This window comes from Lathyrus oleraceus, chromosome 4 (assembly GCF_024323335.1).
Source record: "Lathyrus oleraceus cultivar Zhongwan6 chromosome 4, CAAS_Psat_ZW6_1.0, whole genome shotgun sequence".
Taxonomy (NCBI): domain Eukaryota; kingdom Viridiplantae; phylum Streptophyta; class Magnoliopsida; order Fabales; family Fabaceae; genus Lathyrus; species Lathyrus oleraceus.
Window position 1 is genome coordinate 125,483,108 of NC_066582.1, and position 72,089 is coordinate 125,555,196.

General features: G+C 37.2%; 3 protein-coding genes across 4 annotated transcripts; all 3 read right to left on the minus strand.

The window, feature by feature from the left end:
* Positions 1–11,632: 11,632 nt before the first annotated feature.
* On the minus strand, positions 11,633–12,348 carry LOC127073977 (uncharacterized). The gene has a single exon (XM_051015228.1). It carries the CDS (start codon positions 12,178–12,180, stop codon positions 11,755–11,757), a length of 426 nt encoding a protein of 141 aa, XP_050871185.1. The 5' UTR covers positions 12,181–12,348; the 3' UTR covers positions 11,633–11,754.
* Positions 12,349–21,944: 9,596 nt separating this feature from the next.
* LOC127073978 (pentatricopeptide repeat-containing protein At3g48250, chloroplastic) lies at positions 21,945–24,269 on the minus strand. The gene has a single exon (XM_051015230.1). It carries the CDS (start codon positions 24,133–24,135, stop codon positions 22,231–22,233), a length of 1,905 nt encoding a protein of 634 aa, XP_050871187.1. The 5' UTR covers positions 24,136–24,269; the 3' UTR covers positions 21,945–22,230.
* A 5,428-nt stretch (positions 24,270–29,697) lies between these two features.
* Positions 29,698–32,201, minus strand: LOC127073979 (pentatricopeptide repeat-containing protein At3g48250, chloroplastic). 2 transcript variants are annotated; one of them, XM_051015232.1, is made up of 2 exons: positions 31,947–32,160; positions 29,698–31,402 (listed from the first exon to the last, which is right to left on the minus strand). In XM_051015232.1, exons 1-2 carry the CDS (start codon positions 32,095–32,097, stop codon positions 30,126–30,128), a joined length of 1,428 nt encoding a protein of 475 aa, XP_050871189.1. In that variant the 5' UTR covers positions 32,098–32,160; the 3' UTR covers positions 29,698–30,125. The 2 variants fall into 2 exon arrangements, with proteins under 2 accessions (XP_050871189.1, XP_050871188.1); XM_051015231.1 differs by having other exon boundaries at positions 29,698–32,201.
* Between the last annotated feature and the right edge of the window lie 39,888 nt (positions 32,202–72,089).

Consider the following 72,089-nt stretch of genomic DNA (forward strand, 5'->3'; position numbering starts at 1 on the left):
AAATATCTCTATTTTTGTTTCCTACTATTTCTATAATTATAGATCCTTAATATTGTTTAATAACTTTTTAAATTTTTATTCTAAAATAATTACATAATTGATTTTTTTTAATTCATCTTAATTATGAGCGATTTATGATTGGTCTGCACGGGTAACTAATTTTTTTTATTTAAAATATAACGTATAAAAATCATTTATTATCTCTATTTTTGTTTCCTATAATTTACATATGACCACTGGAGTAATTAATTAATTTTTAAAACTTTATCATCATAATAGATCACAACCCTTTTCTAAACATGTAGACAAAATTTGATGCAAATTTAATTTAATGTTAATTCAACAAATAAAAGTATTATATTTATAAAATTAATTCATAATAGTTTATGTTTTTGAGCTATATCTTTAATATCATATATTTTATTATTAATTTTAATAAAAAATACTCAATTTTAATATTCAAGAATTAAATAATAAACGGTGACGCGCGAGCCAATATGCATGCACGAGTCAAATCGGTCACTAATTAATTGAAAAGATAAAGTCAATTCTACTTGAAGTAAAATAAGTTTTATTCTATTTAAAATATATTGGTGTTTTTTTTTCACAACCCCATTTTATTTTAGTGTCTCAATACATGATTGATGATTTAAAATGCATTATGGATTATAAAAGCAAACAACATAAAACTCAAGACCATTATTTGAACGAATGATTTTAATATATTTTTGAAAATGAATTTCAACATAATTAACAAAATTAATCAAATGATTTCTTGTTTCGTCCTCGGAAGTCATATATCTTATCCAACTAAATCTATATTTACCATCTACAATAATTATAAATAAAAAATCTAAAACCATACATAGATGAATAAACTATAGTACCCCATATATCAACATGTATTAAATAAAAATAGATATAAAAGGAGTGGTATTAAAAAAATAATTATTGCGCCTATTAAAATGACAAAAAATCACAAGATGGTAAACTAATAGATAATATTGAAAATAATGGTGTTTGATTACACTTGCAAAATAGGTGGGGGAAGAATGCCTTAATATATAGTGTCAAACATAGTCAATAGGAAGGAAAGATAACATCTAAAGTTTTTATGATGGGAGTACAAGGTATCATTGCATCAAACTTTTTTTTTTTTTAAGTTATGTTTAAGTTAAAGTTGAAAATAAGAGATTTATAAATAAGATTAAAATTGTTTGATAATTTTTATATTCTTCTAATTTTAAATTAAAAATTGCTTTATATATATAATAATATATATTAATATATATATATATATATATATATATATATATATATAATTATATATATATATATATATATATAATTTGATATATGGAGGAACTAATATAAGAAAGTGAAAAATAATAAAATATGGTTTTCCTCTAAATTTAGTACAAGTATTTGATGTATAATATTTACGAGTAAAAGTATTGATTTTGATTCATACTTATAAAATTAATAAAATATTAGATATATATATGTAAAAAAAAATTACATGAAAATGGATAAAAATTAAAATAAAATACTACTATATTACTAATATGTTATATAAATTTAAATGAATATTTATTTATAAATATTTAAAAATATGTGAATTTTTTTATCCAAATAACCTTATTTTTCAAAAAAAATAATTAAAATAACTCACTTTTCAGATTATTTCCCAAAATACCTCACTTTGAAGAGGAGGCTGTCAGATGAATTGGCGTCTGCTCTTAAACTTAGAGAGGAGACGCCAATTGCATTGGCTAGTGCACCTAGTGTTGCCAATCCAATTGGCGCATGTGTGTTACGTTTAAAAGGAGGCACCAATTGGTCTAACATCTGTGTGTGATTCGTATTTTTTTTGAAAAATATTGTACATTTTAGATAAAGTCGAAATCGGACCAATTCATATTAATATTAATACCCGTTTACACAAAAAAGACTAATGTCGATGACCACGATCACCTAACCGCCATCCGGTCCCAAATTCCATAGCTACCCGAACTCGTGGCCCTAACCCATGTTGATGATTCACTCCAGGTGTTTGAGTATCTGAGGACCCAGGAACATCATCACCAACTACAGTAGATTGCCTGAGATAGTCAGACAAATCAGCGTAGTCTGGAAGGGGTACCGCCATAGACCCACCTCACAGTTGCATTGCTAGTAATGTTGCACAAGATCACCGTAAGTTAAGTGCTGCATTGATATGTCAAGACATTTTGCCGCTTGTTAACAAAGACCCATAAGTGAAGGTGAGTATAATTATATCTCATGTGTCCCAAGATATAATTATACTCCATCTTACAAGAAAGCGTGGATTGCAAGAACAGAGTTTGTTGAACGGGTATTCGGCAACTGGGAGGATTCATACAAAGAATTGCCACAGTTTTTATGGGCACTTAAAACATACGCACCATGAACTATTGCAATTATGGAGACTTTGCCAGCATTTACGCCAGATGGAACTTGTGTTACTGGAAATAGAATTTTTCGCCGCTTCTTTTGGGCGTTTCAACCATGCATCAAAGGTTTTGCATTCTGCAAACCTATTATTCAAATTGATAGAACATGGTTATACGACAAATACAAGGGTACTTTTCTTATGGTTGTTGCACAAGACGACAACAATAATGTCTTTCCCATTGCCTTTTCTTTGGTTGAAGGTGAAACCGTTGGTGGTTGGGGTTTCTTCCTTCGACATCTTAGAACAGATGTCGCACCATAAACCAATCTCTGTTTGATTTCAGATAGACATGATGCCATTGAGAATGCTTACAATAACCATGATAACAGATTATATGATCCTCCTTCTACCCATGTCTATTGCATTAGACATATCGCACAAAATTTCATGCGTGCAATCAAAGACAAGAACCTTCACAAAAAAGTGGTGAATGTAGGGTATGCTCTTACTCAACCGTCATTTCAATATTACCGTGACGAAATTAGATTGTCTAATGCAGATGTAGGAAGGTGGGTGGATAACATACCAGTAGAGCAGTGGACAAAGGCATTTGATAGAGGTTGTCGATGGGGCCACATGACAACAAGCCTTATGGAATGCATGAATGGCGTATTCAAAGGCATTAGAAATCTACCAATAACCGCATTGGTCAGAACAACCTATTTTAGGTTGGCATCTACCTTCGCAACCAGAGGTGAAAGATGGAGTGTAATGTTAATGTCAGGTCAAATATTCAGTGAATGTTGTATGAAAGTGATGAAAGAGGAAAGTATCAAAGCTAGCACACACGCGGTTACAATTTTTAACTGTCATAGGCAAAATTTCAGTGTACAGGAAACAATGGACCAAAATGAGGGGAGGCCAAATTTATAATATGTTGTCAAACTAAACTGAAGCTGGTGCGACTGTAGAAAGTTTCAGGCCTTCCGTATTCCTTGCTCCCATGTCATTACGGCATGCACACATACTCATCAGGACACTTACATCCATCTATTTGATGTTTACAAGGCCATTATCGTTATGAATGTGTATAACAAAAGCTTCTTAGTGCTATCAATGGAGGAATACTGACCTCCATATGAAGGTGACATGGTTTGGCACAACGATGGGATGCGAAGAAAGAAAAAAGGAAAGCCAAACAGCACACATATTAGAACAGAAATGTATACGACTGATAAAATAATAAGATTATGTAGTATATGTCGTCAACCCGGACACAATAAGAACAAATGTCTCAATCTATGAGCAACATCTGCATCATAATTTAGTACCTCCTTTCAATTTTTGTTACCTTGAATTTTTGTATATCATTAACTTTTTGTTACAACAAGGTTAACAACAAACATCACTATAATATAAGCACACTTAAAACAGAAAAAGTCAAAATAAACAACATAAAAACCAAACATCGAATACAGATGAAAATACTTAACCATAATATTTAAAAAATAATATTTTTAACTGATTACAACAATCAAACTGATGTCATCTCATCCAAACATCATTTCTCTAGCATCCTTATCATTTTTTACTCGCACCCAACCAAATCTACTATCGAGTCTCTCAATACTTCTAATTTTCCCCTTCTGATATTTTTCCATCTAATCAACGAACCAACTCCCTCTTCAATTGATTGAAACTACAGATGTTCCAGAAGAGCATCAACATCGGAGGCTTGTCTCTCATAAATCATTTTTCCATAGCGGAGACGAACACCAAACATGTTTGCAATATGACGAAATGAGATGTGGAAAAATGAATCACACATCACCTCTATTTATAAAAAGAATTGCACATTACACTAAGGCGCCAAACCAATTGGCACCTCCTCTTCCAAATTACACACGGGCGTCAATTGGATTGATAGCACCATGTGTTGTAGCCAATCAAATTTACTGTCAATCCAATTGGCGCCCCCACTTAAAATTTAAGGGTAGACGCCAATTGGTCTGGCGTCTATGTCTCATGTATTTTTTTTTGAAACTGTGGTAGATTAGGAATTTTTTTGAAAACAGGGTTATGAAAAGAATTATGAAAATATATGCTAGTGTAAAGAATTAAAAAATAATTTGATAGGATAAATTGTGTTCACTAGAATTCAAAAATATAGGTAGTTATGTACAAGTAAATGTTCTGAATTTTTTTATAAAGTTCCTTTCAACTACTTTAGTAGCTAAATCATGTTTTCGACACTAAATATATTTATAGTCTGCACCTCCCCCATAGGGTCCTGACTGGTGTCACGTCTCGAAAAATACGATTCCTTGCGATGGTCACGGAAAAAATAGTTCAAATAGAGTCGCCACCGAATTTTATTTATCCCAATGAAGGAATAGGAAAATATCGATAAAACCTTTAAAAATAGAATAATGGTCATCACAACCATATTCGAGTTCGGGAGTCGATTACGCAAGGGGAAGATATTAGCATCCCTCACGTCCGTTGTACTCAACAGGAACCTTTTAGTCAAATTTGCGATTTGAATGCTAGTTAATGTTATTTGTTTTCTTCGAGATATTGAAAAGAGAGATGAATGGAAACCTCGGAAGGGGGGAAAATGAGGTTTTTTATTAGTGTGCTGTCAAGATCTCGCAATTTCGTGCCTACGTATCCTTATAGTGCAATAAGGAAATCAGAGCATTCGTAGTCGGGGGAACTACGGTTTGTTGGTGTCTTTTAGCAAACAGTTGATTAGATCGCGTTCTAAAGGCTAAGTGTTGGTTTGTCTACTCTCGGTGGAGGCTTAAGCACTAGTTTGTTATGCACGTTAGAAATGATTAAACAATGTTCTTTCTGAAAAGAGTTTTGATCACACGGGGTGACAAGTTGAATTAATATCTTGGATGTTTAGTCTGATTGGTTTCGATCGCACGGGGGAGAAAAAATATAGATTTGATGTGTCGAGATATTTTGTTGGATGACGATTACTCGGATAGTCGAGTAAGGCAACTCGTATCCAAATAGTCGGGGAGAGGAATCGAAGGCTCTAGGTCATTTCCCTTTTCATCCTTAATTGTAAAAAAGTTTGATAATAGTTAAGATGTTTTAAATGGATGACGAATACTCAAATGGTCGAGTAAGACAACTCGTATCCAAGTATTCAGGAAAGGGAATAAAAGGCTTTATACCATTTTCTTTTTCATCTAAGTTGCTATGAAAATAGGTTTATGTATGGTTGATGTATTTTAGATAAACGACAAATACTCGAATGACTAAGTAAGACAACTCATATCCATGTATTTGAGGAGAGAAATCGAAGGCTCTAGACCATCTCCCTTTTCGTTTAGATTATTACGAAAATGATTTGATTTAATTGGCTTAGAAGATTTTAGAGAAATGACAATTGTTTGACTAACCGAGTAAGGGAACTCGTATTCAAACAATCGAGGAGAGGAGTTAAAGGTTCAAAACCATCTTCATTTTCATCTCTAAATAAAATGGTATTTAATCGTGATTAGGTATTTTGAATTGATTTGAAAAAAAAATAGTCGATGTTTGATCGATGTTTGAATGTGTGTTTGCGGGTAAATTGAATTATATTTAGTGAATCAATCATCTAATCGATTAATTAATAATCAAATAGGTCTCATTGTAAGAAAGCCCAAGAGTAAGCTATGTGAGGTTAATGGCGATGCTAAAAGCGACCGAGTTACAAAGGTATGGAAAGTGGGCTCGATGTTGAATCGAGAATTGTGTGATTTTAATGGTTCATCATGATTTTGACTTTATGATGAAATTGAATGGAATCGAGTTTATATTATGAAATGATAGTGGAAGAAATCGATCAACATTTAATTCTCAAAATTAATTTATTAAATTTTGATTAAATCGATTAATTAAGATTAATTATCAAAATTATTTAATTAAATCAAATAATCAAGTTAATTAAAATTGATTAAGCAAAATTAATTAAGCAAAATTTTAATTAATTAATTAATTAATTAAATTAAAAGAGAAAGAAATAGGTGATAATTTCGATTTAATAATGATTGGATTGAATTGGTCATAGTGTACTCAAGAACCGGTTTGTGCGAAATGACAATATGGTTAATGTCATACGCAAAATCATAACGCGGTGAAATATTCTATTGATGTATTGAAACTTTGACGACATATCGGCATAAAATAGTCATATTCGTATATTAAAATCCGATTTATCGCGACGTTGTATAATCAACCGAAAGAGTAGTAACTCAATACATGGACAAATTTATTTACAAAGATCCACTAACAAGTCCAACATTGAAATTGAACCAAATTAAACCGGATGTATTAACTAAAAGATGGAATCTCTTATCTTAAGGCTTTTTATTATTACCTTGATTATATCTTTCAATTTTCTTAAGATTACTCATAAAAAAATAAAAGAAATGACAGTACCCACATTTTCACATAAAACTAATATTTTAATCATAAAGAATTAGGACAGCAGTAAGCCACGCCTAGATGCCTAAATATGGCTCCAACACTTATTATATTTCAACATTAATTAATATTCCTTCCGTTCCTTTTTAAGTGTCATTTTTTTTATATTTTTTACACATATTAAAAAAATTAATTATTATTGTTACTTTTTAAACAATAATTTTTATTTTACCTATAATACCCTTAATTATATCCTATATTCATTTTATTTTTTCTCTCTATGTAATAATTGAATATGGGTAATTGTGACAAAAATGCATTTAATACTATCTTGAATTCTATAAGTGACAATTAAAAAGAAAAAAAAATTATCAAAAAAATGACAGTTAAAAAGAAACGAAGGGAGTAAAGAGGAATCTAAGATATATCCATCATTTTGAGGAGAAAAACTAGTGAATGGTATATAAACATTAAAGGCAAGTGACATTTCCAAATTACGGTAGCGCAGGAACCTGACACGCATATGAAATATAATAGTACCAAAAATTAATTACCCATATATCAATAATGTTCATATGACTTTAACACTTCAGAAACAAATAGCGTGAAGTGAAGAACAAATATGATTATGAGTAGGTTAACATCCTCAGTCATTCCTTAAAATAAAGGTTATAAGGGTAATCGTTTGCTTTTGAGCGAGAGAGAATCGTTTGCCAACCGTTTTTTCATTGGAATTTGGATGTATTGAAAATAATTTTGAAAACATTTCCTTTCCTGAGTGTCACGCCACCCTTCTTTGTGAGCTATTAAGAGAGAACCGGTTGTAATGGCAGACGTGTCCTAACGTATGTGGATCACTCCCAATTTCTTTTGTCAAGTGAGACACACGACACGAGTTTGATGAAGGAAGTGAAATATTTTGGCATTTTTCTAAATTTTGATTGAACAAGAAGTAAAAATATGAACATTGGTAGATGGTTTGAATCGATAGGCTTGTTTCTTCTTTATTTCGTATCTTACCTTTCGACGAATAAGAAAATGGGTCAGATCTTACAAGATGAAACGAAGGAATAATGGGAAAAAAATAAGTAAAAAAATGAATTAGAAGATTCCAAAACGAACTAATTCAAATTTGATTGAAAATAATCCTTTTGATTCTCGAAGAATCAGATGTAGATGAATCGAAAAAGATTTACTCTTCTGATTAGAAGTTCATAATTGGATCCACATGTGGTTGGTAAAAGTAAAAAGAATAATTTTCTCCTTTGAGAATAAAAAAAAGGAAAGTGTTCAATTCAAACATGAAAACGTGACTGATTTAATTAGTTCTCGTTATTCTGGGTTTGACGGAAGAAATGGAGATTATCGAACGAGGATAAAGGATTTAATTACGTCGAAAGAATTGAACGAGGAGCTGTATGCAATGAAAATCTCATGTACGATTCTGTAGAGTGGCAGTAAGGATTACTTATCTATCAACTTTTCCACTATTAACCCTAAAAAATCAAACTCTGCATTACGTGAAGTTTCCAGAGTACGCTTAACCTCTGGATTTGAAATCACTGCTTATATACTTGGTATTGGTCATAATTTACAAAGGATACTATCTTTAACCAATGTAAGATTTCGGTTTTTCCCAATACACCCCCTCATACCCAATACTATTGGGCTTCGTGCGTGATATGAATGATGGATGATCCGAGTTATCGATATATGAGACTTGGTTTTTTCCATAAGTTAGGAGAGTTTTGTTATGTTGATGAATCCAAATCAAAATCCACTATTGTTGTGAAACTTTTGAAGTTTTTTTTGTTTTGTTTTTTTAAGGATAATCCAGTATTTTAGTACTTCATCTACGTGGTATTATTGTTTGTGTATATAAATATTAGTGTGCTTAGCCATTAAGTATGTAATAGTCGTAAGAGCAGTTTATGTAGTAGTGTGTGCAACCACTTACTGTAACCGTTTTAGCATAATAGTGGAGGTTTGTTATTCTCTTTTCTCTCTATTCTTCCATCTTCATCCATTTCATATTGCGCACAAATAGTTGGTATCTAGAGCTCCGGTTCAAATCCACAGGGAAACACAAAGAAATACTAGTGAACGGTGAGGCATTGTGTGATTGTTTTCTTTTCTTGAGTTCGTGTTAAAATTTTGATTGGAATCATAACATAAGCATATTTCTTGATTCTGTGGGATTGGGAAACACTAGTGTTTGGTGATATCTGAGTGTATTGCATAAGGTTGAGGATGAACGGAAACGGTAATCTGAGTACCGAGCTTCCAATGTTCAATGGAAAGGACTAGAATCGGTGGTCGGTTCAGATGTGTGTCTTATTTGACACTCAAGATGTTCTTGATCTAGTCAACGACGGTTATGTTCAAGTTGTACTTCCGGAGAATGCAACAGATGCATAAAGAAATGCTCAGCGTGATATGGGGAAGAAGGATCAGAAGGCGTTGTTCTACATTCATTAGTGTGTGGATGCGAACATGTTTGAGAAAATTGTTGATTTGATAACGACGAAGGTTGCATGGGACACACTGGTGCGGTGATGCATCAGTGAAGAAGGTGAAACTTCAGTCTATATGTAAGCAATATGAGAATCTCAACATGAAGAACAATGAAAAGGTACCTGACTACATCTTCAGAGTAATTCTAATCACAAATGAGATGAAGTCGTGTGGAGAAACTATCTCTATAAAAAGTATCATTGAGAATGTACTTAGATCCCTTACTACTCAGTTTGATTACATCGTTGTAGCAATTGAACATTCTAAGGATCTTAGCACCATGAGGATAGAAGAGCTACAAAGCTGTTTGGAGGCACAAGAGTTACGTATGACTAAGAGAAACTCTGAAATGGAGGTAGAGTAGTAGGCTCTGAAAGCATCTTCATGTATGAAATATCAGAAGCAGTCTTGGTCAAAAGTCAGAAAGAGATCCGATGGTGTTCAGGAGTCAAGAACCTCGACTTCTGAAAGGTAAAAGAGTGCTTAGAATGGGAAGTATAAGTATGACAAGAGGAAAGTTCAGTGCTAATGTTGTAACAAGTTTGGCCACTTCGTTGATGATTGTTGGTCAAACAAGGAAAGGAAGTCATAAGAAGCAAACATAGCCAGATGAGATTCTGATGATGAACCTGTGTTATTGATGACTTATGAATCTGATGATGATGAACGTATGTGATTGACGATTTCTGATTCTGAAGAAGACTCTGAGTATGAGTCAGAGTCAGAAGATGACTCTGAATTTGAAGTTGAGTCTGATTCTGAATATGAGTCAGAATCAGAAGATGTGTCAAAATCTGAAGGTTCTGAAGAAGAGTTGGAATCTGAGGGTTCCGAAGATGAGTCGGAGTCAGAAGATGACTCTGAAGTTGAAGGTGAGTCAGAATCAGAAGTTGATTCTGAAAGTGACTCTGAAGGCGAGTCTGACTCTGAAGATGAATCTGATTCAAATCTAGATTCTGATGGTGATTCAGACTCTGGTGGAGATCCAAAATCTGGGAATATTCCAGACTATGAAGGTGGTCATGCCTCTGAAGGTGGTACTTATGGGGTTCCAACATCTGATATTGTTCCGGCGTCTGGAGAAGATTCTTAACAAGTTTAGAGGCCACAAAGAATCAGAAACATTCCAAAACGTTTTGCAGAGTTTGACATTCTGTAAGATATTGAAGTAGACTTTGAAGGAGAAGTCATTCAGTGTTCCATGTTAGTAGACTCTGAACCAGTGAGTACTGAAGAAGCACTCAAGAAAAAAAGTATGGTTGAAGGCCATGAAAGAAGAATTTGAGGCTATAGAAAGAAATAAGACTTGGAAGTTGACTGAGCTTCCAAAGGACAAGAAAACCATCAGTGTCATATGGGTTTTCAAGGTGAAACTGAAGCCAGATGGATCAATTGAAAAACATAAAGCAAGGTTAGTAGCAAGAGGTTTCCTATAGAAACCTGGGTTAGATTATTTTGAAGTATTTGCTCTTGTAGTGAGACATGAGATAATCAGACTGGTGATTGCGATAACTGCTAACAAGAATTGGCCTCTGATGCATTTAGATTTGAAATATGCATTTCTGAACGGTCCATTATAAGAAGAGGTATACGTGTCACAACCTTCTGGATTTGAGAAAAAGAATCAGGAAGAGATGGTGTACAAGTTGCATAGAGTCTTGTATGGACTGAAACAAGCTCATAGAGCTTGGAAAGTGTGAGATGGAGTATGATGTGTATGCTCAACATACTTCTGAAGGCAATATGATTCTTGTGTGTCTCTATCATATTGCTAACAAGGAGTTGTGAATATGAGATGGTTAAGTTCAAGAATATACTAATGAATGAGTTTGAAATAACTAATCTATGAGAGATGACATATTTTTTAGGGATGACGTTTATTTACTCTGAGAAGGGTATCATTTTGCATCTTCATCAATTTTCTCTCTGGTTCTTAGGGGAAATGAGCCTTAATAATCCAGAGTTCGGCATGAGATGTCATAAGCCTGACTAAGCATTGTTCCTACCAGAAATCAAACTCGATATTTCCAAATTTTCGTTCTTTAACAGGAGTTCGATTACCACTCGAGTCCAAATACTTGATTTATGTTTTGTAAAAATGAAAAAGAGAGATGTGAAGATTGAAAGGAAAAGTTGATAAACAATGGTCGCCATTACACCTAGCAAACTTGATAAAGTAAAACCAACGTTAAAGCAGCTCTAATTACTTGAGGGAATCTAAACTCCCTCAATCTTGTCACTAATTTTAACATCATCGATCTAGCCAGATTCACTTCGTATAAACAATGAATTATAATAAAACTTATATACAACAAAACACAATAGCCTAGTATAAAGTATAAACAAACACATTGTATAGTTAGTATTATGAGGTAAAAGAAGAAGAAAATCATGTAGCATCATTTTTCAGTAGAAAAATTGGGGACATTAAATCTCCTAGAAGACATATTATTAAAGAGATTCCTAAGACTATTCTTACTCTCCCTCTTACCTTTCAATTGAACCGATGTAGAAACACAAAAATCATCAAATGGATTATCCAAAGCCAGCCCTGTTTCAATCCTTCTCGAAACCGTTACAAGCTCATAAGGATCCCAAAGTGAGTGTCGAAAGTCACAAGAATAAGTTGAAGTGCTTGTGTCCTTTGTTGACGATGATTTTGTTAATGTTTCAAGCTTAAACCTTGAAGGCCTACCTTTGAAATTTCTTCGTCGCGCGTCGAATTCACTCAAAGGTTTAACACTTCCGGAGTGATTGTACCAAGCTTGTGCAACTGCTTTCAACAGCTCTAAATCTTGGTTATGTTGATGTTGCTTCTTCTTCATGGTGTCATGTGACACTGAAAATGGTTTGTTTTTTCATGGCCTTAGAAATGACATAAGGGAGGTGATAAGGTTAGGAAGAGTGAAATGTTTTTTGTTTGTTTATGTTTTTTCTTCTAATTTTTGTGACTATGAGGTGAATAGGTAATGCAAGTGGAATATGAAGTTTGGTGTGGAGTTTAAATAGGCATCACTTTCAAAGCTAGAAATTGTAAAGTTGTGAAATTGTGGTGGATGGGAATTGAATTGAGATGCCGTGAGTAACACACACCTTAACAAATTTTATATATGTGTGGTTTAAATCAATTTTAAATTAAAAAAGCATAACATCTCAAATTAAAGTAACTCACATTTACTCTTTAAAAAATATATTATATAATTTGATCTAATTAATATAATATGATTTAAATCAATAATTAGATATTTAAAATTAAAATTATATATATTTTTATTAATACTTATATTATAAAAATATAATATATAATATATTAAAAATTAACAGTATAGATTGTAATATTTTTTTTTAAAACCACAAATAAATTAAATAAAAATAAAATAGATACATGGTACATATCCGACACAATCAAACCGCATCAAAGAAAGAGTAGTAAGCATTCTAAACATAATATAACTACAAAAAGTAGCGAGTATTCTAAACATAATACAACTACAACAACACTCGTCTAAAGGGAATAAGTAAAAGCGCACACATCACAGACGATACCAGCGAACTTTTGTACTAGAATGAAACTAGATAGAAGAAAAAAAATGTTATGTGGATCTTCACAATTTTCAATAATGGCAAATGAAATGACATTCATGGTTATCAAACTCGTAGATAGGCTCGTAAAACAAGTCTAGAAAGCAAAAATGAGTTGACTCGTGCATATAATCGTTTTTTTGATAGAATCGAATAGACTCGCACAAACTCGTATGGACTCGTGTGTTTATAGCAAATTTGCGAGTCTATAAATTCTTCTGAATTTGTTTTTTTTTAAATCGAAAAAAAAGGCCATATTCCCCCCAAAAAAATTTAAAAAAACTTATTTTATTGCTTGTAAAAGAATTAGAAACGTCTAATTTCTAGTCTCTTCTTTCAGCAATGTTTTTTCCTGATAGGAAATTAAGACACAAGAACAGATCAATATGCAGCGGATATAAAATTCTTCAGACTTGTAGGAACCTTGAGGATCAACAACAAATATAAGACGACAAATCGAACAAATAAAGGCACAAAAGAACACTGATATTTTTAACGTGGAAAACCCCTCAATCTGAGAGTAAAAATCATGAGTTGTCCAAACCAAAGAAATAACTCCACTATAATCAATTAAGGGTATAAGAAATTCTTAAAGTGATTCACAAACTAGTGCTAACAACGGCGAATCACAAAGCAAACTAGCTTACAAATAAGAATAAAAAAGCTGAACATTTTCTCAAATCTACGGCTTCAGTGCGAGGCATATAACTCCCATCTCGGACGTTATTTTGAAATTATGAACAGTCAAACATTAGATATATGTGTTACAAACTTGGCTTCCAAATTTGAGCTCGATCCGACGGTTAATGAATCGGGAATCGTTGATTTAGTGAGACTGATTGCAGAAAAACGGGAATGAGTTTCTCTCCTATTTTCTTTCTTTTGAATCCTTATTTGCTTTCTATCTCTTTCAATCCTAAATTGATCTTCTCCACTTAAATAATTGAGACAAATAGGCTAATCATATTTGGGTCTTTCTCCACATAGGAAGGAAGGCCAAACCCAGTAAATCTCCCCCTCATAACTATGTGGATGAAATCGTCAAAGCGGCGATATCACAATAAGCTTCAAATTTCCCTTTTGGTAATGCTTTAGTCATCACATCATAACCATTATCATCTGTATGAACATTAGCTAACTCCAACAACTTAGCATCCAAACTATCACATATCCAATGTTATCTCACATTAATGTGTTTGGACCTATTATGAAAAGTCGGATTCTTACCAAGATGAGTAGCGCTTTGACTATCCACAAATAACACATATTTGTCTTGAACAAAACCAAGCTCCTGCAAAAATTTCTTCAACCATAGTAAATTTTTGCATGCTTCGGTAATTTCAATGAACTCGGCCTCTGTATTAGACAGTCATACACACTTTTGCAATCAAGACTGCCAAGCAACAACTTCCCCTGCAAATTTAATCATGTAGCCTGAAGTGGACTTTCTGGAATCAACGTCTCTGGCCATATCAAAGTCAGCGTACCCCACTAGAGTAGGCTTATCTCCTCTAAAATAAAGCCTCACAAAAGTAGTATCGCGAAGATACCTTAAAATCTATTTTACAGCATTCCAACGTTATCTACCTGGATTTGACAAAAATCTACTGATTGTACCAACATCATGTGATATATCTGGTCTTGTACACACCATTGCACACATCAAACTACTCATAACATACGCATAAGGAACATGTTTCATATCAAATGCCTCATCTTCACTTGAAGGACTTTGATTAAAACTCAACTTGAAATGAGTAGCGAGAGGAGTGCTCACCGCCTTAGAATTTCCATTTTGAATCTTTGCAACACTCTTTCGATATAGTGTTCTTGTGACATCCAAAGTTTCTTCTATTTCCTGTCACGCATGATTTTAATGCCAAGAATCTGTTTAGCTGCTCCCATGTCTTTCATGGCAAATGACTTCCCCAATTTCTTCTTTAACCTGTTAATGTTAGAAATACTTTTCCCTACAATAAGAATATCATCAACATATAACAAAGGGATTATGAAGTCATCATTAGGAAATTTTCTAACAAAGACGAAATAATCTGAAATAGTCTTATGGTTTCCTCGATCACACATAATAGACTCAAACTTCTTGTACCACTGCCTTGGAGCTTGCTTCAACCCATATAAACTCTTTCTCAATATACATATATGATCTTGTTTACCTTTAACTTGAAAACCATCGGTTTGTTTCATGTAGATATTTTCCTCCAAATCACCATTAAAGAAAGTCATTTTCACATCCATTTGCTCAACCTCTAAATCAAGAGTAGCAACCAAACTCAACACGGTTCTAATTGATGACATCTTTATAACATGTGAGAAAATATCATTAAAATCAACACCCTTTATTTGACGGAAACCTTTCACTACTAATCTGGATTTATATCTTGAAGACTTAGAGTTGCTCTCATGTTTAACTCTATAAATCCATCTATTTTCCAAAGCCCTTTTGCCTTTAGACAACTTCACTAAATCATAAGTGTGATTATCATGCAATGATTTCATCACATCATGCATTGCATCCATCCACTTTTGATTTTCATCACTTTCCATGGCCTTTTGAAAACACTCAGGTTCACCCTCATCAGTCAAGGTTACATACTCATCAGAATTATACCTTGTAGAAGGTTGTCTCTGCCTGTTAGACCTCCTAAGTTGAACTTGAGATGATTCTGGAGCTTCACCAAAATTCTCATCTTGTGATATATCGCTTTCCCATTCACCATCATTAGTTGGAATATTTACCTCATCTCCAAGTTATTGATCATCAACATAATCATATCACTCACCACTGTGATCATCACCACCAATAGCATCTAGATTATGACTAGGTAACCGAAATGGATCAGCATTAGACAAATTGATATCTTTCTTGGGTGTAGCCTTCTCTACCTTATCAATGTCTTCAATAGTTTGGTCTTCCATAAACACTACACCGCAACTTCAAATAAGCTTTTTCTCTACATGATCATACAACCTGTAACCAAACTCATCTTGCCCATAGCCGATGAAGATACATTATTTTGACTTTGCATCCAACTTGGATCTTTTATCCTTTGGAATATGCACAAAAGCCTTACAACTAAAGACTCTCAAATGATCATACTTGACATTCTTTCCAAACCAAATTTTTCCTGGAACTTCATTGTTCAAAGCAATAGTATGAGTGAGATTAAGAATATGCACTACCATGTAAAGTGTTTCGCCCCAATAATGATTAGGCAACTTAGCTTCAGAGAGCATACACCTTACTTTCTCAATTAGTGTTTAATTTATCCTCTCTACTAAACCATTAAATTGAGGAGTTTTAGGAGGATATTTTTCATGTGCAATATCATGCTACTTGCAATAGGAATCAAATGGTCCACAATACTCTCCACCATTGTATGAATGAACGCATTTCAGCTTCTCGCATGTCTGGCTCTCAACGAAAACATTAAATTCTTTAAACTTTTTCAATACTTGGTCTTTTGTCTTCAAGTCATAAACCCATAGTTTCCTAGAGCAATCATCAATAAAGGTAATAAAATAAAATGCACCACTAAAGGATTTTACCTTTAATAGACCACAAACATCAGAATATACTAATTGAAGCAAATTTGACTTCGTTGATGGAGGATGTCTCTTGAAATATACTTTAGTCTGTTTACCAGTCATGCAATGAGAACACTTATCCAAATCTACATTCTTTAATCCAGGAAGAACATCCTTTTTGGCCAAAACATTCAGCCCTTTTCTACTAATATGACTAAGTCTTCAGTGCCATAAAGATGTTTCCATGTCGATAACATTCACATTGTCCATAGCAACCAAAGCTTTTGTCCAATACAATTTAGAAAGCTTTAACCCTCTAGCCACAACCAAGTTACCTTTGTTAAGTTTCCACTTTCCATAACCAAAGTGATTATCATAACCACAGTCATCTAGCATATGCACAGAGGTCAAACTAAAGCGGACAACTTGAGCATGTTTGACACCTCTAAGCAACAATTGCATTCCCATGTTGGTTTTCAAGCAAACGTCACCAACACCAATTACCTTAGATACACCATCATTACCCATATTCGACACTCCAAAATCACCAGAAGTATAATATGTGAAAAATCCTTCCTTGGTGTAACATGCAATGTAGCACGACTATCAACTATCCACATGCTCTCGTCTGATACAAGATTAACAGACTCATGATCATGGAGAATAACAAGATCATCACTAGTAGCAGTAGTAACATGATCATCATCATGATCTTCATGGTCTCATTGTTTAAACTTACCTTTCTTTTCTTTGTTATCTCTTTTTCACTGATAGCAATACTTTTATACATGTCATGTTTTGTGACAATAATGACACTCCAGATTCTTTTATTGCCGCTTGGACTTGCTTCTGTTATTCTTTCTACCACCCATCAGTTCCTTTTTATGACTTCTCCCCTATTTTCAGTGACAAGTACCTCGGGTTGAGACGAAGAACATTGTGACTTCCTTCTCATCTCCTCATTAAGAATACCATCTTTAGCCGTTTCTAAAGAAATAACACCTCTTAAAGTAGAACTTATGATAGAAACCTGAAACATCTCCTAAGACTCTAGTAAAGATAGCAATAGAAATAGTCCCAAAAGTTCATCTTCAAATTTGATACTCATTCCTGACATCTGATTAAGGAGTCCTTGAAATTCACTCAAGTGATCTGAAATAGAAGTCTCCTCCTTATACTTCAAACTTATGAAGCTATTCAATAAGAACAATTTATTATTCCTTGATTTAGAGGCATACAATGACTTTATCTTCTCTCACAAAGTTTTTGCATGTGTCTCCTTAGCAATATGATTATAAATATTATATTCTATATATTATCGAATAAAACCACATACCTGTTGATATTCAAACTCTCATTCTCCATCAGACACATATTCTAGCTTTGTGGAACTAAAAACTGGTAAATGCAATTTCTTCACAAATAGTAAATCTTTCATCTTGCCCTTCCATAAATGGTAATTAGAATCATTCAACAATATAATATTCATCTTTGTATTTGACTCCACCATTCAAACAAGTAAAATAGTCCTTAACTAATAGCTCTGATACCACTCTTATGGGAAATTAAGATACAATAACAGACCAATACGAAGCGGATATAAAATTCTCAAGACTTGTAGGAACCTTGAGGATCAACAACAAATATAATACGACAAATCGAATAAATAAAGACACAAAAAACACCGATATTTTTAACGTGGAAAACCCTTCATTATGAGAGTAAAAACCACGAGTCGTCCAGACCAAAGAAATAACTCCACTATAATCAATTAATGGTATAAGAGAGTCTTAAAGTGATTCATAAACTAGTTCTAACAACCGCAAATCACAAAGAAAATTAGCTTACAAATAAGAATAAAAAAACTGAAAAATTTCTCAAATTTGCATCTTTAGTGCGAAGCAGATAACTCTCACCTCAGACTTTATTTTGAAATTATGAATAGCCAAAAGTTATATATATATATATATATATATATATATATATATATATATGTGTGTGTGTGTGTGTGTGTGTGTGTGTGTGTGTGTGTGTGTGTGTTACAAACCTGTCCTCCAAATTTGAGTTTGATCTGACGGTTAACGAATTAGGGATCGTTGATTTAGTGAGACTGGTTACAGAAAACGGGAATGAGTTTCTCTCCTCTTTTATCTCTTTTGAATCATTATTTGTTCTTTATCTCTCTCAATCCTAAATTGGTCTTCTCCACTTAAATAAGTGATTCATATGTTCTAAATCCGCATAGGAAGGGAGCCCAAACCCAACATTTCCTCCCTTCATGGACGACATGGTCGCGTTTGTCTGTCTCTTGTTGTGTTCGCGTTCATTGTCGTAAAACAATCCTCTGTTGTGTAAATGTTCCCTTGTATGTTTCACTTGAATGCTTCTCTTGTATATTCTCTAGTGTAAAAATGATGCGCCATTTTGTTTCAACCAAACCCACTTGTCGCTAATCCACGTGTATCAATTTGCATATGACAAAATGGTTTAGAAGATTTATGATTCATGATAGAATAAGTTTGTGTCTGTTTTGCAATAATACATTGCTCAACTGAAAATCTGCTACAATTTAAAATAATTAATTAATTATTAATAGTAATTATAAAGAACCTATGTATAAGGGTTGTAAGGAAAGTTAGGGTGAGTGGACGAGATTTGCAGCGTGAGAGAACTTAATACTAGTAATGTATTGATAGAAGTACAAATGTTGTATGGATAGCAATCCACCTTATAATATTAAGTTTTGTCTAGTGTAAGGTGGGTTGTTATCCATAATATATTAAAAGATATCCTATTTCTTCAACAATGACAATCTTCCTCCTCGAAGTAATGTCTTGCCTCACACAAGTTATAATATTTACTATTTTGACTTTCATTTTACTACTTTACATTCTTGAACTATTGATTTTTAACTTTATTTACAAATTGTGCAAATGAAATCAACTTAAGGTGTCATTAGGTTGTTTATTGATTGTATCACATGAAAAAAAATCAGGTTTAAATATTTTCCAACTACACATCTACATCGATGTTGATGAACTTATTTGGGAATTGTTTATTTCATTTTAAGTGGTGGAAAAACACTTTAAGAAATTCTAAAAACACCCTTGAAAAAATCTGAACACTTTATCCATTTCATTTTTTCTATTAAATCTTTCAGTTGTAAAAAATGCTCAAAATTGTATGCATTTTATTTTTTCTATTAAATCTTTTAGTTGTAAAAAATGCTCAACACTGTCAACATCTTTAGCCGTGTATTTATTCCCTTATTTTTGTTTTGTTACAACTTATTGTTTTTATTGCTTCCTCTTTGTCTCAAATTATCTTTGAGCAAAACAATCGCTTATGTTGTTGATGTTCCCACTCCTAGAGTTGAAGGTACTAGAAAAAATGTTGTTGGAAGGTGGATTGATATTGGATGACAACATGAAACTGTGCTCTTGAAATCTATATAAAGGTTTAAATGCAAATACTTCTCCAAGATTATTAGTGAAGGAATATTCAGATTCAAATGTCACCTAACTAGTAACATAAATGATGATGGACCTTCTGCTTAGGTGTCCAATGCTGTTAGATATTTGTATATGAAGATTGTAGTTGAATCTCATCAATTAGCTTCCAAAAAAAGACAATTAATTGACATTAAAAAAGATGTTTGTGAGGTGGAAATTCAAGAGATGAAAATTATTACAGCTCAAAAGAAAGATAAGTTTATTGTTGGTTCTTCTAATGGGATTCAAAAAAACAATTAATTAAATGATGAAAGAGGATTTGAAGGGGAAAAATTCCTTTAAACTAAACAAATCTAGACCGCAGGGAATCAAAATTGAGAAATCTCAACGCCAACAAGGCCATGAAACATAACAAAATACGATATCCTGGACCACTTGTTCGATAAGATAAACCAGAATCTCAATAGATTAAGTTATACAAGATGATGGAACGGAAAAAGCAATAAATAACACAATAATCGGTAACTCAGTTCGATGCAATAACACCTACGTCTGGAGGGTTAGCTTCCAACTCAATAAAGGAATTTCACTATTAGTAGCTTAATACAATTAGTCTTACAAGCAACAACGAACTCTATGTTGTTCAATATCTCTTCTAAACACTATCCAATAACTTTTTATTTAGGATTCCCCATAAATATAAGAATCTCTCTCACTTTCTCTCAATCACTAACCCTAGTGATTGGTGTTTAATCCAATTATCAATGTTAAATATTACAACTCAACTAGACAAACCTTCTATATCAAGTTACTTAAACATAGAGGTGTACATAAAGATGTTGAATATACAACTCAACTACATAAACCTACAATTATGCCAAGTTACTGAAATATAGTGTGGTGTACATAAAATAACAAGAACTCTTATAAACCCTAGAACCCTTAAAATCTTCAATGTAAATGCTTGTTTTTCAATGTAGGTTTGCGCTCTTTATATAGCTTAATAACTCTGGACTTTTCTCCTTTGATATTAGCTTTAATTTCGTCCAGAATTAATATAGAATTGGTTGGATATTATTTGTTCCATAAATCTCTCCAACAAGATATGATTTGTTACCATTTAAATTCATATTTAAATCTTCATTTAAATATGAATCAATTTTCGTCCAATTGTCAAAAAAATCACCTAATCATATTGCTAAGCTAATTATCAATAAATTTCGATCCAATATTTGACCAAAAAATTTTCCAAAACGCAACAGCAATGATCTGTTACGCAAGACCCAGATGTCGTATCAAATATGTTGTGACATTGCGTTCAGCATGTGTTCCTTTTGCACCTAAACAAGTTAGATTAATTTTGAATAATTTAAACATTTGTTCATGTTATTGTTTTGCAAAATGCATTCAATCCAAACAAAAAAAAACATTATGTAAAAGAGAGATAAGACCAAGACATTTTTTATATGATTTTATTCCAATGACATTGACAATAATCTAACTTACACATCACAAAATAAGAATAGACATTGACAATAATCTAACTTACACATCACAAAATAAGACTTTCCTTTGGTAGATTATTTGATATGGATGTTTTCTTGCACAATAATAATATTGTCAATAATACTCCTCCCAACTACAAAGTTATTTTGATTGAACAAACTAACCTTAGACATCACTTCCTTTAGTAAGTTAGAGGTCACATTTATCACAATCTTGTATATTACATTATAGAGTTATTGGTCTGAAATTTTTGAAATAACATTTGTAATGGCCTTCAATCAAGAATATCTCAATTTTTTTTTAAGAAAAGGGAGTGAAAACCTTCCAAACCTAAAGCTTTGAAGTTACCCATTAAAACAAAGCACCCTTCACTACCTCCGTTAAAAACTCTTCCAAACATACTCAACTCATCTATGGAAATGGAAAACAAATATAACACTAATAAGAGACTCCAGAAAGATTCTTGTAGAAAATCAAAAATCATAAGCATATGTCACAAGTAGTTTCGTCACCATAAATCCTCTCATTAGATAAAAAAACTGAAAAGGCTTCAACCATCACCTCCCTAGAAACTCAATACACAAAATTTAATGAAAATGGCCACAAAGAGACACCAGAAAGAGTTCCACTAGATTTTCCTAACTTTCCTTTCACTTAACATATAAATCAGTGGAAATTTTCTAACCACAGCAAAACAATCATAGTTTAACAAGCACCACTTAACAGCTTGATAAATGTTATTAGTATGATGAAAGATGAGATACATACTAAGAAATAAAAAGTTAGGGATCAAGTAGAGGCTATCTGAGTCTCAGTCGTCTGACTCTCCGATGAACCAAATAGTTCGCAGATTTGATTATGCTTCCGGATGTGGTGAGGACTCTTGTACAAAAGATCTTTGGCCTCTGAATGTCTACCTTCTTGAAATAAGGATTCAAAAATTTGAAGGTAAACTTTATGAGAAGGGTAATTTTTTATACTCAAAACCTTCAGGAATTCTGCAGCATCCTCCATGGTCCCAAATTTCGAAATATGCGAGACAAATGGTTCATGGTATGGAGGGAAATTTTTTATTTTCATCAAACGAAGAAGGACCAGTGCCTCCTCAAACATTCTGACTCCTAATAGACTTTGAATCAGTTTCTTGAATGTAGCTTGCCATGGACATACGGAACACCTATCGGTTATCTCTAGAAGCAGCTTGTATGCTCCGCCTATTCTCTTTTGAGTAAGAAAACCATCAACCAGAACTTCCAACAAATCAGCATCCACATCGCCGTTCTGTTCCATCATCTTATAGAGACTAAGTAACGCATTGTCTAGTTCACCAGCATCACAGTACCCTTGTATCAAGATTGTCCAAGTCTTGATATCAGGCCTGCAATCGCAAGCTTGCATCTCCTCGATTACCTCGTGCGCTTCTTCGAACCTCCTCATCTTACAAAGACCGAAAATAATTTGACTATACGTGATGTTATCCGGCTCATAGCCAGCGTTTTTCATGGTCTCAACAATTTTCTCAGCTTCATCGAATCTCCCAGCACTTGTCAAAGACCTGTGGATACCATCATATACAGCCTTGGAAAGAGTATACCCTCCCGACTCGAATTTCTTAGCTACCCTGAAAACTAAATCCAAATTCGGCTTATCACCTCCAGAGATGCTCTTTAAAAGTATAACACAGTCCGAAACCGACGGCTTATATGAGCCGTCCATCATATGCTCGTAAAGCTTTACAGCATCCTCCATCATCCTGTTCTTCTGAAGCTGCCTCGATATCTTTATGTAAGTGTCGAGATCCAATTCATGACCGACACTCTTCATCTCGTCAAGAACACTCCAAAACTCCTCAATCGATTCCAGCCTAGCAAGAACTCTAGCAACTGCATTGTAAGTCACTGTATTCTGTTGATAACCAGATTGCTTCCCAACCCAATGAAAGAACTTGTAAGCCTTTAAAGGAGAACTTCGAACCTCTTTCAAAACCCTAATCACGAAATTATCCGAAAGCTGAATTTCAACTTTTGCAAGTTCATTCTCAACCTTATCATCATCCCAATCAGACCCTGAAATTATACCAACAACCTTTTTGACAACACTCTGCATAGCATTTTGCTGAATCCTGCCATTATAAAAATGAGAAAGAGCAGAAACATCACTATTCAGTTTTTCCTTTTTAAAACCTGTTGAAATTGTCAAATACGTTTCTTCATCAAGGTAAAACCCTTTCTCCTTCATGGTCCTTAGAGTAATCCAAAACTCTTTCATTTTCTTATTATTCGCTAAAACCCTAAGAACTAAGCTATAAAGTGAAGAACTTGAGATAAACCATTCTTTCTCACTGACCCAATTGAAAAAGGTAAAAACTTTCTGTGGGTTTTTATCCAATCGCTTCAAAACGTAAACAACAGTTTCATGGGTTAACGATTGATGACAGTTTTCTAACTCTTTCTCTACCTCTTCGGACCAATCGTTTGAGAAAACAAGCTCCAAAATGGAGTTTGGTTTGGAAGAAAAGTAGAGTTTTTGATGAGTGTTGTGAGAAGGTAATGAATCGTGTGAGCGATTGAAAAAGGGGAGTGAAATAGAGGAAGAAGAGAAATGAGTCACCTGGTTTCGAGTTGCAAGAACTCGAGTAGCGAGTGATGAGTTGAGGAATCTGAGGGAAGAGGATATTGCCTTCATGCGATTCATCCTAGAAGTTTAGAGTTATGTTCCTACGATGAAAATGCTGCGCAACCAAACGTGGTGGTGTTTTATTAGAATGGGTTTAAGTTTAAGGTTTAACGACGGGTTTTTGTTGTGGGTATAGATCCGGTGTTTCGGTTTTACCATAACCTGACCTGATTTGTTACTCTAGTTTAAATTCATATTTGGCCTTTTAAGGAGTTCGCGGTGTGATTTTGACGTTAAAAATCATCTAAATTATAAGAGAAAAATGTATACTTAGATTTACTTCGGTTGCCTTTTAAAAATAAAATCGACAAAACCAAAATAAACTAATGCGGTTTGGATTGACTCGTTTTTTATAAGATTTTTATTGAGGCATATATACATCTATAGATAAAAACATAATTTTGTATTTGGTCATTCATATATTATCAAATAACAATAGAACTCATCATATTTAGACAAAAAAAACTCACATTCCCAAAAATCAGATTAGAAAAAAATGGAAAAAATAGTAGCATAAATCAATGTCAAAAATATTATAATAAAATAGAAAAAGCAGAGGAGATGAGAGATTAGGAAAGATGAAAAAGAAAGAACATAAGAGATGTGAGATTAGAGAAGAAATGTACGATTAAAATGTAATTGGAAGAGAAAATAGTAACATAAAAATGAGAAGGTGAAAAAGAATGAACATAAAAGATGAGAGATTATAGTAGAAGATGTGAGACATACATGATAAAGAAGATGAGAAGAATGTGTGGTACTGCTAGAAGAGATTTGAGAAGGTTGAAACTGAAATCCTAAGTGTGAGTAAGAGAAAATCATTAGTAATTCTACGATTAATGCATAATAGATTTGAGTTTTGGGTTGAATATGTGATAACTGAAGTTTGGTTTTAACATAATGTGGTTTGGTTTGGTTTAGTTCGGTTAGCAAAATACAAATTACAAACCAAATCGAATCACACGGTTTTGTTGAAAAATGGTCCAAACACATCCGAACCAAGTGCGATTTTTTGCGATTTTGGTTTGATTTGGTTTGGTTTGCGGTTTTCTATTGGGTTGGTTCGATTTTGAACACCCTTACTTTAAATATTAAATTCACTTCTTAAAGAGTCAGAACAATTGTCTTGTTCATCGAACGCGATTTTTCTTGTAAGTTGTTTGGGGGCATCCCTCTTTGATCTTGTTTTTGTTTATCAAGAACTTGTCAAGATTCTTCCTTTTTCTTTGTCCTCAATTTTATTCCTTGTAATTGATGTGAATTCGAATTTTTCACCATCTTTCATTCCAAATTTAATGGTATCTAGATCATTGCGAAGCTTGAGGAAAATTTATTATGATCCAAGGAGAATTAAAGTCTTATTGAAGATTGTGTCAAGGTGTATCTTGCAGACACTACACCATAGGAAATTTACATCATAGGAAATTGAGTTTGTTGTTGATAGCTAGTTTTGAGACTTGGAGGTGAAGAATGACGTGTTTCAAACCATTGATCATTCAAATCTTGAAATAATCTTCGTGCGCAGCACAACAGAGGACATTAAAGAATCGATACACAAGAAATTTCAAGGATCTACTAAACTGAAATATGCTCATTTACAAGCTCTTTTTAGAGATTTTGAGGTTCTTTGTATGCCAGAGTGTGAATCTGTCACATGTTACTTTGCAGGAATCATTGCAATTTTCAACAATATGACCTCTCATAGGGCTATGAAACCTAAGGTGGTGCATAAGAGGAACAACTTAAGTCCTTAGTGATGTTTACTACTTATCAAGCCTTATAAAAAATCTTCTAAGCATAGGTCATCTATTGAAGAAGAAATAGCGCATTGTATTTCATAACGGCGGTTGCATGGTATTTCATGAGGAGAAGGGTTTGAGCATGTCCAAACAAATATCCTCAGAAAGAATACTTGTAAATTTTGCACTTTTGGTAATTCTTATGAGCTTACAAATGACCGAAGACAATATTTATTTGTGACATTATAGATATAGTCACCTCAGTTTCAAAGACCTTAATATTCTTGTGAAGAAATACATGGTAAAAGGCCTACCTACTCTAAAAGAATTGAATAACATATGTTCAGACTGTGTGATTAGGAAACAACAAAGTGATGTTATCTATAAGCAAGCCTTATGGAAAGCTACTAGTAAGTTAGAATCATACAACCTTATATTTGTTGACCAATAAATCCAAGTACTTATTATTTAAACACTTTCACAAATGGTTGTAGTAGGGAAACATGGACATATGCCTTGCAAGAAAAATCAAGTTCCTTTGATATGCTCAAAAGATAGAAGATGGATCTAGATCCTTTAAATCATGTTTGTCAAAGAGATCACTCCTGGAGAAACTTGGATTAAAGTGAAGCACTTAATTAATCACCTCAGAGTGTTTGAATGTGTAGCATATGCGCATGTGCCAAATGTTTAAAAAAAGAAGCTAGAAAAAAAAGGTATCAAGTGTGTCCACCTTGGTGTCAGAGAAGAATCTAAGGCATACATGTTATATGATATGTCAAGAAGGATATTGTGATAACTAGAGACGTAAAGTTTGAAGAATTCAAGAGTTAGAATCAAAGTTAATTTTCACAAAAGCATAAAATTGAAGTTGATGTTATTAAGGAAGAAAAAGTTAGCTCAAAGAAAAATGGTCCAAAGATAAAAGTTGGAAATCATGAAGAACAAATAAATGAAGGTAATAATAAGACCAATGCACTTGATTTAATGATGAGGAAGTTGACTTTGATGAATATGAACTACCTCCAAGAGAAGGAAGAAAATATGCATACCTTAGGGATGTTGTCATGGGGCAAGAAGTTGTAGAATGTATAAAGTTATACAGCTTTTTCATTTTTAGCACAAGTGATTATCCAAGCACATATAAGAAGATGATATGCTTGAATTTTGAGGGAAGTGATGGACCAAGAAATAAAATCAATAGAAAAGAACAACATGTGGTAGCTAACAAATTTACCATTAGGTTGTAGATATATTGATATCAAATTGATATACAAAACAAAGTCCAATTAAAATGGGTAAATAAAAATCACAAATCAAGGTTGATGGCAAATGGATACTCTCAGAAACATGGAATAAACTATAACGATTTTCCCATTTGCTAGATGGTACACTATTAAAACTATCTTGGCTTTGGTAGCATATAGGAAATGGAATTTATATCAATTTGATGAGAAAAGTGCTTTCGTTCACATAGAGTTGGTTGAAGATTTTTTTGGTGATCAACCTCTTGGATATCAAGAGTATGGAAATGTATAATCTCAAAAAGGAATTGTATAAACTCAAACAATCACTAAGAGTTTGGTACACTAAAATTGAGTCATATTTTTATCAAGAACAACTCAACAAATATCCACATAAGCACACCTTGTTTGTCAAAAAAATAAGACCAAGATAAAGATCATTTTCAATCTTTAGGTTGATGATTTGATGAACATACGAAATGATGAGAAAATGTTTGAGAGCATTAAAATCTCAATGCAAGATAGATTTACCATAATAGATTTGGGCAAGATGAAATATTTTCTTGGTGTAAAAGTTAGTCCGCTTGATTATAATAGCTTAATTCATCAACAAAAGTACGATAAATAAATTCTTTTAAGGTCAATATGTTAAAAAAATGACTTCAAACATAAAAGTGGAAGTGAATTATAGATATAAAAACTTTTTTCCAAACTATTAGGAAATAAATGGTTTTCAAAAGAGTTTTCCATATAAGGTATATTAGAGTAAAGATTAAAGATAATGAATTGAATAATGAAAGAAATAAGGGAGAAAGGAAAGACTATGCCCGACTTTATTCTAGTTCCCCAAATCATGTGGCCTATGTTCAGTCCTCAAGAAGAGCACATTGAGATTTTCACTAACAATCAAGTTTTTAACACAGTTTCAGATTGCAACTTTTATATCTTACAATGAGATAATAATAATAATAACAATGATTACAAATAATATTTATATAAGAGTTTCTCTCTTAACACACATATATCAAATGTATGAAATTGTGAAACTGAGTCTGTGCGCGCGCGTGTATGCATGAGTACGTGCATGTGTGCGCGCGCACGTGTGTGTGGGAGAGAGGGGGAGATAGAAAAAAAAATTGCAAGGTTTTTAGTCAACTAATGTGTTTTTCAAATGACCATTATGATCTTATATATTGGTGAGCTGCCATAAGTTTCCATATAAAATGAAATAATGAAAATAGTGTGTCCTGGTTCCATAATAAATTATGGCATATTCATAGTTAATTATTTGAAGAGTTTTAGGAAACATTTGACATGATACACATCATAATCGATTATACAATAATCATAATCGAGTACTCAACTAAAATAGGTGTATAAACGATAATGACACATCCATAGTTGATGGAAACAGATCCCCTCCAGCATTTTTGGTTCTGCCATCTCTCTTGTGCGATATTGATCGTTGGATTCGACTCTAATTGTTTAATCTTCTTTTACTTTTTTTCTCTTTCATGCTATTAAATTAAGTTAATGATCAAGACGAAAGTAGAATAGAGAGCAGCAGATATTCCACAGGAGTTGATCCAGATCCATAGTTAATTATGGGACGAGATGCACTTCATTAATGATTATGCTTAAAATCATAATCTTGTATACATGTTAAAAATTATTTTCCCTTTTTCAAGAAAGTTTTATTTAAGAGGTTTTAAAAGAGTGATGTTTAGAAGACTATTTTTATAATTGTGTGTATATGTTTCAATATTAAGAGAGAAACACCATTACTTATAATATGATCCAAAGAAGATACAAACACTTAAAATTATGAATCATATCACATTTTTTTACTTAGATTCATTTTTTTTATGATGTTTAGGATATATAATGTTGTTGATTCAATTATCAAAAGTTCTTTCGAATAATGTGGTTAATTAACTCTTGTACTGACTTTTTTTTAAATAATTTTTATAATATTATATATTTTGTTGTAAAAAAAATTATAAAATTTTTTTTCATAAAAATTTCAAATGAAAATTTACTTTGAATAATTATTCTTAAAATGTTATTTTAGGTATATCATCATTTTATAAAAAAAATGGATATCAAATTTTTAAAAATCACTTAATTTAAAACTATTTCAAATAATTTTTCATAAAAATAATTTCTGAGATATAACTTTTTTGTAAAAATTATGATTTTAAATATGTTTTAATCTTTAATAATGTATGTTTAAGTTATAGAATATTAAAATTAGTCTTTTAATTTATAAAAAGTAAATTTTAAAAAACTTATAATATCATAAAAAACAATTTTATAGAATTCATTTTCAAAAATACAAAGAAAAATCATTTTTTTTAAAATAAATTGACCCTTAATTCTACACTAATTTGAGTGTAGAGACAAGATTTGGCTAATGATTAACATTTGAAAATAAAGTACTTTCCTAATACCTTGGCTAAAGATGCATTCATGTGGTTTTCATACTCCTGTTTTTTATAATGAATTTATTTGGTTTTGCATTGACAAGAATTGATTGAGTGAACTTTCTGTAAAATTAATTATAGAGACAAAACCATCTCTACTTTAGGAGAACCAAATATTTCAAAATTAATTTTATATTCTTATAATTACTTTGGCCTCTTCCAACTTGTCTAGCACTAGAAGGGGTAAATCATCAACACCAACCTTTCCCCTTTTTAAGGTTACAAATCATCAAGAACCAAACCCGTTCATTGCCAAAAGAAACAACAAACATTCATTACGTAGTCAACGGTGAAGAACTTCGTGACAAAAAAGTAATTCATTGAAAATGATAACATCACTCTTCCTTCAATTTTCACCCCCAAAACAGTGATTCTTGGAGGTTGACACTTGCCTCAATCCAAGATCATTGCATACCACAAGTCAATAGCTTACCATGGTACTTACAGGTCGGATCTTTCAGCCGAACCATGCTTCGTTGGCATGATTGTAGGTAATTGAAAAACAATGAGATGAACACTAGGAAGTGAAAAAAGTTCTGGAATCAATTAGCACTAGCAGTAGCAGCAGCAGCGATCTGATTCTCCGCTGAAGCAAAAAACTCACTGACTTGTTTACGTTTCCTTATACGAGAAGGACACTTGGACAATAGATCTTTGGCCTCTGTGAGTCTACCTTCTCCGACAAATGATTCAAAAACATGAAGATAGGCTGAATGGGACTGAGGACTTTTCTTTCTCCATGCCTTCAGGAATTTCTCAGCATCCTCCATGGTACCATACTTTGAAACATACTGCACAATAGGTTTGATGAATGGGGAGTAATTGTGTTTACGCATCAAACATAAAAGGTCAATTGCATCCTCGATTTTTCGAATTCCTAATAGGTTTTCAATCAATCTCTCATATGTACGTTGCCTAGGAAATGTGCTGTGATTCCTAACCATCTCTACAAGAAACTTGTATGCATTATCTATTTTCTCTTGACTAAGAAAACTGTCAACCAGAACGCCTATAGCATCTGCATCTGCGTCGCAGCCCTTTTCAGCCATCGTAACTAAACAAAGTAACGCCTTCTCTACTTCATTGGCAGCACAATGCCCTTGGATCAGGATGGACCAAGTTTTGTTATCAGGAATGCAGCCACTAGATTCCATCTCCTCCAACACCTTACATGCTTCTTCAACCCTCTTCATCTTACAAAGTCCAAAAATCATTTGACTGTAGGTGGTGTTATCCGGTTCATAGCCAGCATTTCTCATAGTCTTAACAATATTTTCTGCTTCGTCAAATTTCCCAGCACTTGTCAAACACCGGTGGATTCCATCATAGATTTCCTTTGTGAGAGTATGTCCTGCAGATTCATATTTCTCGGCTACCCTGAAAGCTAGTTCAGAATTTGGTGAATCACTTGTAGCAGTTGCATTTAAAATGACACAGCAATCACGAGCCGATGGCTCATACGGACCATTCATCATAACCTCGTAAAGCTTGACAGCATCCTCCATCATCTGATTCTTCACAAACTGCTTTTTTATATTCATATAAGTATCAATATCCAATCCATGGTTCACACTCTTCATCTCCTCAAGAACACTCCAAAACTCGTCAACCGAACCAGGCCTCGCAAGAACTCTAGCAACTGCATTGTAAGTCACTGAATTCTGTTGATAACCAGATTGCTTCCCAACCCAATGGAAGAACTTGTAAGCCTTTAAAGGACAACCCCGAAGCTCTTTCAAAACCCGTATTACAAAACTATCCGAATATTTAATTTTAAGCCCCGCAAGTTCATTCATAACCTCATCACCCCATTCAGATCCTGAAATGATACCAACAACCTTAGTGAAAACACTTTGCCTTGCATTTTCCTTAAGCATTTGCTTAAAAAAGGTTTTAAGACAAGCAAAATCCCTATTCATTTTCTCTCTTCTAAAACCCTCTAAAACCGTTGTATGCGTAACCCGATCAAGATAGAACCCTTTTTTCTTCATCATCGTTAGAGTAACCCAAAATTGATCAATTGTAACCTTATTAGCTAAAATCCTAAGAACCAGGTTACACAATGAAGAACTTGCCAAAAACCATTCTTTCTTACAGACCCAATTGAAAAAGCAAGAAGCTTTTAGTGGGTCATTTTCCAAATGCTTCAAAATGTAAACAACAGTTTCGTGGGTCAAAGATGGGTAACATTTTTCTAACTCGTGTTCAAACCCTTGAGACCAAGCGTTGGTCAAAACAAGCTCTACAACGGAGTTGGGTTTCGAAGAAAAATAGTGTTTTTGTTGAGTGGTTGGGAAACGCAAATCATGAAACGGAAAGGGGGCGAAAAAGGGTGGTGAAGTATAGGGAGAGAAGTGAGAAACCTGGTGGTTGTGAGTGAATTGGGGCGACCGAGTTGGAGTGACTCGGATGGCGAATGACGAGTTGAGGAATCGGAGGTTGGAAAGAGTTGTTTTGAACCTTTTCATTGCTGATCGGAGTGACGACGCAGGTGGCGGAGTAATGTATTCCCATACAAAACCATAGGCGAAATCAAAATATGCTTCGTAGGGTAGGTAAATGGTTTTTTTTAATAAAGGCCAAGATATATTAAAAAGCATGGTGTTACAACCGGATAAAAAAAATTCTTAAGACCTCCTATGCGAAAATTTAAAAATGCCTCTAATTTTTATAGAAGTATTTTCGGACGTATTTGAACACACATTAAATATAGATCATTCTGAGGGATGTCTTATTATTTAGTTTTTTTATTCTAAAGATACATCTTTGAAATATTTTCGTAGTTACATTTTCGTAACACACACATCACTAGCAGAACTTTTGTTTCGAAACGGAAATATATATTTCACGTAGCCCTTACATCTGTTTGCGTCTTGAGCTCAAATTTGTTGAACTCAATCTTCCCTCAGTTGTTAATCGACGGTGAACGGTACTCGAGATTCACAATTTTACCTAGACATGTAATCGTTATCATCCAACAATTTCAAGAGTTGTTGCATTTCAGTTCTATCCCCATAAGCGTCTTGTTAGTTTGGTACCGAATATTATACACTTACTTGATATTTGATACATTTTCGGGTCTTTTTCGTTTCAATGTTCCAAGTATATTTTTGGTTGAACCAAATTCAGTGTCATATCAGTAACACATTCTTTCTCTTCCGGCATGAGCCGACACACACTAGGATGACCGACTAATTTTTCACACAAATCATGGTTATGCAAACCACATATGACATTAAATCTCCAATTTTTGTTTGGCAACATGTAACCACACACCTTAAATAGACACTCACATTTTTTTATATCGGCGTCGTCTCTTTTAAAAATCCCGAGTGAAGTTGTATATTTTTCACTTCTTTCGCATGTCATTGTCACTGTTGGTTCTAGGTGTCGACAGCAATTTTGGTAAAACCAAGAGGGTTCACAAGATGTTACATGTGATGTCTTAACATAAGATATCTTGTACCTGCTGGAGGTTTAAAATATAATTATGCATGATTGTTTCAGGATGTCATACCCGATGTCATGACATATGATATCATGTATCTGCTGGATATTTAAAATGGAATTATACAGGATTGTTCCAGGATGTCAGACCCGGTGTCATGACATTTGTATACAGAACATTCAGTCTGAATATTATGTATTATGTGATTGTGTTTTTAAGGGCAATTTGTGTATGATTGATGAGTTAATTGAACACGCTATCAATCAGCAATTACAACGTGATTAACTTATTTTCCAAAGAGATCTAATCAACTGTCATAAGAAGATTTGAATGGAAAATAGTTTTAGGGTTTTATGATGTCCAAGCAAAGCTGAATGCTTCTATAAAAAGGACATGGAAAACCTGATTTGATACACAAGAAATATAGAGCGAAATATTGAGAGAGAATAAGGGTTTTAGTCTTGTGTGGTCGTGTGACTTGTAAGCCATTCAATTCATCCATAGATGATTGAATTGGTCTGATTTTTGAGTTGTAATTTGTCACTCTAAGCTTTTAAGCATGAGTGTGTGTCTACTTGATTGAAGTTGCTAAGTAAGATTAAGTGTGTGTCTTTGAAGAGTGTCTTTATTTCAGTATAATTCTTGTTTAATATCACTGGTGTGATTGAGGGGGAGTGAGTGGGATCTCATATCTAAGAGTTCTTAGGTAGAAGTCATACGGGTAGAGATTAGGTGAAAAAGACTGTAACTTGTGTTGTTTAATGAGAGTCTTTGAACTGATTCTATTTAGTGGATTTCCTTCCTGGCTTGGTAGCCCCCAGACGTAGGTGAGTTGCACCGAACTGGGTTAACAATTGCTTATGTCTTTTGCATTATTGTTCTCTATCTTTGATCCTCTTTGTATTATTCAGATATTAGTGTCGTGACATTACCTTCGACATCTCATATCTGATACCAGAATTTCAATTGGTATCAGAGCAGGCATCCTGCTCTGGTTCTGAGTGAGATCTAGGGACGATACTTTCTGGTACTATGGAGAGAGATGGAGGATCTGTTCACAGACCACCTATTTTAGATGGATCCAACTATGACTACTGGAAACCTCGAATGGTAGCCTTCCTAAAATCTCTGGATAATAAGGCTTGGAAGGATGTGTTGACAGGCTGGGAACATCCAATAGTTACTAAGAAAGGAGAAGCTACAACTTATAAAAAGCCTGAAGAACAATGGACCAAGGAGGAGGATGATCTAGCTCTTGTAAATTCTAAAGCATTGAATGCTATATTCAATGGAGTAGACAAGAATATCTTCAGATTGATAAACAACTGTGAGGTGGCTAAAGATGCTTGGGACATTCTCAAAACCACTCATGAAGGCACCTCTAGAGTGAAGATGTCTAGACTGCAGCTGCTCACCACCAAGTTTGAAAATTTAAGGATGAAAGAAGATGAAAATATTCATGAATTTCATATGAGTATCCTTGAAATTGCTAATGCCTCAGGAGCCCTGAGAGAGAAGATGTCAGATGAAAAATTTGTAAGGAAAATACTCAGGTCACTCCCTAAGAGATTTGCTATGAAGGTGACAGCCATAGAAGAGTCTCAAGACATCTCCAATATGAGAGTTGATGAGCTAATTGGTTCCCTCCAAACATTTGAGATGGGAATGTGTGATGGATCTGAAAAGAAATCCAAAAGCATAGCCTTCATGTCAAACACTGAGGAGGAAGAGGAGGAAAGTGGTCAGGATGTTGAAGAAGATCTGGCAAATGATGTAGCAATGTTGGGAAGACAGTTCAACAGACTTCTGAAAAAGATGGATGTAAGATCTAAGGCAAATGTCAAGAACATCTCATCTGACATCAGTAAATGCAACAATGCTGGAAGAAGAACAAGGTCAGATGAAAAGCCCAAAGAAGGAAAAGGAGTTCAGTGCCATGAATGTGATGGGTATGGACACATTAGAACTGAATGTGGAATCTACCTCAAGAAACAGAAGAGGAGTCTTGCTGCCACTTGGTCTGATGAAAGTGAAACAGAAGAGTCTGCAAATTTGGTGACTACCTTGACTAGAAGATGGGGTTCTGATGAAGACTCAAGTGATGATGAAGTAACCTTTGAAGAGTTGGCCACTACCTACAGAAAGTTGTGTCACAGAAGTACAGAAGTGTGTAAACAGGTTGAAAGCCAGAAGAAGGTAATAACTCAACTGGAGAATGAGAAGGTAGAACATGTTGTTAGACAAATACAGTCTGAATTTGAGATGAGCCTTGTTGGACTTGGGCTACAAGTCAAGCAGATAGAAGATTCTATTTTTCTATCTCAAAGCAAATATGCCAAGAACAATGTTAAGAAGGTTGGTATGGAGAATGCAAGTCATAAAAGGACACCTGCTCCTACACATTTGAAAGTCTCCAAAGATGAAAATGGTGTTTGTGTTATATATCAAGCTGAATACATAGCAGCTGGAAGTAGCTGCTCTCAATTGGTTTGGATAAAACAAATGTTGACTGAATACTATGTCACACAAGATGTCATGACATTGTATTGTGACAACCTGAGTGCTATAACTATTTCCAAAAATCCTATTCAGCACAGCAGGATAAAGCACATTGATATTTGTCATCACTTCATTAGAGAACTTGTGGAAGAGAAAATCATAGCACTGGAGCATGTTACTACTAAAATGCAATTAGCTGATATATTTACAAAGGCTTTGGATGTTAATCAGTTTGAATGTTTAAGAGGGAAAATAGGGATTTGTATTCATGAGAATTTATAGCAATTAAAGTGGAGTGGAAAAGGTAATAAAAATATTGTCTGCTCACTTAAAAGAAAGTGCCTTATTTATGGTAAATCATTACCTAGTATTGGAACTAGTATCTATACCATCTTCACACGCTACCTCAACACAACCACTTCCATCTTCATCCAACTGCTCAGACCATCTCTAGGGCAACAAAACGTTTCTCAAAAGTTCAACAAAATGTCACAACATCCCTCATCCTCTGGTTCAAAACCCACTCACAAAGCAAGGACTCCCTCCATGGAGTTTCTGGATGAAGATATTTTGGAGGTTATTCCTCTTTCTGTAATCCCAGGTGACGCCCCTGGCCCTTCTTCCACGGCTGGAAACAATTAAGGTAACAACTCTGAAAACCCTCCTCCTAAGGATGACATGACTATACAGATCGTGTTATTAGGAACCTGGTAACTAGGATTCTAAACGAAGGACATGCAGTCAAGGGAGTTTCGACTCCTCTGTCTAGAAGGGACCCCTCACCTGAGGTGGAACCTCAAACTGAGAAAGATGATGATTCATCTAGATCAGAGAAAGACATTGCTGCTGAGGGACTGTGCTCTCTAGGAAAAACCATGCCTAGCAAGAATCCTATAGATGCTTCTCATTCTAAGAAGCCTGACACTGCTGAGAGAGTAATTGATTTGGAGGAAGAGAGTTTAGAAGAAGAAGATGCCACCCTGGTTCATCACTTGAAACCAAGTGTTGCAAAGAAAATGAAAACCAGGAAAGCAAGATTGTGGTTGAGATGTTGACAGCCAGAACTAGGAGGAAGGTTGCTGTTGTAGGTCCTTCTAAATCATGGAGTAAAGTAGAGGTTAAGAAGAGGAAGGTCAGAGAAAGTTCTGACTCTGAAGATGATGTCGAAGACGATGTCCCAGAAATTTCTCCTACTAAAAGGAAAACTGTTAGAAAGTCTCCAGCTAAGGTTGCAGTTGTGCATTTGGACAACATTTCCTTCCATCTGGAAGATGGTGCTTCCAAGTGGAAATTTGTTATACAGAGGAGAGTTGTTGTGGAGAGGGAACTAGGGAAAGATGCTGTAGAAGTGAAGGAGGTTATGGAATTGATCAAGTCTGCAGGTTTGTTGAAGACAGTTAGTGCATTACCCTAATGCTTTGAAGGTTTGGTGAAGGAGTTTGTGGTTAATATCCCTGAGGATATTTCTGAAGGAGAAGTGCGATCCAAAACGCAGCGGAAATTAAAATTTTCTCCTTTAGAGATCCTTACGAATGGGCATGATCAGTGATAGAATAGTTACCTCTTGTGACGGTTGAAACCTTTGATGCAGATCTACGGAGCGATCATGAACGTTGAACGATGACAACGCCTCTACTCAGTCCACACGAACGGATTCCTTCAATCTCAGTGCTAGCTGTTATGAATGAAGGCTTTGAGTGAGAGAGAGAGAGAGAGAGAAAGAGAGAAATAAAACGAAAATGCAACTGCTGCAAATGCTTTTGCACAAGGGTTCTATTTATAGAACCACTTGTGTGGGCTTCAAGCTAAAAAGCCCACTCAAGTGTATGTGGCCCATATTTTATAATATGCCCAAAAAGACTTAAGCGCGTGGTACCTTACTATATTTCGTATTCTACTTAAGTACACCGTACCTTACGATGTTCTACAATTCACTAAAGTGCACCGTACCTTACGGTGTTCCTTAGTTACTCTATCTCTCATCAATCCGTCCTTTGTGTGTGACCCTGTAGGTTTTCGCGACATTGGCAATTATATTAAATCACACATTTGACATAATAAATAGTGAGCGGTATCTAGCAACACATCACTGCTACCCAAGACACGAAAATGTCATGTGATCTGACAAATCCTTATGTGATAATACTTATGTGTAGAATTACCCTTTTTCCCTTATGTCTATATTGAACACAAGGCATAGACCGTGTCATCCTTGTCCAGTTCAATATTGGGCCCATAGATATTTATCTTGTTATACAGGATGGGCAAAAATTCCATCTAGGTCACTCATGTCCCTCAGCATGCTTCGTGGAGTACCCATCAACTCTCTTTATGGTTATCCAGTTACGGACAATGTTTGATCAACAATAAAGCACTCGACTCTACATCTAGGATCCATAGTGGTTTCAGGTCGAAGGGTGGTATACACCATTATCACCATGAGAATAACTTATGGCACTTTGCATAACTTTCTATATAGTATTCTCATAGCGGGCCAATCCAGTATAAATATTACTCTTAATATTAATACCTATGTTTAAGACTTGATAACTCATTATCCATGATCCATGAGATGTGATCATCAGTCTATATACATAATAGTCTTTATGCTTTAATGTTATCCCACTTCACAATAAAGCTCAACTACGGATACTTTAAGAATATTGTCCTTATGTTTAATGTGATCTCATGATCAAGTCACACTTGATACATTAAACGGACTAGCTATTTTAGGGACTTTATTAAGCAACCGTAATAAAGAAAAAGCCTTTTATTATTAATAAATAATTCGATACAAGTACCAAAAGTATTGGCCTCTAGGGCTTACACCAATAATTTCTAACAAGAATAGCAAGGAATTTTGCAAGGTGTTTGTGAGAGGAAGATGTGTAAGGTTCTCCCCAACTATAATCAATAAGTTCCTAGGGAGAGGAACTAAAGGAGTTGTGGAGTTAGAGGCTACAGACGATGAAGTCTGTAGGACAATCACTGCTAGCCAAGTCAAGGAATGGCCAAGCAAAAAGCATCTATTTGCTGGCAAATTAACTGTAAAGTATGCCATCTTGCATAAGATTGGTTCAACCAACTGGATGCCAACAAACCATATCTCAACTATCTCTAATGGTCTTTGAAGGATAATCTATGTTATTGGAACCAGGCTCAACTTTGATTTTGGAAGGTTCATGTTTGAACAAATTGTTAGACATGCCTCCACTAATGCAGTAAAGCTACCTATTGCCTTTCCCTCTATCATTTGTGGAATTATTTTAAGCCAGCAACCTGGTATTCTAAACACAAGTGATATCCCCAATCGAAGGAAGCCTCCATTGTCCATTCACTACAAGTTATTTGAAGGAAGTCATGTCAATGACATTGTCATGACATCTGCAAGGAAGGAGCCAGCCTCTCAACATGGCCTGATTGCTCAATTGAAGGAAACTTGTAAGGAGCTGGAAACTGGGATTAGGGTTTCCAAGGCTAGGAAAGAGGCTTTAGAGGTTCTCATTAGTAGCTTGGAGCAAGAAGAGATGGATAAGGTTGGTGAAGCCAAGGAGTCAGATGCCCACACCTCAAGTGAGAGGTCTAATTCTCAAGATCAATCTAGTGGCAGTTCTGAATCTGAAGGTGAAGAAGATGCTACTTCCTTAGACTAAGTTGTGGTGATGGTCCCCTTGTTTTATTGCTGTGTGTTTCTGGATGCTGTTTTGGATGCTTGGATGTTTTGTTGTTTTTCTGTTTGATGTTTGTATTTTTTTTTTTTTGCAGTCCTTTCAGATGCCATGATGTAATATTTGGGCTCTTTATGAGTTCTCTGGATTTCTGATTATCTCAGCTATTGCAGCTGTGTATAATTATGGTTTTGTATCTCCTGACATTGTGTTTTAACATTTTAAATGTTATAACATCCTTTGTGACATTCTCTGCTGGACTGATTGACATTTATTTTGTCTAATTGGTCACTTTGGTCTATTTTGACAAAAAAGGGGGAGAAGTGATTATGTGGAGAGCTGCAGTTAAATGTGTGGATGTGGAGATCTGCAGTGTTGATGTAGCTAGCTAGGCTAAATAGATAAATAGCTGATGTTGAAGGAGATGTTTGATGTGGGACAGAATGATGTTCTATTTTGTGATGTGGAACAGCTGATGTTGAAGGAGATGTCTGATGTTGAACAGAATGATGTTCTGTTCTGTGATGTTGGAGGAGATGTCTGATGTTCTGTGCATGTTATGTGTTGCACAGGTGATGTTGAAGGAGATGTCAGAGGGTAACTCTGAATGTTACAGGTGCTGAAGGAGATGTCTGTATTGAACACACTTAGGGGGAGAAGAAGTACCCATGTGTTTTTTATGTGTGTTTTACTAGTTGCTATTATAGCTAGTAATTCTGTTTGCTTCTGTTGCTGCTTAAACGTTGTTATGTTGTTTAACTGCTGATGTGTTTTTTCTTGTGAACAAAATGGACTGATATATGTTTTAGCCAACATTTGCCAAAGGGGGAGTTTGTTGGTTCTAGGTGTTGGTAGAAATTTTGGTAAAACCAAGAGGGTTCACAAGATGTTACATGTGATGTCTTAACATAAGATATCTTGTACCTGCTGGAGGTTTAAAATATAATTATGCGGGATTGTTTCAGGATGTCATACCCGATGTCATGACATCTGATATTATGTACCTGTTGGATATTTAAAATGGAATTATGCAGAATTGTTCCAGGATGTCAGACCCGATGTCATGACATCTGTATACAGAACATTCAGTCTGAATGTTATGTATTATGTGATTGCGCTTTTAATGGCAATCTGTGTATGATTGATGAGTTAATTGAACACGCTATCAATCAGTAATTACAACGTGATTAACTTATTTTCCAAAGAGATCTAATCAACTGTCATAATAAGATTTGAATGGAAAATAGTTTTAGGGTTTTATGATGTCCAAGCCCAGCTGAATGCTTCTATAAAAAGGACATGGAAAACCTGATTTGATACACAAGAAATATAGAGCGAAATATTGAGAGAGAATAAGGGTTTTAGTCTTGTGTAGTCGTGTGACTTGTAAGCCATTCAATTCATCCATAGATGATTGAATTGGTCTAATTTTTGAGTTGTAATTTGTCACTCTAAGCTTTTAAGCATGAGTGTGTGTCTACTTGATTGAAGTTGCTAAGTAAGATTAAGTGTGTGTCTTTGAAGAGTGTCTTCATTTCAGTATAATTCTTGTTTAATATCACTGGTGTGATTGAGGGGGAGTGAGTGGGATCTCATATCTAAGAGTTCTTAGGTAGAAGTCATACGGGTAGAGATTAGGTGAAAAAGATTGTAACTTGTGTTGTTTACTGAGAGTCTTTGAACTGATTCTATTTAGTGGATTTCCTTCCTGACTTGGTAGCCCCCAGACGTAGGTGAGTTGCACCGAACTGGGTTAACAATTGCTTGTGTCTCTTGCATTATTGTTCTATATCTTTGATCCTGTTTGTATTATTCAGATATTAGTGTCGTGACATTACCTTCGACATCTCATATCTGATACCAGAATTCAGTCACAAAAGCGCATCTTCCATCTAAACCATTATCGTACCTTCCAATAACCACACTATATCCAAGTTTAGAGGCCTCCATATGAATCCATTGAAGCATTTGATCATGAGATTCAAACTCTTGCTAGTTTTTAAATTGGTTCCCAACATCTACCGCCTTCACAACAATACCTTGGAAATTCTGAGAAATAACTTATTTTGGGAAAATATTGGGGTGCATAATATCTAATAAAAACAATTACAACAAAACAGTATATCAACACTACTGCTGAAAATAGAGTTGGAAAATGAACACAAACTAGTTCCGGAAATGCATCTCCGAAAATGTTCATACTCGTTCCAGAGATACATTTTCGAACACAATGCTCGTTTTTCAGACAAAATACATGATTAATGTGAGCAATGTTGTGTGAAATAAAGGATCTTTACTTTAAATTTTAACTTCTTTTGCTCCCTTTGATACGATGAACCATAAGTTTGGAGATTTGGAGTGAAAAATGGATGGAGAATTAAAGGTTTTTGGTGAGGGTTTGTAGAGGAAAACAACAATTGATGTATGATCATGCAACTGTTTATTTTATCAGATTATTCCGGAGATGCATCTCCGAAAACATCTGACATGCAAATGTGACCGAATATTTCAAAATCCCGCCCAAACTTTCAGAGATGTAGCTCCGAAAATTCTACTGAACTGATCAATTATGAATATATTTTTTGAAATGTTTCGGAGATGCATCTCCAGAATAAAAATGACCCAACTTATAGGGTGTCACTCATAATGGTTTATATTGTGTGTGTGTTGGGTGCATCTGAAGATGCATCTTCAAAAACTAGGGGGCATTTTAGAATTTTCGCGTGGTGCATTAGAAGAATATATGGTGCATTAAGAAACTATCTAAAAAAGGACACACACAAGCCCCGGCAAAATTAAGAGAACCTAAAAAAAGGAATACCTGACAAATTATTTAGAAAACTCTATCTAATAGCTAGAGGGATAGAGTCAAAAAATAATGTGAAATTTGCGTTGAGGCCAATATTAGCAAAATCATCGACACAAGAATTTCATTCCCTAAATATATGCGTAATGAGTAAGTTAGAAAAATTAGAGGGACCGATGTTCTCTAGCCACTTGTTTCTCAGGCCACGGGGAATTAAACTAGGATTTGAGCAAGCTTTGATGACCAACAAACTGTCGATTTCGATCCAAAGCTTATGCCAACCTCTGCAAACTGCAATATCAAATTTTCTGCGTAAGCAATTAGAAAATCACCCTTGTAGTTCCGAAAAATTCCACCATACCCCGTCTCGTTTGTAATGGAACGAAACGCTCCATCACAATTAAACTTATACCAATTAGGAAGATGAGGGGTCCAAAGGACTTCAATAATATTAGGTGCTCTAGGCGGATTAATTGTGACACCAAAAGCTTTAAGAAACACAAAGTTAGCCATGGAGATAGAGGATAGCTTATTAGTATTATTACCAACCAACATAGTCTGATCTAGAATTTTGTTGGTAGAGTTTGTCCTACTGGGCTTAAATTCTCATGCTTGCATTTATTCCTGGTAAGCCAAATTTGATTAATAATAAAGGTGGTGGTTGTTATCAACACAAGACTTGTTTGTTGCAATCTGTTATTGTTTTAATACTCAAACTAAGCAGGCAGGGAATTAGGATTGGAACTAATCCCAACCTTCTCCTTTAGCCAACTCCATAAAGACCTAGCAAAAGAACAATGAAAAACAATGATCAATATTCTCTTCAGTCGCATTGCAAAAACAACAGAATAGCCGCTAAAGCTATCCCTCTCTGTGTGACCTGCGATTCAATAGGGATTTACCCATGATAAAGCCTCCATAAAACCAAAGACTTGCTAGGAGAAATGTCGGTGCAACACAAAAAACCGGCCCAATGAGTATCCATGGTTCCTCAATCTTCAAAGAAGTAAGAATCCTTGAGGGTGAGGGAACCCAACACTGTATGATTCCACACAGGCTGATCAGAAGTGTTGTTGTTAGTGGAAGAGATAAAAGGCAGACTATTAATTAAAAAGGGAAACCAAATGTTCCAAGAAGTAGGGAAGTTCCACTACCCATCAAAAATGAAATCAAAGACGGAGGTGTTCACTTTAATATCTTTGGAACTGAGAACATTCAAAGAAGTATTATGGATCAGGGGTTGATTGCACAAGGAAGCAGACCAGGAATTGATATTAGTATCTGAGCCTCAAATGCAACTAGTGTTATGATCAAGCACTGAGTCTTCAGACTTTAACCCCGTCCAAATCGAGGAGAATATATGGTAATTAATGACTCCATTCCTATTGAAAACTCTCTTCTTGAGGAGGATTGTCCAATAATCCTTGCTAGTTCTTAAACTCCATGATAGCTTGAGGTTTATGGCCTCATTCAACCTGATTAAGAAATGCAAACCCATACCGCCTTTAGAGTAAGGTTGACAAGTCTTCCTCCATGAAACCATACACATATTTGCAGTGTGAATGTCACCAGGCTAAATAAAGTTCCTACAAGCTTGCTTAATTTTTCTCAGCAGTACCACAAGCCAAGAATACATGCTGATGGAATAACTTATCATACTGTGAATGATAGTTTTTAACAAGGGTGAGTCTACATGTCATAGAAAGCAAAGTCCCCTTACACACATTCTCCAAAATTTTATCAACTATAGGATTGGGATGAGATGATTTGACTCGCCCTCTAAAAATTGGGATCCTGAGGTAAGTTAAAGGAAGAACACATTTAGTGAAACCATTTCTAATCAGAATTATGTCCAACTGACTCTCAGTGATAGAACTAGAATAAACAAAGGATTTGGTGAGGTTGAAGCTTTCAACCGAGGCTGCCAAATAATCATGAAAAGCCTTTTTGAGAGACTGAATATTGGACGACTTACCGATACAGGATATCATGAGTTAGTTAGCATAGAAGACATGAGATGGAACTAAGTTGTTTCTAGATAACTTTATCAGATCATAGCCTCCTTACGATGTAACACCCTTCTATACCCCAAAACAGTAATCTGATATTTTAATTAATAAACATAACCACAAGGGTGTCACACACATTAAAACACATAACCTGCTCCGTAACATGGGTTTCCAAAAAAAAAATCAAGTGCACATATTTATACCTGGGATGTTACACGACATCCAACACGTCTGATTTATACTTGGGATGTTACACGACATCCAACACATCTAATTTCAGTCAAGTACTTGTATAATAAGGCATTTAGTACCTGTCCTCGCATGCTCACCCCAGAGTTTGCGGTATCATCGCAGAGAAATCACTAATAAACATACCACAATAGTATTGTAACTCAAGACATTAAGTCTCATAAATTTCAACTTAATCGCATAATCAAAAGAGTATGTCAATCAACTCAAAACAACTTAAAATCTCCAGAACACAAAAGTTTGTAACATCGACAACAATGATACAAAAAATTGAATCAATCATTTATCCCAACCCGATGTTACATTATCAAAGCAAGGAACCACTAAATAAAAGCGATAAACTACGAAAGTAACTCCAAGGCTATCTTCCACTTACTTCAGCAATGCTACTTCTGAGTATCTGCATGATTCCCATGTAAAGGCAACATTCAAACAGAAGGGGTGAGAATTTATTTCAATAATAACGATATAGAATGAAGAATAAAGTACATCTACATAATCATGTACAACAATATATCGCATTCTTACATTCAAATCATAATCAACATCATACACGACAACATCTCAATTATCATCAACATCGTATAAAACCATATCTCAATTATCATTAACATCATATGCAACAACATCTCATCCAATAACACATCAACAATAATCAATACAAATGCAACACTTATGCAATATACTCAACACCGACTCGACATGCATGTGGTACCAAATATGAACACTCAGGTTCATCTCACTCCATGATCCCCATCATAGGATTGATTCCCTCTTGAAACCAGAGAACACCAAAATCGTTACCATCACCATAGGTAACGCTTCACTAATCTCCCATAATAGGAATTAGCTACTCACACCCGATCCATCACAATGGGATCGAGGCTCACCAAAATTGTACCAAAGTTTGTACACCATGATACATGAACTCACATTAGCATACATTAGCACCAAATTAATTATCAAAGTAATTACCAAATAGTAATTATAATAATCACCAAAATCATTGCAAAAATTATCATCCAAAATTATCAATTAAATAGTTAAACAAATGTGATAACATATTCACATTATCATTACATAAGTATACACGTTTCAGCATAGTAATTTATATGATCATCATACAATACAATATCATGTTCACATGATAATTAAACAAGTGTGATAGCACATGTTACCATATATGTAATTATGATGTGAGATAGAAGCTATATGACATGTGCATGCTGTTATGAATATGTTTACATGATAAAGTAGTGTAATATTGATGTGAGATATCATATAACAATAAGTCACAATAATTTCCATACAATACACTTATAGTGAAAGCCTTTTCTTTTCTCTTAATATTGGAATAAATTCCCACCCTTACCTTAGATTTTCCAACAAGATGCACACTTCGAACTCTAACAATGGAGTTTTCCTTTAGTCCTAACTCTTGTCTGTCCTCACCACAAAATTCTATTTCACGTAAAAATCCTCCAAACTCTCTTACTAACCTTTTTATCATTAACCTAATCCCCCCCCCCTCTCTCAATTAGGAACTTCCACCATTACCCTCCCTTATCATCTTATTTACCACCATACCCCTCTTGACTCTAATTTTCTTTTAATAAAATAATACTAATAATATTCTTCTTTTTCTCCCTACTATTTCTACTCTTCTATTTTATTCCAACCAATTAATAAAATAGTTATAGGCTAATTATTAAAAATCATACACAATTAATTTAAAACACCCATTAATCATATAAAAATCTAAATAATTCAAATTAATTAATTAATTAAATTCGGGGTGTTACAACTCTCCTTCACCTAAGAAATTTTTGTCCTCGAAAATTACCTGATGAGAATAGAGTCGGATACGACTCTCTCATTTGTTTTTCACGTTCCCAAGTAGTGCTCCCACCAACTGGTCCTCCCCAAACTACCTTTACCAAGGCAATCTATTTACCCTGCAACTGCTTCATTTATCGATCCTCTATTTGCATGGGTGATGCCTCCACAGTCAAGTTATCTTTCATCTGTACATCATCCACTTGGATCACATGAGACAGATCCGGGATGTATGTCCTCAATTGAGACACATGAAACACATCTTGAAGATTAGAAAGTAGCGGAGGCAAAGCAATCCTATAGACCACCTTTCCTACCCGTTGTAAAATCTGGTACGGACCAAAAAACATGGCGTGAGCTTTCGAGACTTCAAAGCTCGACCAATACCAATTACCGGCGTAACCCTCAAAAACATGTGATCTCCCTCCTGGAACTAAAGCGCTTTCCTCCTCTTGTCATGGTAACTTTTCTGACGACTCTGCGATGCTTTCATCTTTTCTTGGATCATCTTGATCTTTTTAGTAGTCTGGTGAACAATATCAGGTTCGAGCACAACACTCTTGCCGGACTCATACTAACACAAAGGAGTCATACACCTCCTACCATACAATTCCTCATACGGTTCCATTCCAATACTAGAATGATAACTATTGTTGTAGGTAAACTCAATCAACGACAAGTAGCTATCCCGAGCACCTCCTTGTTCTAGCACACAAGCCCTCAGCAAATCTTCCAACGACCGAATGGTCCTCTCGGTTTGACCGTTCATCTGAGGATGATAGGAAGAACTCAACCTCAACTTAGTACCCAAAGATGTCTGCAAACTCTCCCAGAACCTCGATGTAAATCTCGGATCTCTATCAGATACAATAATTGATGGAATACCATGTAGTTTCACAATCTCATTGATATACAATTTGGCCAACTTCTACAAAGAAAAATTTATCCTCATTGGTATAAAATGAGCTGATTTGGTCAATCTATCAACAATCACCCAAATTGAATAGCATCCCTTCGAAGTCTTCGGTAGACCTGTCACAAAATCCATGGAAATGCTATCCCACTTCCACTCTGGAATATTCAACGGTTGCATCAGACCCAACAATTTTTGATGTTCAATCTTCTACTTCTGACAAGTCAAACAAGCATACACAAACTTAGCTACTTCCTTCTTCATTCCTGGCCACCAAAAGAATTTCTTCAAGTCTTGATACATTTTTACGGCACTGGGATGAATACTTAGCCCACTTTTGTGACCCTCATCAAGAAGGCTCTTCTTAATTTTTGGCACATCTGGAACACACACCCTGTCTCTGAACCTCATCACCTCATTCTCATCAACCCGAAAATCACCCCCGTTACCTTGGTTGATTAACGTGAGACGATCCACCAAACCCAAATCAGATTTCTGGCCTTCTCTGATTTCTTTGAGAATACCACTAATCAACTTCAGCACACCCAACTTCACACTGTTAGGAGTCGCTTCACACACTAGACTCATATCTCTGAATTGTTCAATCAGTTCTAGCTCTCGAACCATAAGCGTTGACATATGTAAGGACTTCCTACTCAACGTATCAGCTACAACATTAGCCTTACCCGGATGGTAACTCAATTCAAATTCATAATCCTTCAAAAGTTCAAGCCATCTCCTCTGCCTCATATTCAACTCTTTCTGATCAAATAGATACTTCAGGCTCTTGTGACCACTGAACACTTCAAACCTAGATCCAAAAAGATAATGCCTCCAAATCTTCAAAACAAAAACCACAACTTCCAACTCTAAGTCATGCGTAGGATAATTCCTTTCATGAACCTTCAGTTGTCTGAAAGCATAAGCAATGACCTGACCATTCTGCATCAGTACACCACCGAGATCTATCCTTAACGCATCATAATATACTACAAAAGACTCACTTGGATTGGGCAAGATCAATACCGGAGCACTCGTCAATTTCTTCTTGAGTTCTACAAAACTCTCTTCACATGCAACATCCCACATGTAAGCTTGACCCTTTTGAGTCAACTGAGTCAAAGGCAGTGCTAACTTTGAAAATCCTTCTATAAACTTACGATAATAACCAACTAAGCCAAGGAAACTTCGAATTTCAGTAGCAGACTTCGGAGTCTCCGACTGTAACACAACATCAACTTTCGACGGATCAACCGCAATTCCTCCCCTAGAAATCACATGGCCGAGGAAACTCACTTCTTTTAACCAGAATTCACACTTTGACAACTTGGCATAAAGCTTCTTGTCTCTCAACACCTGCAATACAACTTTTAGATGCTCTGCATGCTCTTCCTCATACTTAGAATATATCAAGATATCATCGATGAATACGACCACAAATTGATCCAAATAAGGATAAAAGATCCTATTCATATACTCCATGAACACACCTGGCACATTAGACACTCCAAACGGCATTACTGTATACTCATAATGACCACACATTGTCCTGAATGCAGTCTTCGTAATATCGTCTGGTTTTACATGAATCTGATGATACCCTGACCTTAAATTTATCTTGCTAAACACACAAGCAACCACCAATTGATCCATAAGATCATCAATTCTCGGAAGAGGATACATGTTTTTAATAGTAACTTTATTTAATTGTCTGTAGTCAACACACGACCTCATACTGCCGTCCTTTTTCTTAAATAGCAACACTGGCGCACCCCACGGAGAAACACTTGGTCGAATAAACTTCTTCTCTAGTAACTCTTCCAACTATTTCTTCAATTCACCAAACTCTTAAGCTGACATCCTATACGGATCCATCGACATAGGATTGGTACCAGGTATCACATCAATGGAAAACTCAATTTCATGCTCTGGTGACAAGTCACGGATATCATCTGGAAATACATCTGGAAGTTGAAGGTGAGAAAAACAAGAAAGGGGGGGTTTGAATTGTTTGGAAAAATAAGCGCTTTTTCAAAATGAAAAACACACCATGATTTTATACTGGTTCGCTTATAACACAAAGCTACTCCAGTCCACCCGGCCAAGGTGATTTCGCCTTCAACAAGGACTTAATCCACTAATCTTGAAAGATTACAAACAACGTCTAAGAGAAAAATCTCTTAGTCCTCTCAAGTATACAGACTACACAGAGTCACTTGAGGAAATCAACAAACAAATAAATGAAAGATTAATGTAATCTAGAATGCTTCTAAGAAAGCAGATATTACAATAGTAAGAACAAGAGTTTTTCACGTAATAAGCAAAAGCTTCGTGAAGATCTTAGAGAGCAAGAGTGTTTTTCTTGAGTGTTGATGTTTCAGTATAATTTTGGCTTGTTGGCTAATACTTGTGTGTAGTGTACTGAATGTTTATTTGCAATCCTTTATATAGATCAATGAGGTAGTAGTTGAAACTGATGAGTAATAAGATGAATTTACGCCATAACATAAACAGCTTCTACAGGATAACTTTTTCTCCTTGAAATGACTACTTACCACATATAGTATCTTCTTTATTGAAATTGGAGATTAACGTCTCTTTCTGTTTTAGGAAATCCATTTGCAAATCTTTTCTTGACTTAAACGTTACTCTTTCATGATTAGCAATTCCATGCTCAGAGTATTTGTGTTTCTGGAGAAACTTGGAATCTTGCTTCTGATGTTGATCTCTTGTGAGTTCAGATAGTTTCTTCAGATAGCGCTGATAACTTCTGGAGCTTAGAGATAGCATTGTTCAGAGTCAGAACTTCTAGAGCTTACTTCTTGTTCAGATGCTTCTGATACTTTGCTGTTTTGCTCAGAGTTAGACTTTCTTGAACGTGTCTCCACTTCAGATGCTTCTGATCATTTGATAATTTGTATCTGATCTGGTTTTGTATCTGATGACATCATCAGATTTCTTCCTTCTTTCTTTAGAATCCTGCACACTTAGAAACTTTTCGTTAGGGTGCCATTTTTGGTTTCATCCTTTGTTATCATCAAAATCAAGGAATCTGTTGTAGAACAATTTTTGTTCTTACAATCTCCCCCTTTTTGATGATGACAAAACAATCTTAATTAGCAGATGAAACATATAAAATATCAGATCAGATAGACAGAAGCTCCCCCTGAGATAGTGCTAGGGAGTTCAGAAGTTCTTACCAGAGCTTCTAAGTAAAGAGGTTTCTTGATATCTTCTGCAGTTGCTTAAGTCCAGGTTAGATAAGTTTATTTTTAAGAAAAATATGTTTGCAGAATGCTTAAGGTATTTAGACAATATTTTCATCAGAGCTATTAATTACTTCTCCCCCTTTTTGTCAGAATCAAAAAGACATAGTAAAAAAAATAATTGAAGAGAAAAACATTGTATTAAAATAGAAGCACAAAGGCAAAAAGGAGCAAGAAAACATCAGATTCGGAGAAAATAAAAACAACAGGCAAGCAAAAAATAAATCCTAAGTGCCTAAGGGTTCGGAGGCGGAGGCATTCTCTGAAGCAACATTGCAAGCATGCTCTGGATGTTGTCGTTGACAGTATCTTGCTTGTCCATTCTGGCCCGGAGTTCATTCTGATCTTGCTTGAGTTCTTTCAGAGTCTGAAGAACCATAGGGATCACAGAAGAGGACTCCCCCAGAGTCAGAGCCTGCTGAGCTTCAGCTTCAGCAGCAGCTTGTGCTTCTGCATCCGCCAGAGCCTTAGCTTCAGCTTCCTTTTCCCTTAGGATTTCAGCTTGACGAGCTTTTTCTTCTTCTTCCAGTCTTCTTGCTTCTTCTTCAGCTTCCTTTGCCAATCTCTCTTCCTCTAGCCTTCTAGCTTCAGCTTCTCTGGCTAATCTCTCTTGGAGTCTTGCCTCAGCATCTCTGATGTAGCCATTTCTGACTTGTTCAGAGATACTCTTCAGCCTAAAAGACTCAGAGGTCATCCAGCCAATGACTCTGTTCCAGTGTGTCCTTACAGATTTAGGATCATCACTGATTTCAGAGTTAGTGGTCAGAGACTTGACCTTTTGTACTGAAGCTTCTGCTACCTGCATGATGGCTTCCTCAAGGGTAGGTGTAGAAAGTTCAGGTTCAGGTTCAGGTTCAGAGGTATGAGGTGGAGAGTTTGGAGGGCTGAGATTTAATGTGTGAGGTTCAGATTCTGATTCAGGTTGGGGTTCAGATTCTGCTTCTAGTTGAGATTCAGATGTTTGGGGTGAAGCGTAAAGAGGGTTTAAATCTAAGGGTTCAGTTTCAGCTTCAGGTGCAGGTGAGATGTTTGGTGGGGTGATATCAGAGGTGTGGGGTTCAGAGGGTTGAGTTTCAGAAGGTATGGTGGTTGTTTGTTGTGGTGGTGAAGTTATTTCAGGTTCTGTTGGTTGTTGTGAAGCGAATTTTTGAGCATAAATTTGAGCTATGGTTGGGGAGTCAGGGTCAGAATATTCTGGGTCAGAAGAGATAGAAACATAAGGGGGTGAGTCTGGTGCTGAGGATGATGAAGATGAAGTGCTTTGGTGGGTTTGTGCAGGTTAGAGGGAGGTATGAAAGTACGGGCGATATTTAAAACTGGTGAAGGTTGGGAGGTTCTGGTGGTTGAAGGTGGGATTTCAGAGGTAGTAAAAATAGGTTGTGAAGAGAGAGGGTTAGAAGAAGCCATCAGAGGATTAGTGGTAACAGAAGGAACAGACGTACCAGTAGATATATTCAGAGGAGCTGAGGATTTGCTTCCAGAAGCTTCTCCAAGTCTGGCCTTCTTTGCCGGAGGTGCTATCTTCTTCTCAGAGAGACCTCTCTTGTATCTGACGAAGTCTTCCTCTGAATCCAGACAGTCGTCGAGGCTGAAGTCAGAGATGTCAACACCATCATCCAGCAGACGCTGAAGATAGATAGCGACAACATCTCTGGGTTCATTCTTGAAGAACCTGGCAAGGCCATGAGGCATCTTCCTCTGATCTTTCAAACAATCCCAGGATGTATCCAGAGTGGGTCTGACTTGAATCTTCTTAATTATCCCCATACTCTTGAGATTTCTGGCATTCAGAGGCTTCCCAACATCTATTGCCAGATCTAGCATCAGCTTGGCCTTCTCCAGATGATCCACCAGCCCATTCTCAATGAAGACATCAAATAACAATCTTCCCAGAGGGATGTAGGATCTGGGCTTCATGTTGTTTCTGGTTTCTCTGACAGAATCTCTCAGATATCTGAAAAGGAGAGCAGGGAGGCAGATCTTCACACCCTTCTGAATGCAGTACAGAATGCATTTCTGGTCTGCATTGATGTAGTCAGAGGAGTTAGAGGCTGGACGGTGGTGAAAAGTTCCCAGAATAATCTTCAGCCACACTCTGAGGTTCTGATGCAGCTCTTTGTTCTTTGAAGGATTTCCTTCAATGTTGGGTTTGAAGATTGTTGGGTTGATTACTTCAGTAATGCGCTTTGACCTAGGAGGGATGTTGTAAATCCTTTTTCCTCCAGCTCTCTCCATGTTCAGTAGAGAGGCTATTGACCCTTCAGTGATAACAATCTTCACCCCCAGAACATATGAGACGATGAAGTGGTCATCTGCATCTGCAAACCTCCAAAACTCCTTGATGAGAAGAGGGTAAACAGGACCATAAAGCCTTTGGAAATAGTTTTCCCATCCTTGTTTACGAAGCTCTTCAGTAAGATCAACGCCATTTCTCTTCAAGTTGTCGAAATCAACTAGTGATTCACACAACATGTCCAATCCTTCAAAAGGGGTTGAAAGGTTAATATGGCGTTCACGGTCAAGAACATGGGGTTCTTTGTAAACAGGGGTTATGGTGACGCCTGTAACCGTTGGTGTTGGAATGCTTGAGGTTTGAGCAGTAGAACTTGATTCCATTTCTTGAGAGAAGTTAAAGACTTGTTGTTGTTGAGCGTCCATGGTGAAGGAGAAGATGAAGATTGATGAAGATGAAGAACTTGCAGAGAATGCTTCAGAGAGGGTTTAGGGTTTTAGAGTGAGTGAGAGTGATAAGTGTGTGAAATGTGAGAAGAGTGTTTATATACTCTAAGTGAAACACATGCAAAACGATACATAAAATTGCGTTAGCACAACGCTCAAGTAAGCACGCTTGGGGGGAAAAATGATTACAGCTAATTAATGAATGTCTAATCCCACAGTACGCACACTGCTCAAGGAGATTTCAAACGTTCTGACCTTTGAATTTCTTTTGACAGCTGTCTAGAAGTTCTAGGGTTAGACGCTTAGTGCTCCACGTGTTGATGTATCTGATCTTCAGGAATACCAAAAGATTGATTCCTGGAGATTTCTAACTCAGATATCTTCTTAACTGGTAGAAGTATCAGAGTCAGAGGCAGAAGTGTATTTGTTTTTATCAGAGTCTCATTTTACATTTTCAGAGCCATGCTTCACTCAGGGCAATTTTTAATGTTCAGATGTTCTAAGATAAAAAGAAATCTATCTTCAGCTAGAGGCTTAGTAAAGATATCTGCCCATTGATGTTCAGTATCAATGAACTTCAATGTTACTATCCCTTTCTGAACATAGTCTCTGATAAAATGATGTTTTATTTCAATGTGTTTGGCTCTGGAATGTAGAATGGGATTCTTACTTAAACAAATAGTAGCAGTATTATCACAAAAGATAGGAATGTTACTCTCAAAGATTTGCAGATCTTCTAACTGATGCTTCATCCAGAGCATCTGAGTTGTGCACAGTGACGCTGAGATATATTCTGCTTCTGCAGTTGATAGAGCAATTGTTGATTGTCTTTTGCTAGCCCAGGATATCAGATTGTTTCCCAGAAGCTGGCAATTTCCAGAAGTGCTTTTTCGTTCTATTCTATCTCCTGCATAATCTGCATCACAATAACCCGAGAGTCTATACTCTGATGTTTTCTCATACATCAGGCCCAGGTTAGGAGTTCCTTTCAGATACTTAAGAATTCTTTTAACTGCTGTTAAATGAGATTCTCTAGGATCTGATTGGAATCTGGCACAAAGACAGACACTAAAGAGAATATCAGGACGAGTAGCAGTCAGATAGAGAAAAGAGCCTATCATACCTCGATAGAGCTTCTGACAAACCTTGTTGCTTACCTCTTCCTTTTCAAGAATGCAAGTTGGGTGCATGGGAGTTTTTGCAGAGTTGCATTCAGTCATGTCAAACTTCTTCAGAACGTCTTTAATATATTTACTTTGATGGACGTACGTGACTTCTGGAGTTTGATTAATTTGAATTCCCAGAAAGAACTTTAGTTCTTGCATTAAACTCATCTCAAATTCTGCCTGCATTAACTTAGAAAATTCTTGGCAAACAGAGATATTAGCAGAACCAAAAATAATATCATCAACATAAATCTGGCATATCATGAGATCATTATTAAGGTTTTTACAGAAGAGTGTAGAATCAACTTTCCCTCTGATAAAATTTTGTTCCAAAAGAAAATTGCTTAATCGTTCATACCAAGCTCTGGGAGCTTGTTTAAGTCCATATAAGGATATTTCTTAAGTTTAAAAACATGTTCTGGAAAATTTGATTTTCAAAACCTGGAGGTTGATTGACATACACTTCTTCTGAAATATAACCATTAAGAAATGCACTCTTGACATCCATTTGATATAATTTGATAGAGTGATTAATAGCAAAAGATACAAGAAGACGAATAGATTCTAACCTTGCGACTGGAGCAAAGGTTTCATTATAGTCAATACCTTCTTGTTGACTGTAACCTTGAGCTACCAGTCGAGCTTTGTTTCTGACAACTTCTCCTTTCTCGTTCAGCTTGTTTCTGAAAACCCATCTGGTTCCAATGACATGAGTGCCTCTGGGTTTAGGAACGAGATCCCAGACATTTCTTTGAGAATTGATCCAATTCTTCTTGCATAGCTGCCACCCAGTCGTTATCCTGAAGTGCTTCATCCCAAGACGTAGGCTCAATCAGAGATACTAGTCCTAGAGGAGTATCTTCAGAAGTCCTGAAGGTAGATCTGGTTCTGACAGGTTCGTCCTTGTTTCCCAGAATCAAATCTTCAGATACATTGATACGACTTTTGACTTTCTTTGGGATTTCTGGAGATTTAATTTCTTCAGAGTTCTGAGTGACAGTTGCTTCTGGAGTTTTATCAGATTCTACAAGAGTGATTTCCAAATCTGCAAACTTTTCAACTAGCTTTGACTTTTCAGGGTCAAGCTTATCATCAAATCTGACATGAATTGATTCTTCCACAATTTTGGTTTCTGTGTTGTATACTCTGTAGCCCTTAGAGCGTTCTGAGTATCCTAACATAATACCTTTCTGTGCTTTGGAATCAAACTTGTTCAGATGTTCTTTAGTATTTAATATAAAGCAAGAACATCCAAAAGGATGAAAATATGAAATGTTTGGTTTTCTTCCTTTACACAGTTCATAGGGAGTCTTTTCTAGAATAGGTCTTATAGAGATTCTATTCTGAATGTAACACGCTGTATTTACAGCTTCTGCCCAAAAGTGCTTTGCTACATTAGTTTCATTGATCATGGTTCTGGCCATCTCTTGGAGTGTCCTATTCTTCCTCTCTACAACTCCATTTTGTTGTGGAGTTCTAGGGCAGGAGAAATCATGGGATATTCCATTAGAATCAAATAATTCCTCAAAATCTTTGTTTTCAAATTCTCCACCATGATCACTTCTGACTCTAATAATTTTAGAGTCAAATTCTTTTTGCACTTTGGAACAGAAACTGGTGAATACAGAGTGAGACTCACTCTTGTGCTTTAGGAATTTTACCCATGTCCAGCGACTGTAATCATCAACAATGACTAGTCCATACTTCTTTCCATTAACTGATGCTGTTTTCACAGGACCAAATAAGTCAATGTGAAGAAGTTCCAGAGGCTTAGAGGTAGAAACAACATTTTTCTTTTTAAAAGATGTTTTTGAAAATTTTCCTTTCTGACAAGCCTCATGTAGCACCTCAAATTTGCACCTACTTCTTGTACATACATTCTCATATTAGGTCATAACATAACATGGTCCACTGCATAACATTGCATTGTCCCTTTGCCTCAAGTGCAAGCCAGTCAGAAGAATTAGGTCAAACTGGTCAGGAGATCAGTCAGTCAAGCAAGCAAGTGCAATTTTCATTGAAACAAGGCCCTAGGGTTGGTCCAACATGTTCACATGACTTGGGGATCCATTTGAAGTGTTTTGGTCAAGGATTGGATGTTCAGAAGTCATCAGTCAATGCACAGTGTGCTAGAAACCCTAAAAAGTCAAACTTGGTCAACTGTGTCTGATTTTTATGGTTTTGATGGTTGGATTTGGTTTGAGAGAGCTCATTCATGTCCAAATAGGCTTCATGTATCATGTCAAAGACCATTATTGAAGAATTGGAAGCCAGACAAGAAATTTCCAAAAATAGAAACTGGACCTGTAATTTTAGCTGCCAAAAATGGAAAGTCTTGATCCTCAAACTTACATCATGATACAAGCTTCAAATGAATTTTTGCCCAACATGAAAGTTGAAGATCTTGTTCTCCCATTTCCAAAAAGTCCAAGAACACTCAATTCCCATGTATGGTTGGCAAGTTATGATCAATTCATTCTCCAAAATTTTTGAACTTCAAAAGGCCATATCTCTCAAACCATTTGGCCAATTTGGGTGGGGTTTTTTGCAACAAGTCACATTTGATCCCCTCTTTCCAAATATGCAACCATCATTCACCAAAACATTACCAATCAAAATGGCATTTTTGGACTTGCATGAATTAATTTCAAGTGAGGTTGAAAAATGAGTTTCAAAATTAACCACTTCCAACCAATTCTACCAATCAAATATGTTCAGAAATCATATTTTGGACATGTTCAAGGCCCATTTTCGTGCTACATACACCCATCACCAACTTGCTTGAAAATTGGCAAAAGGACACTTTTCACCAACTCCATTCCACTTTTTCATGAACCTTGATCAGTACCATTAAACAGAGTATATATTCATCATTTTTCTGCTGAAAGAAACCCTAGCAGCCACACAACAACAGAAAATTCACTCACTCTCTCAAAACCTCATTTCTTGCCATTTTCAATTTCTGCCAAAAAACTCCCAAAGAACCCGACCTTGCCTTTGTTGTTTCATCATCCAAGCATCATTGTGAGCTCATTGCAACATTGTTTCCACAACTGTAAGCTCATTTGCCCGACTGTTTTTGCAAAGCACCATTAATGGCAAAGTTCGATTGAAGTCATTTCAAGTTGTCCTGAGCCAAGATTCTTCCTCCATCCATCTTGTAGAAGCCTAAGGTGCACCTGTTTCAACCATTGGAGACCAGACAACCACAATCCAACTCAGTTCTTCAAATTTGGTAGGTATTTCGAATCCCTCATTTCTTGAAATAATGTTGTGCACTGTATAGATCTCACTTAGCTGGTTGTTGTGGACTTTAAATCACTAAAAATGGTCAAGTATTGGATGAGTAATTTGGTTTTAAAGATTGATGTTCAAATGATGTTTTGCTTGATTCTTCCATATGAGCTCGAATCAATGTGTTTGGTTGTTGGATTTGTAATGTATGTTGTTTGATGGTTCTAATGATATGCTCATTACTCATTTCTGGGAAATTTGTTCTTCAACAAGTTTGATGATGAAATATATGTGTGCTCGATTCTTGAGTTATGCTGTGTTTTAATGAAAATTGATGGTAGATTCATGTTAGTTGAAGCTTGCTGATCATTTCTGTATGTCTAATTGAGATTTCTGGAAAAAATTTTGGATGGATCGATTTGGGGATGATGAAGATGCATGATGTTCATCCAAAACCCTAGTTCTGTATGCCTTGCCCAGATTTCATATTTCTCACGTGTTGCATGTCACTGTTCATTCATGCACCAATGAAAACATTCCGTTTCATGGCCCAAAACGGCAGCGTTTGATTAAGTGACCTCGCTAATTACAAAAATGCCATTTCCGGTTTTTAAATCCATTTAATTCTTTTATTTTTGCAATTTTCATTTCATTTGGCATGGCTTACTTGCAAAAATCATAACTTATTCATTTTAAATCCAATTCTCATGGGAATTTTTGCATCATCTTCATCATGCTCTCTACTTTTTTATCATATTTTTTTCCAGAATTTTGTGATCATTGGTTTTTGTTTGGCATTAGGATTTGTAATATGCATCCATATTGTACACATTTTACCAAAACCTTTGTGAAATGGTCATGACTTATCCTATGGACTTGAAACTTTTTGAGCACAAACTAGACTCATTCATGTTTATTTTTATGTAGAGTTTGTGAATTTATCTTATCTGGATTGTGAGTTGTGAATTTTTGAAGTAGGGTGTGACAATTTGTGTCACACCATTGATGTGCAACTTGTTGATTTTTGATACCATGCTTCTTGACCTCCAATTGATCTAAATTTTTGCATGAACCTACTCTTGTATGTCTAGTTTACATGTGATTTTTGTGGATTTGTTTATGGCATTTTCCAATTTGATTGAGATTGTTGTCCCCTGTTTGGTCTTATGTTGACTTTTTGTGACACTTGTTCCCATTTCATTTATGAAATCCTCATACTTTATTAGATGGACATGAAATTTGATATGTGATTACTAGACATCTTAATCTTTGCCATGGTTTTAGTCCCATTCATTTCTCATATGCCATCCCTGATTTATGATTTTTGCAAGTTGATGCATGTTTGGTTGACTTCTTTGAGCATGTTCAAAATTGCCTTGCCTTTCTGATTTTCATTGACTATCTTCTACTTGTCCAAATGAGCTGAAATTGGACATGCATACCATGCTATGGGTTGTGATTGACCATGATTTATTTGGTGATTTTTGGAAATGTTTGAGTTTGCTTTTGATGCAAGTCTTTCTGTTGACTCCTATGAGCTTCTGTTTGCAACACTTTGACCTAAATTGTTCATGAATTGATGATGGTGATTGATATGCATGTGAACCCAACTGGTTATGTTTCTTAATTGTTTAGACATGATTTTGGATGCTTTCCCCTTGCTGTTTGAACTTTTTCATTCCCTTTTGACCCTAGGCTTGCCCTAGTGGTCCTGTTACTTACCTTTGAGTTCATTTTTTTCAGGTTGATCAACAAATGACCAACGAGACCATTTCATTTTGATTGAGCTTGCTTGAATATCATTGACTAACTTGTTTGTTTTGTAGGTGGCTTGGCTCACATGCCTTAAGCCTTGTGCCTTGCACATCCATTTGCTTCTGATTAACTATTGATGTTTGTTTCTTTTTGTTTTGTTTGAAGTTGCATACTAATGTCTGCTTGACTATTTCAGGTGCTTTTAGTTGCTCAGTTCCTTGTGAACTTTTTGCTTTGCTTTGCTTGTATAAGCAATTTGCATTGAGGTATATTTCTAATCTTCATGTAGTCTGGAAGACCTGGCCTGTTACTTGGCCAGGCAACTGTCTGAAGTCCTCCTTAAGAGGCAATGTTTGTGTATGTTTACAATTTGTCCCTGTACATATGCAAAGACCTCCTAAGTGAAGAGGCAATTGGCAAAACCCAAGGGATATGCAACCTATCCCCTGCTATTCTGTGTGTCATCTGCTTTGCTCACATCACTGTGTTGATGCATTGCAGATACAAACCCAAGATCTTGTACAATTGTACAGTTGAGTCAGTTTCAAATGTGTAGGAGGGTTCCCACCTTCTGAACCCACACATTCTTGTCTTAAGCTCTCCCAGGCCCGGGATAAGAGCTGTGAAGTCTCATCTTCACTCACCTTTCATCTGCTTCACCTTAGCCCCTCAATGGCAAGGTTAAGAGCTAACACTACCCAGTTCCAGTGGTTTGTTTGTTGAGGTTGATATGACCCCTCGACTAAAACCTAACCTTGTTTGAGCCCATTGTTCGCATATAGTGTGTGCTACCTGTGCTTGTGTGTTTGTTTGACTTGCTTCCTGTGCAAGTTAGGTGTGGCTTGCTTCCTGTGCAAGTCATGATTAGGATAGGCTTGCTTCCTGTGCAAGTTAGCTAGAAACCTTAACTTAGGGACGACTTTGCATGACAACATCTAGGCTCGAGTCGTAGTCTCCCTAGTGTTGTGTCTCCCTCTGTTATCTGGTTAGGCTAGTCCTTTATCCCTCTGTAGGGGAACTACGTCGCCCTGATCCTCATACCAGATGAGGTACGTAGGCAGGAGATGAGCTGATCTCTCCGGGCGCCTGTGTCTTTGTTTTGTCTTGTTGTGTGCTTGGAAGCTGATGTAAGTCCATCGAGTGGCATTCGGGTTCCAGTGTGGGTTTGTTGGTTCGGATGCTGATGTAAGTCCAGTGATTGGCGTTCAGGCTCCACGTTTGCCTCTTTGTGTGTGTTTTGGTTCGGATGCTGATGTAAGTCCAGTGATTGGCGTTCAGGCTCCACGTTTGCCTCTTTGTGTGTGTTTTTGGTTCGGATGCTGATGTAAGTCCAGTGATTGGCATTCAGGCTCCACGTTTGCCTTTGCCAGTGTTTGTTTGTGAGCGTGTCAGCCGAGCTACGAATGCTCTGATTCTCCTTCGTCCAAGGAGATACGTATGCATAAGATGCGACATCCTAGCGAGCATGTGTCGTTTCCCCAGTCCGAACTACTTTGACTCTGATGTCTATGCCTGATAGACTAAGTAGGCCCAGGATGCGATATTCTGCCGAGTCAGTCTTGTCCGTTTTCTTGTGTCTCTTTCAGCCTGTATAGATGTTTATGTGAGCAGTGTTTTAGCAACCATTTTCCTTCCTTTTGTGCGTGGATCCCGTCGAGTACGACGGATGCGTAGGGGTGCTAATACCTTCCCTTCGCATAACCGACTCCCGATCCCATTCTCTTTGGTCGCGAGACCATGCTTTTTCCAGGTTTACTTCGAGCGTTTCCTTTCCCTCTTTTGGGATAAATAACGCACGGTGGCGGCTCTGTTGTTCTTGTTTTCCCGCCGGTTTTTCGCGTGATGCGACAGCTGGCGACTCTGCTGGGGATAGAGAAGTTGACCTGTGCTGGTCCGTCTTCCCTGAGCGAGTCTCTCCTAGCGCTCTCTAGGATAGGGTTTGGTTGCTATTGGCTGTTATTTATTGCATTCATTTGTATATATGTGCATTTATCGTTTGCATTTATTGTTTGCATTAATGTTTGCATTCATTCATTGTTTACCTGGCTGGCTGGTTGTCTGTTTCTCTCTGTTGGGGTGGGAGTTACATGAGGTAAAAGGCCCAATACCCAGGCCATGAGTGAAATCTAGGATACTTAGGAATAGAGTGATTCATGGGAAGCGGGTGGTATTGCGCCACTTAGCAGAACATTGATATCACGAGCAGTTCAGACCCTGGTGGGATATTATCGTTACATACTTCGGGTGTGTATATGATGATGTTCTGTGAAAGGTTATTTATGCTGCGTTTCTCTCGACCTTACCCTGGCCTAGATGACACCCGTGAGTGGGGAGGGAATGATCATTATTACAGGTACAGTTGGTGACTTGTTGGTGACTTGTTGGTGACTTGTGATCCTGCTGGTGACTATTGGTTCAGAATTTTGGGGTCTCATATGACTTTGGGTTTCAGATGAATATGTGGTTCCGAGTTCAAGCCGAAGCTTTGATCCTGTGTACCGAGAGACACAGCCATTGTTTACCTGGCTGGCTGGTTGTCTGTTTCTCTCTGTTGGGGTGGGAGTTACATGAGGTAAAAGGCCCAATACCCAGGCCATGAGTGAAATCTAGGATACTTAGGAATAGAGTGATTCATGGGAAGCGGGTGGTATTGCGCCACTTAGCAGAACATTGATATCACGAGCAGTTCAGACCCTGGTGGGATATTATCGTTACATACTTCGGGTGTGTATATGATGATGTTCTGTGAAAGGTTATTTATGCTGCGTTTCTCTCGACCTTACCCTGGCCTAGATGACACCCGTGAGTGGGGAGGGAATGATCATTATTACAGGTACAGTTGGTGACTTGTTGGTGACTTGTTGGTGACTTGTGATCCTGCTGGTGACTATTGGTTCAGAATTTTGGGGTCTCAGATGACTTTGGGTTTCAGATGAATATGTGGTTCCGAGTTCAAGCCGAAGCTTTGATCCTGTGTACCGAGAGACACAGCCAACCAGTCCAGTCTGCATCATTTGCATCATAGCATATTTATTTTTCAAAAAAATACGCAATAAAAAAAAAGAGAAAAAAAAAAGAAAAGAAAAAAAAACTAATCCCTGCATGCATATCATTTCTCAGGTACATTCCAGAGCTTGTTCGCTGATAGAGATGACAACAGTCCCAGAGTTGAAGCGGAAGACTTGTTCCTACAGCTTTCACCGTGAACCTTTGACGTCTCTGATTGAGTTGAGCAACCTTATGACCAGTGGTAACCAGAAGGGGTTTGTTGACCAGTATGGAGATATTCTGACACTATTGAAGATGGTAGTCGATCCGGTGCCGTTGCAGACTCTTCTACAGTTCTACGACCCAGAGCTTCATTGTTTCACCTTTCAAGATTATCAGTTGGCGCCTACTCTGGAGGAGTACTCCATTCTGCTGAGTGTCCCGGTCCGGTATCAGGTTCCTTTCTTGGATGTGCCCAAGGAGGTTGATTTCGGAGTTGTTGCCAGAGCTCTCCATTTGGGTATCAAGGAAGTCAGCGATAGTTGGAAGTCCAGTGGGGATGTTGTAGGATTGCCTTTGAAGTTTCTGTTGAGGGTAGCTAGAGAAGAAGCAGAGAAGGGAAGTTGGGAAGCCTTTCATGCTCAGTTGGCCGTCATGATCTATGGGATCGTCCTGTTTCCGAGTATGCCCAATTTTGTTGACTATGCTGCAGTCAGTATTTTCATTGGAGGAAATCCAGTTCCTACTCTGTTGGCTGACACTTACTATGCTATTCACAGTAGGCATGGTAAGGGTGGGGTTATCAGGTGTTGTCTCCCGCTTTTGCTCAGATGGTTCTTGTCTCTCCTGCCAGTCAGTGGACCTTTTGTGGATGCTCAGAGCACGCATAAGTGGACTCAGAGGGTTATGTCTCTTACTTCCTATGATATCAGGTGGCAATCTTACCGGACGGATGTGCGTAACGTCATTATGAGCTGTGGAGGATTCCGTAATGTGCCACTCGTAGGGACTAGGGGTTGCATCAATTACAACCCGGTTCTTTCTCTTCGCCAGTTGGGGTTTGTGATGAAGGGAAGACCACTTGAGGCTGAGGTAGCAGAAAGTGTGTATTTTGAGAAGCAGAGTGACCCAGATAGATTGGAGCAGATAGGAAGAGCTTGGAAGTCTATTGGTATGAAGGATGGATCTGTCTTAGGGAAGAAGTTTGCCGTTGCTATGCCCGATTACACTGATTGGGTCAAGGAGAGAGTAGGAACTTTGTTGTTACCCTACGATAGGATGGAGCCGTTGCAGGAGCAACCACCTTTGATCCTTGCTGAGAGTGTGCCTGCGGAGCACTACAAGCAAGCCCTGATGGAGAATCGCCGTTTGAGAGAGAAGGAGCAAGATACCCAGATGGAGCTGTACAAAGCCAAAGCTGATAGGTTGAACTTGGCTCATCAACTCAGAGGAGTGCGAGAAGAAGATGCTAGCAGACTGAGAAGCAAGAAGAGATCCTACGAGGAGATGGAGAGCATGTTAGATGCAGAACACCGGGAGTGCTTGAGGCTGCAGAGGGTTGAGGCCAGCTATCAGAAGAAGATCAGAGACTTGGAGAAGCAACTCAGAGATAAAGACATCCAGTTGAAGAAGGAAGTAGACTTGAGACAGGCATCAGAGAACCACCTTGGAGGAGAAGTGGTAGAGCTTAGACGACAACTGAAGGAGAAGATCACTCTTTTGCCAGAATGTTCAGAATGTGACCTGTTGATAGACCAGTGTCAGTACTTGAAGACTCTCATTCCGGGAGGCCGTTTGTCTTAGCTTGTATCTTTGATATGTATGTTGAGAATCACCTCCAGGCTTGTTGGATGGGATTCATTGTTGTACTCCGATTGTTTGGATTTTCTTTGTCGACTTTGTTGTATGATCCTGTTACTCATATAGATGAGGTTGTTGGTTTCACCTTGTACTCATCACTCTTGTGTATGTTGTTTCTGTGCTTCTATGTTGTTCTTGCTGCAGGTTGCCATCTTTTGAGGATGACTCAGGCTCTTTGAATGCCTGAGGAATGAACATATCATGTGCATCATACGCATCATTAGCACCATACTCATATCATTTTGCATAACAGGTGTTCTTGGTCGTGACTTCTCACTCTTGGTTCCTGTTCAGGCAGGATAGCTGATCAACGTCCGCACCGCTACTCAACAAGACTGAATCAACAAAGAGGTATGGATCAAGTTCAAGCTGAGTTGGCTGAGATGAAGGCTAACATGGCCCAGTTCATGAATATGATGCAAGGGGTTGCACAAGGTCAAGAAGAACTTCGAGCCATGGTTCAGAGACAAGAGGCTGCAATTCCACCGGTCAACCATGCTCCGCCAGAGGGAGGCCCGGTCAATGATAACAATGTTGCTGCTGCTGTACCCATCAACAACTATGCTGTAGGTGATGAGTTGGGGGGTATTCGAATCAACGGTCAACCTATTGCTCCAGATGCCGCTAATGCCAGAGCAGTCCGTGCCCCGGCCCGTAATCCTGCTCCGATTGTTGACAGACAAGAGGATATGTTCACTCTGCTCAGTGAAGACGAAGACGTTCTGGGAAGGGTTGATGAGAGGGATCGTAAAGTTGATGCCCTTGCTGAGAAAATTAGAGCTATGGAATGTCAAAATTCTCTCGGTTTTGATGTTACCAATATGGGGTTGGTGGAAGGTTTGAGAATCCCTTACAAGTTCAAAGCACCGTCCTTCGATAAATACAACGGTACTTCTTGCCCTCGCACCCATGTGCAGGCTTATTATCGAAAAATCTCTGCATATACCGATGATGAAAAGATGTGGATGTATTTTTTCCAAGATAGTCTATCTGGGGCTTCTTTGGATTGGTACATGGAATTAAAGAGAGATTCGATCCGATGCTGGAGGGATCTGGGTGAGGCCTTCTTGAGGCAATATAAACATAACATGGACATGGCGCCTAGCCGGACTCAGCTGCAGAGTCTATGTCAGAAATCCGGAGAGAGCTTCAAGGAGTACGCCCAGAGGTGGCGTGAACTGGCTGCTAGAGTTCAACCCCCTATGCTGGAGAGGGAGTTGACAGATATGTTTATCGGTACTCTTCAGGGTGTGTTTATGGACCGGATGGGGAGCTGCCCATTCGGTAGTTTTTCTGATGTTGTCATTTGTGGAGAGAGGACTGAGAGCTTGATTAAAACTGGGAAGATCCAAGATGCTGGTTCCTCTTCTTCTAAGAAGCCGTTTGCTGGGGCACCTCGTCGAAGAGAGGGTGAAACTAATGCTGTTCAATACCGCAGAGATCAGAACAGAAGTCAACGCTGTCAGGTTGCTGCAGTGACCATTCCGGCACCTCAACCTCGTCAACAACAACAACAAAGAGTTCAACAACCGCAACAACAACAACAGCAACGTCCGTATCAGCCCAGACAAAGGATGCCTGATCGACGTTTTGATTCGCTACCCATGTCGTACGCCGAACTGCTGCCCGAACTACTCAGGTTGGGGTTGGTTGAGTTGCGTACAATGGCTCCGCCTACAGTATTGCCTCCTGGGTACGACGCCAACGTCCGTTGTGACTTTCACTCTGGGGCACCAGGGCATCATACTGAGAAGTGTCGGGCTCTCCAGCACAAGGTCCAAGATTTGATCGATGCCAAGGCGATCAACTTCGCTCCAGTGCCTAACGTCGTAAACAACCCTATGCCTCAGCATGGTGGGCATAGAGTGAACAATATTGAGGGGAAAGAAGCTGAAGATCTGGTTGTTAATGTTGATGATGTTCAGACTTCTCTGCTAGTTGTGAAGGGCCGTCTGCTGAATGGGGGTATCTACTCGGGCTGTGATGAGGATTGTTTGGGCTGTGCAGAATCTGAGAATGGTTGCGACCGGCTAAGGGCCGGTATCCAGGGTATGATGGATGAGGGTTGTTTGCAATTCAGTAGGGCTGTAAAAGATCGTGGGACAGTGTCAACTATCACCATTTACTTTAAACCAACTGAAGGACGTGGACAAAGGGTCGTTAGTGCACCTGCAACGAATGGTACCCCAGTTACCACTTCCGTGCCTGTAACCATCAGTGCTCCAACTACCATCGTTGCGTCTGGAAGAAGGGTTGTTGAGAATAGTAGAGTTGTGCCGTGGAAGTATGATAATGCTTACCGCAGTAACAGAAGGGCTGAAAGTCAGACGAGACCAGTGAATCAAACTCCAGTGACAATTGGTTTACCGAATAGAGTTCCTGCAACTGTTGGTCCGGCTGTGGATAATGTAGGGGGTCCAGGAGGTTTTACCAGAAGCGGTCGTCTGTTCGCACCACAGCCTTTGAGGGACAATAATGCTGAGGCTCTCGCCAAAGCAAAGGGTAAGCAAGCTGTGGTTGAGGAAGAACCTGTCCAGAAGGGAGCGCCCGAGGGGTCATTTGAGAAGGACGTGGAGGAGTTTATGAAGATAATCAAGAAGAGTGACTACAAGATTGTAGATCAGTTGAATCAAACTCCGTCCAAGATTTCTATACTTTCACTGTTGTTGTGCTCTGAGGCACACCGCAATGCCTTGCTGAAGATGTTAAATCTGGCTTACGTGCCTCAGGAGATTTCTGTCAATCAACTGGAGGGTGTGATGGCCAATGTGAGCACCAGACATGGTGTAGGTTTCACCAACCTGGACTTAACGCCTGAAGGGCGAAACCATAACAAAGCCTTGCACATCACCATGGAGTGCAAGGGGGCAGTGTTGTCTCACGTATTGGTAGACACCGGGTCGTCGCTGAATGTGCTGCCTAAGCAGATTCTGAAGAAGATTGATGTGGAAGGGTTTGTGCTTACTCCCAGTGACCTGATCGTTCGTGCTTTCGACGGCTCCAAACGTTCTGTGTGTGGGGAAGTTACCTTGCCTGTGAAGATAGGTCCTGAGGTATTCGATATCATCTTCTATGTTATGGACATCCAGCCCGCCTATAGTTGTTTATTGGGGCGTCCATGGATTCATGCAGCAGGGGCAGTCTCGTCGACTCTCCATCAAAAACTCAAGTATGTCTGGAATGGTCAGATTGTGACCGTGTGCGGTGAAGAAGAGATTCTGGTGAGTCATCTATCCTCGTTCAAATATGTTGAGGTGGATGGCGAGATCCACGAAACTTTATGCCAGGCGTTTGAGACTGTGGCTCTTGAGAAAGTGGCGTACGCTGAGCAGAGGAAGCCAGGTGCTTCAATTACTTCTTACAAGCAGGCTAAGGAAGTTGTTGATTCTGGCAAAGCTGAAGGCTGGGGCAAGATGGTGGACTTGCCTGTCAAAGAAGACAAATTTGGCGTTGGTTATGAGCCTCTCCGAGCAGAGCAGAATGGTCAAGCGGGTCCGAGTACCTTTACCAGCGCTGGGCTGATGAATCATGGCGACGTCTCTGCAACCGGTAGTGAAGACTGTGACAGTGATTGTGATCTGGACAACTGGGTTCGCTCGTGTGCACCAGGGGAGTCTATCAACAACTGGACGGCTGAAGAAGTGGTTCAAGTTACTCTTCTGACAGAGTAATTTTCTGTTGTTTTTGTCATTTTGCATGAAAATCCTACGATCTGCCCAAGGCGTAGTGATTCATTGTAGGGCCTCATCATGTTTTAATGATTATCATTAATGAAGGACATTTTTTGCAATCAAACTTTGTGATCCCTGTCTTTCTATTTTTTGTTTTCATCTTTTTTTCAAAAACAATAAAAATGGCAATGTTTTTGTTTTTTGTGACTTTATTGAACTCTTTTTCTAAAACAAAGCATTAAACATGCAGAAGCGATCTTATGGCATTCACTATGAACAGTTCTGTTATGGCTCAGTATGATTTCGACAATCCCATCTACCAAGCTGAAGAGGAGAGTGAGGAAGACTGTGAACTTCCTGCAGAATTGGTCAGATTGCTGAAGCAAGAGGAAAGGGTCATCCAACCTCATCAGGAGGAGTTGGAGGTTGTTAATTTGGGTACTGAGGACGCCACAAGAGAAATCAAGATTGGGGTTGCTTTAGAGGACTCTGTCAAGAGGAGGCTGATTGAGATGCTGAGAGAATATGTGGAGATATTCGCCTGGTCATATCAAGATATGCCTGGTTTGGATACAGACATTGTGGTGCACGATTACCTCTTAGAGAAGGATGTCCTTCGGTCAAGCAGAAGCTTCGTAGAACGAGTCCTGACATGGCAACTAAGATCAAGGAAGAGGTTCAGAAGCAGTGGGATGCGGGTTTTTTGGCTGTTACAAGTTATCCCCCATGGGTGGCCAACATCGTTCCTGTGCCGAAGAAGGATGGTAAAGTCAGAATGTGTGTCGATTACCGGGATTTGAATAGAGCGAGTCCGAAAGATGATTTCCCATTACCTCACATTGATGTATTGGTTGATAATACGGCTCAATCCTCGGTATTCTCTTTCATGGATGGTTTCTCTGGATATAATCAGATCAAGATGGCGCCAGAGGACATGGAAAAGACGACATTCATTACACCTTGGGGCACGTTCTGCTATAAGGTGATGCCATTTGGACTAAAGAATGCTGGTGCTACCTATCAGAGGGCAATGGCGACTCTCTTTCATGACATGATGCACAAAGAAATTGAAGTGTACGTAGATGATATGATCGCGAAGTCGCAGACAGAAGAGGAGCATTTGGTTAATTTGCAGAAGCTGTTTGATCGGTTGAGAAAGTTCAAGCTGAGGTTGAATCCGAACAAGTGTACGTTTGGGGTGAGATCAGGGAAGCTGTTAGGCTTCATTGTCAGTGAAAAAGGGATTGAGGTTGATCCAGTGAAAGTCAAAGCTATTCAAGAGATGCCTGAACCGAAAACGGAAAAGCAGGTCCGTGGGTTTTTAGGGAGATTGAACTACATTGCAAGGTTCATATCTCATCTAACAGCCACGTGCGAACCAATTTTCAAACTGCTCAGAAAGAATCAAGCGATCAAGTGGAATGATGATTGTCAGAAAGCTTTTGACAAGATTAAAGAGTATTTACAGAAACCTCCAATCCTCATACCTCCAGTTCCAGGGAGACCTCTGATAATGTACCTGTCAGTGACTGAGAACTCGATGGGGTGTGTATTGGGACAGCATGACGAGTCTGGTCGAAAAGAGCATGCCATATACTACCTTAGCAAAAAGTTTACCGACTGTGAAACAAGATATTCACTGCTCGAGAAAACTTGCTGTGCTTTGGCCTGGGCTGCTCGCCGACTGAGGCAGTATATGTTGAACCATACTACCTTATTGATTTCTAAGATGGATCCAGTGAAGTACATCTTTGAGAAACGGCTCTCACCGGACGCGTTGCTCGTTGGCAGATGATTCTAACAGAATATGATATTCAGTACACGTCACAAAAGGCCATCAAAGGTAGTGTTCTGTCAGACTACCTCGCCGAGCAACCGATTGAAGATTATCAGCCTATGATGTTTGAATTCCCTGATGAAGACATCATGTATCTTAAGATGAAAGATTGCGAAGAGCCTCTTGTCGAGGAGGGACCGGATCCGGATGACAAATGGACACTGATGTTTGATGGGGCTGTGAATATGAATGGTAACGGTGTTGGGGCAGTATTGATTAATCCCAAAGGTGCTCATATACCTTTTTCTGCCAGATTGACGTTTGACGTCACCAACAACGAAGCTGAGTATGAGGCTTGTATCATGGGGATAGAAGAAGCCATTGATCTGAGGATCAAAACGCTTGACATTTATGGAGATTCCGCTCTAGTGATCAATCAAGTCAATGGAGATTGGAATACGAACCAGCCGCATTTGATTCCGTATAGAGATTACACCAGAAGAATATTGACGTTCTTCAAGAAGGTGAAGTTGTATCATGTCCCCCGGGATGAGAATCAGATGGCTGATGCTTTGGCAACTTTGTCTTCTATGATCAAAGTTCATTGGTGGAATCATGTGCCACATGTTGCGGTGAATCGACTCGAGAGGCCTGCGTATGTGTTTGCAGCCGAGTCTGTTGTGATTGATGAGAAGCCGTGGTATTATGACATCAAGAACTTCCTCAAGACTCAGGAGTATCCTGAAGGTGCGTCGAAGAATGACAAGAAAACCCTGAGAAGGCTAGCTGGAAGCTTCTATTTGAATCAGGATGATGTGCTGTATAAGAGAAACTTTGACATGGTCTTGCTCAGATGCGTGGACAGACCTGAGGCAGACATGTTAATGCAGGAAGTTCATGAAGGTTCCTTCGGTACTCATGCCGGCGGACATGCAATGGCTAAGAAATTGTTGAGAGCGGGTTATTACTGGATGACTATGGAATCCGATTGTTTCAAGTATGCTCGGAAGTGCCATAAGTGTCAAATTTATGCTGATAAGGTGCATGTACCACCAAGCCCTCTGAATGTCATGAATTCGCCTTGGCCGTTTGCCATGTGGGGCATTGATATGATTGGGAAGATTGAGCCTACTGCTTCGAATGGACATCGCTTCATTTTGGTAGCAATTGACTATTTCACCAAATGGGTGGAAGCAGCTTCCTATGCTAACGTTACCAAACAAGTGGTTACCCGGTTCATCAAGAAAGAAATCATCTGTCGTTATGGAGTTCCGGAGAGAATCATCACTGACAATGGTTCGAATCTCAATAACAAGATGATGAAAGAGCTTTGTAAAGATTTCAAGATTGAACGTCACAATTCTTCTCCTTACAGACCGAAGATGAATGGTGCTGTAGAAGCGGCGAACAAGAATATCAAGAAGATTGTGCAGAAGATGGTCGTTACGTACAAGGATTGGCATGAGATGCTGCCTTTCGCTTTGCATGGGTACCGTACCTCAGTACGTACGTCGACCGGGGCAACCCCTTACTCCCTTGTGTATGGTATGGAAGCTGTCCTACCTGTTGAAGTGGAGATTCCTTCTCTGAGAGTTTTATTGGATGTCAAGCTGGACGAAGCCGAGTGGATTCGAACAAGGTTTAACGAGTTGAGCCTTATCGAGGAGAGACGGCTAGCAGCTGTATGTCATGGACAGTTGTATCAGAGAAGGATGAAGCGAGCCTTTGATCAGAAAGTGCGTCCTCGAAGCTATCAGATCGGTGATCTAGTTTTGAAGAGGATCCTCCCTCCCGGTGCAGATAACAGGGGCAAGTGGACTCCTAATTATGAAGGTCCATATGTTGTGAAAAAGGTATTCTCCGGTGGAGCCTTGATGCTTACAACTATGGATGGTGAAGACTTTCCGTCTCCTGTTAACTCAGATGTAGTCAAAAAATACTTCGCATAAATTGACCCGCTGGACAAAAAGAAAAAAGAGTCCAGGCAAAAATGGGCATCCCGGCGAACCAAAAAACAGAAAGGAAAGGTTCGGGCAAAAATTAGGGATAAAATGAAAAAGAATTTGTACACCCGGTAAGTCGAAAACCCGCAAGGGCGGCTTAGGAAAAAATGGGTATCCCGGTGGATTGAAAACCCGAAAGGGCGATCCAGCCAAAAGAGGGATTAAAGCGAAGACTACAGTCTGAGTTGTCTGTACTTCATCGAGCTTTGTCGTCTGCCATCTCGAAAGATGTGATCCGTCCAGTCATTCTTCTCAGAAAGCAGGGAGTTGGGAGGAAAACTGATGATCTGTGAATTATAACAGAATTGGGAAATAGTGGATGCCGTGTTCACATTGCCATTATGATAGATTTTTCCTTTTGTGCGCAATTACCTCTTTCTAGGAATTGCTTCCCAATGTATTTGCCTCTTCAGGCACATTTTCAATCAATAAAAGTCGTTATTCAGATAAATGGCTCTTTTGTTTTTATTTTTACTGTTTTGTTTGCAAAAATGTCCGAATTTTTGATAAGCACTGCATATAAAAACATGAAGGCTAAACAATAACGTGCAAAAGTGACAAAACATTTGAAAATCATTTTGAATGTTGAGGACACTTGAGCGTATCTTGTCCATGTATCCCCTGGGGCATTTTGTTGTGCTGTTTTTCGGGTTGGCATCTGTGAGGACGTTTCCCCAGC

Bases quoted from the DNA above. Each gene is read 5' to 3' on its own strand.
- LOC127073977 (XM_051015228.1), bottom strand. From the start codon at position 12,180: ATGAAGAAGAAGCAACATCAACATAACCAAGATTTAGAGCTGTTGAAA.
- LOC127073978 (XM_051015230.1), bottom strand. From the start codon at position 24,135: ATGAATCGCATGAAGGCAATATCCTCTTCCCTCAGATTCCTCAACTCA.
- LOC127073979 (XM_051015231.1), bottom strand. From the start codon at position 32,183: ATGCTTTTTAATATATCTTGGCCTTTATTAAAAAAAACCATTTACCTA.